The sequence below is a fragment of the Schistocerca americana genome, chromosome 1 (genome assembly GCF_021461395.2).
Source record: "Schistocerca americana isolate TAMUIC-IGC-003095 chromosome 1, iqSchAmer2.1, whole genome shotgun sequence".
Classification (NCBI taxonomy): Eukaryota; Metazoa; Arthropoda; class Insecta; order Orthoptera; family Acrididae; genus Schistocerca; species Schistocerca americana.
This window is the reverse complement of record NC_060119.1, coordinates 950,927,546-950,999,634: the sequence shown is the minus strand read 5'-3', so window position 1 is coordinate 950,999,634 and position 72,089 is coordinate 950,927,546.

The window sequence follows — 72,089 nt, the reverse complement described above, 5'->3', positions numbered from 1 at the left end:
AATCCGAATAAGAATAAATAATTTCTAATAAAATAAACATTGGCAGTATTTTTTAAACCCGTTCTGAGAGGATACACAGGTTACCCGCAATGTGTCAGTCATATAAGAAATATTTTTCGGTTAGACACATTGATTATAATGCAGATAACATTTTCTACCAGTTTGATGAGATACACAGACTGTTAGGATGGTATCACTGTTGTCTAAAAACATAACGAATAGGTATTTTGATAAGAAGTTTTTCAGGATTTATTGTGAAGTAATGAAGTTGTGTTTACTGAAGTGAAATCTTTACTATTGTAGCTATGAGGTGTTCTTTATGTCGAAATAAGTGGTCGAAAACAGAGCAGAGAACTTATTTGAAGCGTGTATTGAGACGAAGATAGATAATATGATTAGTGTTGTAAGAGAACAATGAGATTTATGTTGGTTAAGTATACAAGATCTTAGTGATGACTTTTTTACTTTTCAGCTTTATTCATTGTGTCATCGTACAGGGTAAGATTCTTTTGTATATATATATATTTCTACTAACTTGTGAGACATTGCACACTAACTTTCTTCTATTAGATATGATGTAACGTAATAACATGTATTGCTCTAGCTTAAGGGAATCTCAGGTTGAATTTGCTCTCTTACACTTATTTTACTTATTGAATTTCTTTATAATGAATAATCTCTGCATAATACACTCCTGGAAATGGAAAAAAGAACACATTGACACCGGTGTGTCAGACCCACCATACTTGCTCCGGACACTGCGAGAGGGCTGTACAAGCAATGATCACACGCACGGCACAGCGGACACACCAGGAACCGCGATGTTGGCCGTCGAATGGCGCTAGCTGCGCAGCATTTGTGCACCGCCGCCGTCAGTGTCAGCCAGTTTGCCGTGGCATACGGAGCTCCATCGCAGTCTTTAACACTGGTAGCATGCCGCGACAGCGTGGACGTGAACCGTATGTGCAGTTGACGGACTTTGAGCGAGGGCGTATAGTGGGCATGCGGGAGGCCGGGGGGACGTACCGCCGAATTGCTCAACACGCGGGGCGTGAGGTCTCCACAGTACATCGATGTTGTCGCCAGTGGTCGGCGGAAGGTGCACGTGCCCGTCGACCTGGGACCGGACCGCAGCGACGCACGGATGCACGCCAAGACCGTAGGATCCTACGCAGTGCCGTAGGGGACCGCACCGCCACTTCCCAGCAAATTAGGGACACTGTTGCTCCTGGGGTATCGGCGAGGGCCATTCGCAACCGTCTCCATGAAGCTGGGCTACGGTCCCGCACACCGTTGGGCCGTCTTCCGCTCACGCCCCAACATCGTGCAGCCCGCCTCCAGTGGTGTTGCGACAGGCGTGAATGGAGGGACGAATGGAGACGTGTCGTCTTCAGCGATGAGAGTCGCTTCTGCCTTGGTGCCAATGATGGTCGTATGCGTGTTTGGCGCCGTGCAGGTGAGCGCCACAATCAGGACTGCATACGACCGAGGCACACAGGGCCAACACCCGGCATCATGGTGTGGGGAGCGATCTCCTACACTGGCCGTACACCACTGGTGATCGTCGAGGGGACACTGAATAGTGCACGGTACATCCAAACCGTCATCGAACCCATCGTTCTACCATTCCTAGACCGGCAAGGGAACTTGCTGTTCCAACAGGACAGTGCACGTCCGCATGTATCCCGTGCCACCCAACGTGCTCTAGAAGGTGTAAGTCAACTACCCTGGCCAGCAAGATCTCCGGATCTGTCCCCCATTGAGCATGTTTGGGACTGGATGAAGCGTCGTCTCACGCGGTCTGCACGTCCAGCACGAACGCTGGTCCAACTGAGGCGCCAGGTGGAAATGGCATGGCAAGCCGTTCTACAGGACTACATCCAGCATCTCTACGATCGTCTCCATGGGAGAATAGCAGCCTGCATTGCTGCGAAAGGTGGATATACACTGTACTAGTGCCGACATTGTGCATGCTCTGTTGCCTGTGTCTATGTGCCTGTGGTTCTGTCAGTGTGATTATGTGATGTATCTGACCCCAGGAATGTGTCAATGAAGTTTCCCCTTCCTGGGACAATGAATTCACGGTGTTCTTATTTCAATTTCCAGGAGTGTATGTTACTATAGGAAGCAGCGCCATTAACATAATAATTGTGTTAAGTGTAGTACTGTAGTGAACTTTCATAAGCCATGAAAGATGTGTAAGAAGTCACGAAAGATGCGTAAGGTGGAATCAAAGAGAAAAAGGTAAGGAAAGAACTTGTACAACATACAGCAGCAAAGAAATGGTTACAAAGATTAATTTCAGATGGGATATAGCTATGTAGGCCTAATGTCAGAAATGGTTAGATAGGGGAATGACGACAAATGTTTAAATAAGAAATTGAGCTAAAGAATGTGAACTTACAGGAATGTGTAAAATGTAAGTCAGAAACAAGAAAACAGATAATGTAAACAGTTGTACTGTTCGGAATTTTGTTGAAATTATGGATAAAATAATTAAGAGGTTCACAATTAAAGGATGAAACATAGCTGCAAAGAATGCCAATTACTGACCCTGTTAGGTATAATAATAGACTGAATCATAACAGAAGGTTGTATACATGGAAGAATCCTGGAGATACTAAAAGGTATCAGACAGATTATATAATGGTAAGACAGAGTTTAAGGAACCAGGTTTTAAATTGTAGAACATTTCTAGGGGCAGATGTGGATTCTGACCACAATCTATTGGTTATGAACTGTAGATTAAAACTGAAGAAATTGCAAAAAGGTGGGAATTTAAGGAGATGTGACCCGGATAAACTGACTAAACCAGAGGTTGAACAGAGTTTCAGGGAGAGGATAAAAGAACAATTGACAGGAATGGGGGAAAGAAATACAGTAGAAGACGAATGGGTAGCTCTGAGAGATGAAGTAGTGAAGGCAGCAGAGGATCAAGTAGGTAAAAAGACGAGGGCTAGTTGAAATCCTTGGGTAACAGAAGAAATATCGAATTTAATTGATGAAAGGGGAAAATATAAAAATGCAGTAAATGAAGCAGGCCAAAAGGAATACAAACGTCTCAAAAATGAGATCGACAGGAAGTGCAAAATGGCTAAGCAGGAATGGCTACAGGACAAATGTAAGGATGTGGAGGCTTATCTCACTAGGGGTAAGATATATACTGCCTACAGGAAAATTAAAGAGACCTATGGAGAAAAGAGAGCCACTTGCGTGAATATCAAGAACTCAGGTGGAAACCCAGTTCTAAGCAAAGAGGGGAAAGCAGAAAGGTGGAAGGAGTACATAGAGGGTCTATACAAGGGCGATGTGGACAATATTATGGAAATGGAAGAAGATGTAGATGAAGATGAAATGTGAGATACGATAGTGCGTGAAGAGTTTGACAGAGCACTGAAAGACCCGAGTCGAAACAAGGCAGTGGGAGTAGATAACATTCCATTAGAACTACTGAAGGCCTTGGGAGAGCCAGTCCTGACAAAACTCTTCCATTTGGTTGGCTCTGAGCACTATGGGACTCAACTGCAGAGGTCATTAGTCCCCTTCTTCCATCTGGTGAGCAAGATCTACGAGACAGGCGAAATACCCTCAGACTTCAAGAAGAACATAATAATTCCAATCCCAAAGAAAGCAGGTGTTGACAGATGTTACAATTAGCGAACCATCAGTTTAATAAGTCACAGCTGCAAAATACTAACACGAATTATTGGCAGACGAATGGAAAAACTGATAGAAGCCAACCTCGGGGAAGATCAGTTTGGATTCTGTAGAAATGTTGGAACACGTGAGGCAATACTGACCTTAAGACTTGTCTTAGAAGAAAGATTAAGGAAAGGCAAACCTACGTTTCTAGCATTTGTAGATTTAGAGAAAGCTTTTGACAACGTTGACTGGAATACTCTCTTTCAAATTCTAAAGGTGTCAGGGGTAAAATACAGGGAGCGAAAGACTATTTACAATTTGTACAGAAAGCAGATGGCAGTTATAAGAGTCGAAGGGCATGAAAGGGAAGCTGTGGTTGGGAAGGGATTGAGACAGGGTTGTAGCCTCTCCCCGATGTTATTCAATCTGTATATTGGGCAAGCAGTAAAGAAAACAAAAGAAAAATTTGGAATAGGTATTAAAGTCCAGGGAGAACAATCAAAAACTTTGATGTTCGCCGATGGCGTTGTCATTCTGTCAGAGACAGCAAAGACTTGGAAGAACAGTTGAATGGAATGGACAGTGTCTTGAAAGGAGGATATAAGGTGAACATCAACAAAAGCAAAACAAGGATAATGGAATGTAGTCGAATTAAGTTGGGTGATGCTGAGGGAATTAGATTAGGAAATGAGACACTGAAAGTAGTAGAGGAGTTTTGCCATTTGGGGAGCAAAATAACTGATGATGATCGAAGTAGAGAGGATATAACATGTAGACTGGTAATGGCAAGGAAAGCGTTTTTGAAGAAGAGAAATTTGTTAACATCGAGTATAGATTTAAGTGTCAGGAAGTCGTTTCTGAAAGCATTTGTATGGAGTGTAGCCATGTATGGAAGTGAGACATGGACAATAAATAGTTCGGACAAGAAGAGAATGAAGCTCTCGAAATGCGGTGCTACAGAAGAATGTTGAAGATTAGGTGGGTAGATCACGTAACTAATGAGGAGGTATTCAATAGGATTGGGGAGAAGAGGAGTTTGTGGCACAACTGGACTAGAAGAGGGGATCGGCTGGTAGGACATGTACTGAGGCATCAAGGGATCACAAATTTAGCATTGGAGGACAGCGTGAAGGGTAAAAATCGTAGAGGGAGACCAAGAGCTAAATACACTAAGCAGATTCAGAAGGATGTAGGTTGCAGTAGGTACTGGGAGATGAAGGAGCTTGCACAGGATAGATTAGCATGGAGAGCTGCATCAAACCAGTCTCAGGACTGTAATACCACAACAACAAGAACAATAGACTGACGTTTGATTGACTGACTTTGAGGTGAGCCTTGGTTACTCCCTCATTCATGTTTTTTCCCAATTATATTTTTGTTCTCGTTATTTGTGTGTGTGACCACTATCCTCATGTCTTTATTTCTTGTGTGTGACCACTACTCTTATGGGTCTTTTCCTATCTGACTCTATACTTTTGTACTTCACTCATGTTCACACGAACATATTTACTTGAATAGGTGTAAAATTTTCTGTGGGTTATTTGTACACATAACGACTGTTTCTTATCGTGCCTCTTACTGTACACTGTTTCACATGCTTTACATTTCTGAAGTTCTTGCAATCCATAGAAATGTGTTGTCATCATTACACCACACGTTCACTCCATGTTCAACTATTCCACATATTCAACTCCTGTCTTAATATAGGTAACAGTATATCTTATTTGTAACAAAATGTAACTTATTGGCCATTCTCCACAAATGATTAAGACTTAATATGGCAGAAGAAATATTTCTACTGATCATGTATGGAAATATTTTCTGATAAATGTTGGCGTACTTCACTTGAGCAAATAGTATCTGAATTTCATAATGAACTCTTCGACTCTACAAGATGGCTTCGAAGTGATTAATATATCCACAGTCTGCTTCCAGCAGGTACTCTTACATTTTACTGTTCGTGAATGTGTGACCCTGTCAGCTGAGGAATACGCTTGTAAGGTGGCTATAAATTCGCACCTTACAAGCACTCATCTGCATACTTTGCCATGATTTCCAACCGGATTTAGGTATCGTTTGCTAGGTTGTAAGTCATATATATGAATATTTAAAGAAGACTAACATTGCCACATACACCTTGCAAATAACTGTTAATGCTTATTGCATATAAGGTGACAGAGTATCTTTGTTATTGTAGTGGCACCACTTTTTAGGATAGGGAATGTTTGTTTTACAGGTTGCAGCCAGGTGTGGCCCAGATTGCAGTGAGTTACGCATACCAACAGTTGCGAAGTAGAATAGAGGCCACAGGGCCATCAAATTGCTGAAAGAGTATACTTAGCGTTTCTGCATGTCGCAAATCACAGGCAGAAGGGGCTCACTGGCCAACTTAGCGTGTTATGAGTATGTGATGTGAAGCAGCATGTATGGCAAAACAGAGATGCACTGCCGCGTATAAACAGGTGCAGCTTTCTAACGAGATTCATTCATGTGTGGCAGCTCTCCTGTATGGCTAGGCGTGTCACACCACCAGCTACACACAGCAGCAGATGGGGTGCCAGTATTCCAATTCACAGTGGGTCTCTGGTTCGACCATCTGAGGCTGACCTGGGGTCCGTAGCCAGCCAACGGCGGGCCACTCCTTGGCTCGCTAATGCAGGTAGGCGTCCTGGCTTCCAACACATGCTGGAGGCATCCTGAGACGAGGGGTGCAGATTCGGACACTGGATCGCAGGCGATCGTTTTCGCCACTATCTCAGCCACGCGGGCGAGAAGCACACAGCTGGCCCCTGTGGCACACTCTGAGAAGTGCTGAGTCGACAGGAACACAGACAGCTGAGTCAACTGCTCGCACCCTGATAATGCCACTACTCTGCTGGTGTACAAGGCCGACACACAGTGCGTGGACGGGTCACTGAGGAAGCCATTACACGCCAAGCCATTTTGCAGACTGCAAAGTGGTGTCCTCAGCATTGTGGGACCTGGTGACACAGACTGAGGGGAGCGTAGCAGTGTAGTTGGAAACAATAAATCACTTGGAAAGCTTGTAATGGTCTTAATGTGGTGTCTTCTACCTCTTCCATCTATATTTATTCATCCTGATACATTTGGTGGCAGAAGATGATGCCACTACATTTTTTATCAGAATAGTAGCCGTCATCTGTACAGTATGATGTTTGAGCCCACCAGCTGCATTACATTCACAGGATGTGGTGAGTTTGACCAGTTTTCTTCTTTTTTTTTAAGTGTTGGACGTTTTCTTACTATCATATATGTGTTGTGAGTATGTTTCATGGCAGGCCATTTTAAATGTTTTGCGTAGGCATATTATTATTTTTTTGTTAGAATCGGTGTTAGTGTATTTGGGGCAGTAATGTTTATTATTTTTTTGGTTGCGTTTAATCACTTTTGTATTGGTTTGAGTATGATGTTACCAAGTATGATGATATTGAGGTGTATGGAGTCGGGTTATTCTTGTACCAAAATGTTTTGTTTTAGGACTAACTAGGAACGAAATCAACACAATGGCACAGTCAGGGACGTGAGGTGTGTCAGAACCAGAAACAGTATGGATTTTGTTGGAGAAAGTAGCACAATTGACAGCAGAAAATATGCAGTTGAGAAATGAATTAACATCTAGAAGTGAGTGGGAAACCGCATCTGATCAGTCGTTGTTTCCTAGGGTGCAGGAGATGGAGCCAGCTGCCGCGAGTTTGATTATTTCATTTCCTGGCAAGGCACCTGAGGATGAGTGTTCGTGTCTGAAGGACTTGGAGACTTCAGCGGTGATGAATGGTTTGTCTGATGAGCAGTTGTTACATATAGCCAAGACTAGATTAATGGATGAAGCAAAAACATATGTAAGATGTTCTGAGGCCTTAAGGAAGGCAGGACAGTTCTAGCACTTAAAGGACATGTTTTTACAAAGGTACAAAAAACAGAATAACGCTCGGTACCTTACAGAGAGGTTAAGTACAATGTCAAAGAGACAGAGGGAGACGATGGAGAAATTTGCAGACAGGATAAGGGAAATTAATGAGTATTGTTAGGAGTTGGGTCAGAGCGACGAAGCGAAGCGTTCTGTTGCAGGAGGCCGAGCAAAGGGCAGTGGATGTATTTTTGAGAGGGTTACCAGTGCATATGTCACGGAAAGTGCGTGGAGGGACTACAAAAGATTTGTATGCGGCCATTCAGCTGGCAATTGTGTGTGAGGAAATAGATGTGGCAGCAGGGGTAAGCGAGAGGCAAACAGTGTTTACAGGGGGTGTGAAATGTCTTAAATGTGGTTGTACGGGACATGTGCTGAGGCAATGTACCCAGTCACCGAGGAATAAAGGAAGGGGTGGAATTAGGCAGCGAGGATGATGGAGAAATGCAGATAGGAGAGGTGGGCCAGCGTTAGACGGCAGAGGGGGCCCAAGACCCACCTAAGGGAGCTTCCATTTAATTTCAGTGCTACGAATACGTATGCAGAGGTGGAATTGTCAGTGGTTGAATCCATAGGAAGTAAAATGTTTAAGATTTTGTTGGACACAGCGGTGCAAGTGTCAGTGGCTACTAGAAATACATTGGGACGAAGGAAGCTAGATCCACCACGTTGTAGGTTGCGTGGAGTGGAGGATAAGGAGGTCATGCCTTTGGGGTCGGTGACAGCTGACTTTCGAATATTGAAAGTCCGATTTAATGCATGCATGGAGGTAGTATCATGGGTAACCGAGGGCTACGACATGATCCTAGGAGTACATTTCTTGCATCAACATCATGCCAAAATTTACCTTTGCCAACGAACTGCGGAACGTGTGGAAATGTTATTTCAGCTAGGGGAATCTGTTGTCAATGCAGAGTTGTCGCAAGGAGCTTTCAACTTAATGAACAAACCAACTGAACCGCTTACATTAGCATTAAGGCTTAATTCACATGAGTGTGTGTTTAGTGGCACCGGGAGGTCGCTTTGCATAAGTGTGGGGTCCAATCTACCTGTGGGTACAGTATGTGTTATTGAACCATTGGAAGATTATGAATTTTTGGGGGCATTGGATTGTTTTGTGAAACGTAGTGTACAGGAGGGGAACGACAGGCGAGTAGTTCCCGTGAACATGGATAATTTTAGCGCTCTAGAAACGAATTTGAAGAAAGGAGTCTTAGTAGTATATTTGGATGTGGCAGATGACGAAGACTGGTGTTCGAGTGGTAGGCGAAGCGTGAACTGTGCGGCTGGTCCTGGCGGAGGTTTGAGTCCTCCCTCGGGCATTGGTGTGTGTGTGTTTGTCCTCAGGATAGTTTAGGTTAAGTAGTGTGTAAGCTTAGGGACATGACCTTAGCAGTTAAGTCCCATAAGATTTCACACACGTTTGATCATTTTCGTAGGCAAAGCGATCAACAACCAACAACCAAGCTAATTGCAGGAGATAAGGTTCCACAAACAATGAGATGCGTGAAAAATTGCACATAACGTTCAAATTTATTCCTTCTGAACTATAATTCTATTCGCAGTAAATTTCAGAGACAGTATCCACATATGCAGGTAAGTTCAAGTAAAAAATTATATCACGGTACCACATAAATTTCAGGAGATATGTGGTCAAACTCTGAGGTATTTGAAAAATTGCCGCATCATGTATGACGATTAAATTTCTTACTTCTTTGCTACTATCAATATTCGAAACATATTTCGCAGACTGTATTCACTTATGCCACTGAATTTACGTGCAAAAATATATCGATTTACGACCCTTAGTTCAAGAGACATGACGTCGAAAGCACTGAGATAGGTGAAAAAAATACCGTATCGGGTATGTCGTCTTAATATATTTATTATTCACTACTAAGACACTCCTACTAATGTGTCATGGAAATCGCTGAGACCCGGCTGCCGCTTGTGACAGCTTTCATCTGCGAAGTGCAAGCGGGTTAGGTCAGGGCTTCACAACATATGTGCTTGCGGAGCAAGCTGTGAGCAGCAAGGCGCGAGCATGGAGAGGCGGGAGCACGCTACCCCCACTACCGGACCAGAGCGGAGAGTGGGGAGAGTCACGTGGGGCACACAACAGCTGCCGCCAGTCAATGTAATTCCGCGGCCACCTGCAGGGTTATCACTCACGAATTATTACTGCGACAAATGAAACAAATAAAGGAGAATGTACACGTGCCACATAATTTTATTAGCTTAGTGTATGCCTCTACATTCGTATTAATTTTTGATCTGTTACACAATAAGAGGTGTCACTGAAGTGTGGGATTCTCGGTTATCTTCTAGTTTTTGCCCTTTACACTTGCGTCTATGTTTGAAGTAATTGTTCTTGTGCATTGTAGGCGCAGCTTGCAGTTTAAATTTCGATCAAACAAGCCGTTTCTCAGGCGCGTCTTGTTACATTTAGATGCTGAGAAGAGTTGTTCACAAACATACGTGGAACCGAACATTGATATTATTGTAGCCGCCAGTTTGTGCAAAAGAGGAAATCTATCCTGAGGGAAGTGTCTGCAGAATTCCAAATTGTTTTTCTTGTTCTGAAATTCGTCTCTGTATACTCTGTCACACTGCAGGTCAATAATTTCTAGTTGCTGCTCAGGACGAATCTCTTCAATATTCGCTGAATTTGGAGAGTAGAAAAGATCAAAATCACTGTCTAGCGCTGTCAGATCTTGAAAGAGTTGATCAAATTATTCCTTAAGGGCAACTAAACTATGTGAATAACGTTCACAGTCTTTGTGAACATCTTGCACGAATCATAATTTAGGAAAATGAGCTAGATTTCCTGTTTCCAGCTGACTCACCCAAAGTGTAAATTTCATTTTGAAGGCTCGTATTCGATCTATGTAATGAGTAATTAGCAGATGTTTACCTTGTAGTGAAATGTTCAAAGCATTCTGATGGCTAGTTAAATATGCTAAGAACGAGAGATCACATTTCCATGAAGGCTTTTTCAATTCAGGAACACACATGTTATTTATTTCCAAGAACATATTTATCTAATCTAATAGGCAAAAAAATCGATTTAATAATTCGCCACGACTAAGCCAGCGGACTTCGCTGTAATAAGGCAGACTACCATGCTGGCTTCCTACATCCTCAAGAAAGCTTTTAAATTGCCTGTGTTGTAGCCCATGCTTCCTTATATAATTGGTTGTACGATCAACAACACTCATCACATCTTTTAGAGTGATACTCTTTGCACATAAGTAATCCTGGTGGATCACACAGTGAACGCCCCTTATTTCATCCAGCATGGTCAGTTTTTGCATTTTCTCCTTCAACAGCGCAACTAAACCTGATTTTTTCCCTGTCATAGCTGGTGCATCGTCTGTAGGCACTGAAACTAAGGAATTCCACGACAATCCTATATTTCCAACACTTTCTTCAACACTACTTAAAATATCACCTCTGTTTGTAGTGTTCTTCATGGCTACTACATCGAGGAGCTCCTCCCTCACCTGAAGATCTCTATTAACACCTGTAATAAATATGGCAAGCTACGCTGTTCCAGTGATATCAACAAATTTGTCCAGAGCTAGACAATACGCCATAAAATCTTTACAGATATTTGCAAGCTGGCTCTGGACGTCGTCTGCCATGTCCTGTATGCGACGCATAGTGATCATGTTAGATAATGGCACAGTCCGAAACTGTTCAACTTGAGATGGACACATATATTCCGCTGCAACTACCAAACATTCTTTTATTAAATCGCCATCAGTGAAGGGGCGCAAGGATTTTGCTAAAAGCAAAGCAATTTTGTAACTCACTCTGAGAGCTGCCTCAGTTGATTTTTCCTTCGTCGTCCAGATCTTCTTCTGATTGCCTCCTTTAAAGTTTAATAACTTCCTGTGCACAATCTGGTCCATCACATTTTCCACTTCCGTAGTCTTTCGCGTGGTACAACATATAATGTCGCTGCAAATTAAATTTCCTAAAATAATTCAGCGTTTTGTGACATACTAAACAATTTGCAACACCATATTTTTCTGTAAATAGATACAATTTCTCCCAATGGGGGTTGAGCTGCGAAAGCATGGTTGGGGTTACACAACGGTGACTTGACGTGATTCTTAACCATCGAAGTGACTGTTAGAGCTGATCGTTGTACTTTAAACGTTACACAGTCGGCGCGAATTCAATGGGCACGCTGCTGCCCTATTCAAATGTGCGCCCGCATTTCCCCTCCCTCCCCTCCCACCACTCCCTCCGTACTCCACGATCTTGCAGGTGCTCGCGAGTACGTGCCTGAGCAGACGCGAGTACTTGCGCTCGAAACCGGCCAGTTGTTAAGCCCTGGCTTAGGTGAAAACAACACCCGTCACCACTCCTATGAAGAGGCATTTCCACAGAGATTTTTACAAGTTCGCATTGTAGACAGGTTAAACAGCTATACTCATACATTTGTATATTGTGCATATTTCTTTATCCAACTGTTTCGGAATTTCAAAGGTGTTTTGACGAATACATGGAAATGAAATATTTTCGATATTACACTGCAAAGGTTCATCTTCTCTTTCCATTTCAAATATTGCAGAAAATTGGCAAAATAAATGTCTGGGAAGTGCCAGGCTTGTAAGCTAGTATAAAAATAAAGAAGAGAATAACTGATGTTACTCCACTTTTACGTGACTACTTTTCTTTTCCTGTGAAATAACATATTTATGGTCTGAAAAGGAAGTTTTTCGAGGATGCAAAGAAATATGACGCTGTCGATAAGAGCAGGACTGCCGCTTCGGGCAGTAGTTAATGTTACGGAAAAGGAGCTGCTATGAGCGAGGAAATGGCACTAGAACCCTTCAGAATTGGGTCAGTTCAGACATGAAACTTAAGAGGAAGAAAAACAGGTATGTCTTACCCAAATAAACATTGATAATGGTCATACATGAGGAACCCGCAACGTGGACACCACCAGATGAACGTACATAACAGAAATACTTGTAACGGGACATCATTGTCTACCTCTACTATCCCTCAACAGTACTCATTGATACCAGCATTACTTTTCGAATTTTGGGCAGGTCAGTATTATCTCAGCACTTATCTGAAAACACTCATATAATTTTATACTCATTATGTTATATTTTAAGCTAAAATGTATAAAAAGGGATTACTTTCTAAAATATTTTAATTTCGATGTTATAATCGACAAGTGCTAGTTCTGAATGTACAGCTAAAATTATTTTTTAAAGAAAAGTTTGAAATTACGAATTATTAGCACACTTAAAATTTCTATTAATAATTATGCAATCCTGTACTGTTCACAATGTTTATTTCTGGACTCGTTATGAAATAATAGTCGAAATTACGAATGTGAGGAAATCTTGTAGGAATTCATTTGTTAAGAAAAATTGTAAACCCTTTGGAGTATTGTTATTTCCCCTGAGCATGAGATTCGTAAGCTTGCCTCTGATGTGATCGGACGTATTTTTGTATAATAGGTGCGAAGAATGTAATTTCTTCTTAGTTAGAATGAAAAATGAAAGTACTGTGAGGTAAAAAATAAGTAAAAAATATTCTGCAACAATCTTCTAATTTATTTACTTCAAACCAACCTTGAATACCTGATGTTACATTTTCAGCTTCAAGAAGCAGACATCTAAACAAGAAGAACTAGAGCCATCTCAAACATGAGAAACTAAGTAAACTTGAATGTTTATTGTAATCTTCGCTGCTCTCAAATCTTCATAATAGACTTTGCTTATTAATTATTTGGACTGGGCATTTTTTAATGTTGACAAAATATGTAGGAAGGAAGGAGGAGGGAGATTACAAGCAGCAAAATTTATAAGCGTTGTCATTTCGTTTAATTGTCATTGATAACTGGCAACAGTAAAATTGTACACTTTAGAAGTTAACGTATTATTTTCTATGGTATAAACAAATTCATTCCTGCTTTATTGAGACATAAAGGCTATAAATTAGCCTTATTTCAGACAATGTTGTAATTAAATTTTTGTGAAGACATTACGTACTCTGGTGTATAATATTTAAGACGAAGGTAACTTTCGCATGATGTGTCACTCCCAAGTACAATACCTCAATGAAACAAGGACCCTATACATAAACAAATAGTTCAGTGTAGTGTAGTACAGTACAGTACAGTACAGTACATCTACATCTACATCTATATCCATACTCCGCAAGGCACCTGACGGTGTGTGGCTGAGGGCACCTCTATCGGTACTCCCTTCTATTCCAGTCTCGTATTGTTCGTGGAAAGAAAGATTGTCGGTATGCCTCTGTGTGGGCTCTAATCTCTCTGATTTTAATCTCATAGTCTCTTCGCGAAATATACGTACGAGGGAGCAATATACTGCTTGACTCCTCGGTGAAGGTATATTCTCAAAACTTCAACAAAAACCAGTACATAACAGAACTGCAAGGAGTACGCAATGAGACGAAGAGAAGTGACTGTTTTATTGAAGGACAACTATTGGATTGAAAGCACTGCGATTTAGGATGGTCCCCTGTACACTGAAAACGGCTGGACATGATTGTTAACACCTTGTGTGATCATCACGGACGGGAATGTATCCCCCGCGACGTGTCCCGTACAGGCCACCAAGTTGGTAATGAGTTCTTGTGGTGGGGGGCGGGGGTCCCGTTTCTCGATAATTGCTGGATGGTCTTTGGTGGATGTAGAAGTGCTGCAATAAATCTTCACAACGCATCGCACACATGCTCGATCGGATTTAAGTCGTGAGAAAGAGACAGACCAGTCCATTCGCCGAATATCCTCTCGTTCCAAGTGTTCTCCAAGGCGCCGTATGATGTGGTCACGTATTGTCTCCCATAAAATTGAAATCAGAGCCTAACACCCTCGAGAAGATGTACATGGGGAAGAAGTACAGTGCCTCAATGATGCTGACCGGTGAGCGCAACGTTTTGAAGGATTTGGAAGTCAACACGCCCACGACACATTATGCCTCCCAATGAAACACTTGCACTACCAAAAATGGTTATTTTCGGCAGTGCTGGAAGCACCGTCATGTGGCGAGAGGTGAGAATACGTAATCGACTAACAAACATTTTCGAACATATATGGTCCAAGATTCATCGAGACATCTTACTTGGCGGTGACACATCACTCTAAATTTTACCTTCGTTTTTCACACCATTGTATATTAGCTACTATATGACTGAAAACTTGTAAATAGTGGCAAATGAAATATGTTCACTATAGCCATTGTGGATGATGTATTGAAACTTGGATTTATGTTGGATATTTACGTAGGTATAATGTGCAACTATTCGCTTTTTTGTATTGTAGACGATTTACAGCATAGTTAACTAGTTTTGATGCATCTGCAGGTTTATGAGTGGACGTAAGTATTACAGGCAAATTATCTGAACCTCATGCAGCAAGATGTAATGGCATGGTGTTGGTAGAAATATTGGACAATCATTTAATGAAATTTTTGCGAAACGAAGAGATGGTTTTCTTATTAGAATACTTACACTGTACTGCGTCGTTGTATCCATGACAAACTCACTTGAAATTTGGGTGATTTCCACTTCCAGCATCCTAACGTCAGCTTCACATGATCTATTATCTGATCCTCTAATGTCTCCGTCTGTTGACGAGCATGTAGTGTATGAGGACTCTATAATGGTGCAATAAATCGTATGAACATACAAAAAAAGCTAGTGGGTACCTATTGTGTTTATTCTATTTCACTTCTCAGTCTGTAGCCTGATTTGAGGCAGTTCCTTACACCACTCTATCTTGTGCGTCTTCTTCTCTGAATAAGTACTGCAATCTACGTCCATTTGAACGTATTTACTATATTCATCTCATTATCTCCCTCTACAACTTTTAGCCCCCACATTTCCTTACATTACTATATTCGTGATTCTCTGGAGCCTCTGAGTGTGTTCCGTCAAGCAAATTTTAGCCAGGTTCTGCGACTAAGTTTTTTTCGCCTCATTTCTCTCATACTATAGAAGTTGGGTCGACAGCGGCGGCCTAGCACTGGATACGGCCCCGCTACACAGCGGTAGTGGCGGTATAGCTATGGCATGAACTCCAAAGCTGCTTTAGTAAGATTCAGTAGAATTAGTACTGAAGACTAACACGTAGGAGGCGCAGTGCGTCGCCCTGCTGTGTCAGTCGTGACCTACTCAGCTGGCCTGGGGTTTAAATGTAGCTGTTCGCTGCTGACTTGGGGGAAGGCACTTCGTTTCTGTGTCACCCTGGAGATACCTTTAACTGGGGCGGTGGCCACAGCTCATCTGCTGTCACGTGGAAGTGTGATAAACTGCAGAAGCTTTCTGATGTCCCAGGCTCTTAACAGGTGGAAGTCTGATGACATGGAAACATCTGCTTCTAAAAAAATGGGTGTGAAATCTTATGGGACTTAACCGCTAAGGTTATCAGTCCTTAAGTTTACACACTACTTGACCTAAATTATCCTAAGGACGAACACACACACCCATGCACGAGGGAGGACTCGAACCTCCGCCGGGACCAGCCGCACAGTCCATGACTGCAACGCCCTAGGCCGCTCGGCTAATCCCGCGCGGTCATCTGCTTCTGCTGACTTTCTGAATTGGCAGGCCTTTCGAGTGGTGACATCCAATGCTTGGGTTCCCAGCGCTCTGTCTATGGTTGTGTCTATGGCTCCTGTATTCTTCTAGTCTGTACAGCTTATCATCCACGTGTCACTTCCACACAAGTCGGCGCTACAGAAAAATACCTTGAGAAATTACTTAAGTTTATATTCGATATTAACAAATTGCCAGTCAGCATTTATACCCTGTCTACTAATGGATTCCTCAGTCATGTTACTGCCAAAGTAGTGAATCTCGTCTGCTGTTTTAGCGTCTCATTTCGTGTCCATATTCCCTCAGCAACACTCGATTTAGTTCGTCAGCGTTCCAGTGCCCTTGTTTTGATTATTTTATGTTTATCTCTTACGCTTAAGACGCCGTTCATTCTGTTCAGCTGTCTGTGATAGAACTAAAACGTCATCAGCAAACCTCAAAGTTCTTATTTCTTTTCTATGAACTTCAATTCCTTCTCCTAATTTTTTGTTGTTGCCTTTATTGCTTGGTCAGAGTCAGACTGAATAACGTCAGATATTGGCTAAAACTATGTCTCACTCATCTCCCAACATAGCTTTCCTTACATGTCCTTCAATTCTACAGCTGCAGACTCGTTTCTGCGTACGTTATAAATAACTCTTAGCTACTTGTACTTGCTAATTTCAAAGTTATCTATCCCTTCTGTGTTATTATCCTACGTCCTCGAAAGCTTAAAGTGTGATACTAATACTGGATCCTCTATCTTTTCTAAATCGACTGGTGTTCCTTCCTATATTACATCACACAGTTCTTCCCTCTCATGGGGGCCATCAGTCTACTCTTTCCAAGTATCCGCTCTCTCCTATGCATTTAACAGTGGAATTCCCGTCGCACTTCTTTGGGTATTAATTCTTCTTGACTAATCTCTTAAACTTCAACCTACTGTCCATTACTACCACATTGTATTCTGAGTCTATATCTGCTCCTGGGTACACATTAGAGCCCACTATTAGATTTTGGAATCTCTGTCTGAGCAAGATGTCATCTAACAAATTTTCCCGTATCACCCAGCCTTTTCCATGTATACCTCCTCCGCTTTTGATTCTTAAACAGAGTATTTGGTATTAATAACTGAAGTTTATTACAGAACTCAATTAGTCTTCCTCCTCTCTCATTCCATCTCCCAAGCCCATATTCTCATGCAACTTTTTCTTCAGTTCCTTTCCCTGCAAGTGCATTCCAGTCCCCGTAACCATTCGATTTTCATCTCCCTTTACATACTGTATTACCTTTTCTACATCTCCGTGTACTATCTACGTCTCTTCATCTTCAGCTTGCGACGTGGTATGTATACGTGAACTATTGCTGTCGACGCTGGCTTGCCGTCGATTCTGGTAAGAGCAACCCTATTACTGAACTTTTCACAGTAACACACTATCTGCCCTACCTTCCTATTCATAGCGAATCCTTCATCCGGTATACCATTCTCTGCTCCTGTCGATATTATCCTATACTCAGCTGACCATAAATCCTTGTCTTCTTAACATTTCACTTCACTGACCCTTACTATATCTAGATTCAATGTTTGCATTTCCCTTTTCAGGTTTCCTAGCTGCCCTACCACGTTCAAGCTCCTGACATTTCACGCCTCGACTCATAGAACGTTATCCTTTCATCTTTTTCTCAAGGTCACCTCCCTTTTTGCAGTCCCCTCACGGAGATCCGAATGGGGGATTATTCCTGAATCTTTTGCCAATGGAGACATCATCATGATACCTTTTCAACCACAGGTCATCTACCATGTGGATATATGTTACGTGTCCTTAATGCAGTGTTTCCCTTGTGCCTCTGCAACCTCACGTCGTGATCATTGCTGATTCTTCCGCCCTTAGGGGCAGTTTCCCACTCCAAGGACAACGGTGTATCCCAGGACAGGAGGGTGTCCTGACACTTGTCCGCTCCTCCTCCCACTTTGACAATACTGTTATCAGAATGAGGATGACTTCTGATGCCGGAAGTGTTTCGCCACCATACAGACTCCACTGCCATGGCCAGTTGTGCTAGGTTTCTGAGCTGAGGATCCGTGGCGGGAACGGCCAGACCGATGTGGTCCTACATATTTTCGATTGGGTGCATATTCGGGAAGTATGGTGCCTAGCGGAGAACGATAATTTCATCTCAGTGCTCTTCGAGCTAGATACGTACGCTGCGAGCTGTGTGACGTGTTGCAGTGTCCTAATGGCAGATGTCACCATGCCGAGGAGAACCAAACTGAATAGGTCCCCATGGATAGATGCATACTTTCGTAGATCCATCGTGCGTTCCATAATTACGAGATCACTAATGAAATATCACGAAAATATTCCCCAAACCATAAAGCTCCCTTCTACAGACGCTTCACGCATTATGCACCAATGACCATCTGTCTGACAGAGCTTAAAATGTGATTCATCTGAAGAAGCTATTTGTCCCCACTTAGTGAAGACGTCCATTTGTGGTGCTGGTGTACAAATTTCGGCCTTCGTCGACAGTGAACAATAGTCAGCATGAGATGTATCAGGAACTGCTGCAGTGATCAATACTCAACAGCGTTCGCTGAACACTTCGAACATAATCTAGGGTCACGTTAATGTGACTGGACTGCCTGTCCTTAAGCATTCTAGTCTCATCTAATGTCTTCACATGTCCATATTATCTTTGCACAATACTCTCTGCAAGAGGCCCCCAATTTCTCATCTTTTCCATTGTGTTACCCTTAAACCAAATTTCACTTGCGCACACCTAGGGTCCCTTTCACACATTTTTCTGCAGAACCCGTTTTGACAATGTCATTTTCAGAATGAGGGTGACTTCTGATGCTGTATTTATCTGGCTTCATAGATACTTCTTCATAGCGGTTGTACTTACCATACTACTCAGTGTATCGTTGAGGTACGCAAGCCTCCCCACGTGGCCCAGATTCGTGTGGTTCATGGACAGGGGAAAGGGGGAGGGTTTGTAAATTATAAGCACATAAGTCGTCAGTAATATTTACGAGCACTCGGTGCTACTCCAAAAGGAAAATTTGTGTTTAGTTTGGGAATATGGCAGTTTGAACTCCATATCGCGAGAGGAAGTGCCTTGTATTGACCAAAACAAATCAGTCAAACACAAGTCAACATTGCAAACACGAGTCAACATTGCAAGATGGAATTACACGAGGGCTGCCCAGAACGCAATGCACCGTATTTTGATTCTCAGCTGAAAACAACGCTACGCATGAGAAACGTTACGTATGTATTACCTGAAGTCTCCTGAGTGGTCGCGCCAAGTTTCCGTCACTTCCAACAGACAGCGTAGCTGCAGGACTGTTTCAAAATGTCGTCTGTACGTGATGTACACTCTTTGACATAAAACTCGACCGGCGGCCGGCCGCTTCAGAGGCTAAGTCCGCGCCGATCGCGACATGGGACAAGAAAACTGGCCAACTCGCTAATTCTCTAAGTCCGGTTATCTGCACAATCTGGCAACACTACAGACTGCGGCACTTCCTGGAGGAAAACTTGTCCAATGATAGAGACACATTAGGCTGATTACGCCTGTGGTCTAGCGGTAGCGTGCGTTGTTTCTGTTCGTAATGTCAGTGGAACGAAAACAGCTGACATTTAAAAAATTTTATAGTCTCTTCTGTCTGAATGCTGAAGAATTGAATGTAATGGTAGCGCAGATTCAATCTATTTCGCTTTCTGACTCACCGATATCAAAATTTTATCCAGTAACGATTTTGCGGCAGATTTCCTGCAGACTGTCCTCCTCTGGACGACGTATGCGGCAAAGCTCCAGGATCCATTTGCGGGCTACCGGCAGAGGCCGTGGGAACAGCAGCGGCGCTGCACTCCCCCGTTCTTTATCGAAAGCGCCTGCTCCCGCTCATCGCTTTTGATGATTTAAAACGCTTTATTATTAAATGTTGCTCCACAGAAAATTTCTACGATTTCCATTCACGCTCAAAAGCAACGGAGACAGACGCCCTGATTAGTAGGCGGGTATTATATTACATTGATCGGCAATAGCTGAGTATGGCCCGAAATTAATTTTATAGACTGGGACGAAATTAAACCACCTCGCTACATTCGATGAATTTATAAATGCTTCATACCTCGTTTCTTTTCCTTTCAAACTCAATTATTTGTGCAACTTTTGGTCAATGCTCGGATGTTTTCGTCAAGCCAGGGTGAGCGTCTGTGGTGTAAAGTGTATTACAGTTCTTGCTTCATTCCTTATGGTAACTCTATGCGATAAACTGTGAGAATATCTTGCAATGCATGCTCTGTAGCAGTGCAGGAACACTGCACATTTGGAGTTCCATGTATGGGTTCATGAAGTGTGTAATGTTGATCGGAAGTGATAGTTATGGTCATGAGATTTAGACCAGAAAAATTTGTCTTTTGGAGGTTTCAGAGAACGAAAAGGAATTGCTAACGCCGGTGTTAGAAAACGTCTACAGTTAAATGCTATTGCAAAAATTTAGAAGAGGGGAACTATATTAATCAACATGTGCACTTCATAAACAACCTTCTGACATGTTAGACCTGTATGACGAACAAAACTCAAATTTATATCGTTGACAGTCGCTTTGAATCTTTTCAGGATCTATTTTAACAGTGAAGCACCTTGGCATTTGCAAAGCAGACATCCATGATATTAACTTAATTTACTAAGTCGAATCGGACGAAGATTGATGTTAAAAGGCATTCTTCGGATTTCGTATAAAGAATTTTTACTAGCCGTTTGCAACTCCATTAATTAAAATGGAAAATAAAAGGTTGTAGTCAGCGGCTTCCACCGAGATTGGAACTGCTATGTCATACAGTACGACCACCGCAACGCACAAGGGAACCTATTTTTTTTTAATTTTGCTTTTCTCCTTTTACTTTTTTTGACGATTACCCCTTTTTTTCTCTCTTATTTTAAAGCCCCTTAGGAAAATGGCTATAAAAATAGAAACAAAGTGCCACCGCCACTTTTCATCCAATAACAAAAAAAAAAAAATCTTGTCCACTTCAGGCGTTGGCTCCTGACTAAACCTAGCCCAGGGGATGTATGGGAATTCAAGGTTAGGGCTATTATTACAAACAAAACAAAATCTTCCTTTTTCTGAATTTTATTTTTATTTTGATTTTTGTTTTGTTAATTTTTGTTGTGTAATTGATCAGACGCCTTCTGCGCCCCGCTGGAAATATGTTGAGTCACATCTTCTCGAAATTGGTGTGTTCTGTTCAGTAGTTCAGAAATGTACATTGGTTCAATCTGGGAACCTTATTCACTCTTGGCTTAACGAATTCCAATTGCGAGGCGGGTCGTGGAAAGCACTCCCAAGGAAGTTCGAGAAACATTGTCTGTATTTTGGGTGGCGAACAACAACATGACGGTCGTTGAGGTATGTCCAAAAATCGAGTACAGAGTCTACAGTTTGTCCAACTAGGTAGTGAATGGCATGTACGCGAATCCAATTCACAGCATTGGTCTTTGTCCGAGGAAAATAGTCACGTCCCGGAACTAATTATCAAAGGGGAGTATTCCGATTCAGAATGTCCCGCGTTAGAAAAGCCACAATATGACGAATAACCTCTGAGCTAACGACACACTGGCGACCACAGACGGACTATAGTCACTGCGATGTTGCCTGAGACTCAAAACGCAACCTTGAAACACACAAACAGGTGTTACTTATGTGAAGAACGCCGTTCTTGGAGTCCAGAAATTAATTATACTTTCTAAGTGTCTCATCTTGCAGTGGATTCAATTGTACGAGACTTCGATGTGGAAAACGAATGTCAAGGGAATTTAGCGAGGTAACGCCGGCCTACACTCGGAAGTAAATGCACTATCAGAGTGTTGACAAATACTTGCTACGACGCTGCCATTTCTCGGTTCTCTTGCGAGGCAGCTCTTCAGCGAAATGCTTGCTGTGATTTTCCGATACGGTCCTTCAGAGTGGAGACGCGCGCGCACGTTTGGTTTTTATGCGGCGTTCTCCCCTGATGGCTTCTGACGTCGCCTTGTGGGCTATGTCTACATTTGAGACATTCAATTATCATTAATCCAGAATGATACAAGTTTCAGCTTCCGGCGTGGAAGAAGGCTGTTGACGCCGACATTATATCATTTCAACGTAGGGAATGCAAAACGGGTCATTCAATGTTTCTCATTCAACATAAAGCATGTGAGATAATTATCCGTAACGTTCATAATCATCTAAAAGTAAAAACGAAGTAAAAATACATCTGAAGCTTATTCGAATTGAATATAATGTAAGATACCAAACGCTTTGCACCTCGATGTCGAATTTGTCCACGCGCAATCTTTTGCAGCATACAAAAAGAATGTCATGATTACCACGAGAATGAAGAAATATGTTGGTACGAATGGAAGCAAGGAGAGACCCAGTCAACAAATATTCGAGTCCTCATGGCATTCATTTCATTTGAGACGTAAGAAGAGTTAAAGCGGGATATTACTTTCGTTAACACGAAAGATATGCCGCACATATTGATAATGAGGAAGTCTGCGTCTTCATACGTTTCCTCCTTGAAATCTGTATGCTCTCTTATATACTAAGTAGCCTGATCATTGTTTCAGTAATGTTACCCTCTTGTTTGACCCCGTAACGATGAACAGATTCCAAATGCATGTCTCTGCATGAAAGTAGCTGTTCGAACTCTTCCTGGGTTGCTTTTTGTGTTTTATTGCTTGGAATTCCTGAAGCAGACCACTGTGCCTTCTCCCCTTGTGGGTTAGGTCTCAAAACTAAACCGCTTTTTATCCAACGGCATAATTTATTCAGACAGCATCAGCACAAGACTGTCAAACAAAGCCTTCCATTTACAGTTGCAACACTCTAACCAGCACTGACCGAAGTGTAATCCACGGTCATGGTCCGAAAGTAGCAGCTGTCTGTTACTGTGGGAAAGTCCGTACCACACTTTCGATTGCGCAGCACCATTCTATCTGGTAACACTGTGTAGTTGCAGAGTTGTGCCAGCATGTCTGTCCTCACTCTGTCAACTTTATGTATCTCACTTCTCCTGTAGCGGTGATCACAAGGAACAGAAGTAAATGAGTGTATTCTGCATGACGTAACATTCAGTATTCCCTTCTTTCATAGCCACTCTTCATGTGCATCGATACCAAATAGGAATGTGAAAACTCTTGCGAGTGAGAGAATGACAATAACAATCGTAACAAGAACAATCAAATAATGAATAATGTTTATTCCAACGCAGAGCGAGAATGGCTTTAAATATAAAAATCTATATCTATATCCATATCTATTGATTTTTGAGTTGGCACGATGCAAATATATTCTTAGCATTTAGTTACTGAATTTAGTTCTGGATGTTTGCAGAGAAATGGAAAGGTCGGTACTTCTCGCTAGTGTAATATAATGTGAACCAGCAACTACCCTTTCCTTAGAACACGACTCAAGCAGGTCCCCAAGTAGGTACAAAGGCACTGCTGCATTCTTTCCCCTGACATTGCTCTGATGACGGTTAATGCAGATAGTTCCGATTATGAAATACAAAACGTATTGCAGGTTAGTTCCTAGGATAGTAACATTAAATATGCGTTGTAGACGGCACATGAACGTGACGACTATCCATATTACTCAACAATATAAAAAGACAATATTATGGGAATTTAGCAGGATTACTCAACATGAATTCTGAAATTGGTTGACTGACCGCACAGGTGCTAAACGTCGTCAAGAGTATACGATGTCCTAATCGCATTAGGAATGTGAAGTTCGTCTTCGACAGCTCGCATCTTTCACATTGCTATCTCCACCCTACTCCAGACAGCCCTCGGTGGAGTTGCACAAGTTGCCGATGCAATGTAAGGCCTTCAAACCGACAACAGACCACATATTGAAAAATACAAGTGAGTTCTCTTGCAGCGTAAGCTTATTGTAACTAATTTATAAATTATTAGACAGGAACATCGTCCTATTAAAAAAAAAGCTCTCCAGCAGGTCCTCTAATCGCTCCTTGGTACAGTCGTTTGACTATTGAAAATGGTTCCAACAAGTCACCACTAGAAAACACTGCTCTGAACCGCAATAACTCAAGATGTAAAGTAATACCACGATACTACAAATATCAGGAAACACCTTATCACAGATAACACTGTCCTTAAGGCTTGTAAGCTCACATTTATTACAATAAATGACATACCTGAAATGTTACCACTCTCATTAAAACGTCAGATTGGTAATGCACGTAGTAAGTTGGTCGTATTCATGATTTCCTCTTCAAAGTAACGTACCGTACTTATTATTTAACACAAAATGTCATTAAAACTTTAAGTTATTCACGAGCAGCTAGTTGAGAATGTGTAGGAAATTCAAATGACACGACGTACCGTCTTGTTCCGCATATGGATTCAAACCCAGCTCATGCAGACTAAGCAAAGATTTCGTTACTGACGGAAACTAACAGTCATTCCTGATTAAACATACAGAGAGTGATATACCTCGATTTTAGACAGCATCAGTTACCAAATATCAACTTTAAATTGCATAACGCAAACACGTTTAACAGACACGAATTCCTACCCATCATCTATTGTCCCTGTTAACGAACTACGAGAGATGTTAAATATTGCTTCTTCACAAGTAGCTTACTTGAAATGCCGTGAGGTAAAGGTTTGTGTTGGACACGGTTCGAACCCAGAACCAAATCCGATTGCTATCGAAGCACAGTCAAATATGACATATCGGATTTTCGCGGCAGTAGCCAGATGTTTTAACTGAAATGACGAGACGAAACATTAATTTTTTCCTTCCCAGGACTCCAACCCGGCATCTATCGCTGTTGTATTCTAGAGAAAACGATCGTTAAATATGGGTTTGTTGCGCCAGCAGTGATATGTGAGCATGTTTGAACTAGAAATAATATGACGAAGAGCTCAGCGCTCACTGGGAATAAAGCCCCACACATATCGTTGTTGACTACACACAAAGAGACGTCAGCTACCGAATTTTTCTCCACCAGCTGCTCAGAATAACATCTTGAACTTACAGTCATCTCGCAAACAGTTCTGTGTCTCACTGGGAGTTAAAAACTTCAGATATCGTTAGTGTTGACAACGAATGAAAATACATTAAAAATCAAAATTCTTATCCACCAGCAGATAGGTGTTCTCATGCTAGAGCTTGATAATACATAATTAAGTCTTTAGTGCCGGGCCAGGATTCGATCCCATTCACGCGTAATATGTGGAGATGTTGAGGAATCTGCAGTTTTGAACAAACAAGAAATTGTAGCCGAGCTGTATTGTGACGAAGGGATCAAATTCCGCGTTAAGGGCGGTCTGAGTTGCATTCCCAGTTCAGAACCAATCTTATCGACATACAGAAGCTCAGAGAAAAGATGGAATAAGTGTCCTGTGACCATACATAGCGTTTGTTTCGTCACTTGAAATAAATAACTAGTATTAGAAAGGTTACTGGTGATAGAGTTTCTACATGTCGCCACTCCAGACTTTATTGTGGTTCAACCTACCGTCTACCTGGTAGAGAAGGAAATCATCTTTAATGTGAATTTTCAGACCACACTGCCATTACATCTTCTTCACTTGGAGTAGCAAGGAGAGAATGGACTCTGTCTCTCCCTATCTAAAATCATTGACAGAAGTGGGAATCCAACCCAGACCATAGGTATAACAACCTACCATCCGTCCAACAGACCACGAAATCCTCTTCTCTCATTTTTCTATCGTAACGCCGTTGCGCCACACTCGATGAGAATTCTGACATACAGAAAAAAAGAAAAGCTGTAACTGTTTGTCTCTCAGAAGTCAAGACCTGGCCATATACATAATCTCACAGTGCTGTGGAATCAAAAAGTTCTGGAGGAATAGTTGTCGAGCTCTGGAGCTGTTGTAGCTACGCGTCAGCTAGTAGCGTAGATAAGATGTCGCGAGTTCGAATACATTCAGTGCTACATTTTTTAAAACGCAATTCTGCTGTCTGCTGAAGTTGTCAATCTAATGGAACTTTGAACATACTTCCCTTCACTTCTCAACCCAAAGTAGTCGCATGTGGAAAAAGGGCTAACTACTGTGACATTTTGTTCTGTTCAGGTTTAATAGACAGCAGGCAGCAGATGCATCTCGAAGATGTGTAGGGAGAGCGCATCATGCCATAGTATGTCAGAAATGTGTTTTCTACACTAGCTGTCGTGTGGTAGTGAGATTTTATTCTTCTTAAAACTTTGTTTGACAGCTTTAACTCAGAACAAGTTTTCTACATGCATGTAATCAATAAACTGCACGTGCATTGTCATACTGTCATAGATAACATCAGAGAATTCGCATATATCGTTGATGATTAATTTCTCTCTCATGTTTAATATTGTTTCAACAACACTAAAGGAAACCTTACGAAAACTGTGCACTGTTTTATAAGAAATGAAATAAAACTAACCACGATAACCTTACGACGAAAGTATGTTTTAATAATACCGAGTATCTGTACACAAATGTGCCTCTACCGACACGAATTAGTAAAATACTACTCACTTAGATTTTGATTGGGTCTGTGTTTCATTGGTATGCTGTGTCATACCCAAGTGGTATGCAAATGTGGCATTTCATAAATATAGTTACGCATTCCTAGAAACCCAAAATTGGCTTGTCAGCGGCGGAAAGAGGCGTTGCCTGTTGTGCTGCATTGTAAGTTTTTCAACATTGCACTATGAGCCGAAAGTATTTTCTTGCGATTTCCTTATTGATGTTTGATCCGACTCCTTGTAGCTCTTTCACAGAAGGGATAAAAACGTTGCAGTCAGTGAGACTGGAACTGCAAACCATAACAGACGCATTTCCGCAGGTCAGCACGTTACCACAGAGCTCGCGCAAAGGTATGGGTCTGAGCTTCCTCTTACGACGGCAATAGTGCCTAGAAAACTCGTAAACCGCTATTTAAAGGTCGAGATTAGTTGCGATTTCCACCTGCATCGACTTTCCTGTGCTGAAAACCGTAAATTTACAATCTTTTGTTACCCTTCAAGCGATAATAACTCAGATTATTCAATGGAAATGACAGGTAAAATCAAGTGAACTTTGAGGCTTAATTCCGTACACACCAGGAAGTAACTCGTCGATCACAGAGTTGCCAAACATACGTTGCCTTGTCGCCAAATCTCAGTTATAGTACCAGCAGGTAGAAGACGAACTGATGTGATCCTACAGCGGGCTGGGAAGTGACCATAGCTGGTGTCTCCAAGTCGCGGCTGCTACGGCCTGGAATACGTAATGCGTCTGACTCGCTAACTGTAACTAGGTTTAGGGACTGGAGCGTAGTTACCAATAATACTCAGAACTGACTGCAAACTAAGCATCATAAATCAGTAACCCTCACTGTTGTTTTTATATTTCTTTAGTAAGTGTACTCAAAACTAAGAAACTCATACACAGGCGTTTTCGTGCCTCGCCGAAAGTCGAGCACAACAAACAAATAAAAAAAAAAGGATGTTTATGTGTGTGTGTGTGTGTGTGTGTGTGTGTGTGTGTGTGTGTGTGAGAGAGAGAGAGAGAGAAAGAGAGAGAGAAAGAGAGAGAGAGATAAAAAAGAATGAGAGTGTAAAGAAATTGTATCATGGTATTTAAAGAAATCTTTCATTGTAATGACACGTTCCACATCATTACGAAATGTCGCATTCATGATCTATGGAACAAGAAGTAATCTAATGTAATGTAATCTAATCTAATCACATCATATTAATGACCAGCCGTAAAGAGTCATGAATTACCGAAATTTTTGCCAATACCAGTAACCAAATCTAAACTTGAAAATATAGGACGACAAGTTTTGTAATAAACCGTAACTCCTATCTAGACCGTTTCGTCCCTGTTATGTAATCATGAAAGATGTCTGATATACCTTCATTCTGAAGTATCAAAGTGTGCATGCATTTAGAGATGAAGTGCATGATGTGAAGTTCTGTGACGGAGATACAAACCCAACACGTAATCGGATTGATAACTAAGAAAAATCAAATGTTTTCTTACGAGTCGCTAGGTGTCGGAATCTAAAATAAGGATACAAACTTTTGTGTCTAAGAGACAATCGAACTGCACACCTACCGTGCATCCACGAATGTAGCTTAAGTATCAGTTTCTTACTCACGAACAGTAAGATGTGTGCGTGGTTGACCAGAAATAACGACACCTGTTGCGATTGTTGGCAACACACGAACAGACATAAAAAATGCGCGTTAATGTTCACTAGCAGGTTGGTGTGCACTTGATAGAGCTGGAAATGAAATTATTAATATTTTTGTACTGGATCAGGATTCGGACCCACATATTTACCTTTGGAGGAGACCTAGAGAAGACTGCAGTCTTGGGAAAAGGAACGAAATGATTAAACTGTACTGTTCCGAGAGATTCAGATCTTCGAAAGAGGAGATACGAATCCGAATCACAGTCCAGCACCAAATTTTTCAACGTCTCTAGTTCAATCAAGTACAAGTAAACTAAGAGCCCTGTCCCTTTTAATGGCTATCGGTTCATCAAATAAAATAAAATTTGCTAATGTAAGTAAGCTTACTGGCGACTGTATTTCTGTTTACAATGACTTCCGCTATGTCATTTCCCAACGTAAACGGGCTCTGCCCAGTTGGTAATGAAGGAACGTGATGCTTAATGCTGATTCTGGATTATAACGTCTTTCTCTTGAGGTTACCAGAGGTAAAATAAATCTGTTTGTGCCTCTTAGAAGAAAATACCTGAACCCACGCATTGCACCTGTGATAGTTCGTTCCACCAGACCACTGTGGCCACATTTCCCAGCCCCTGGAGTGTGCTGTAACGGATGATGTGCTTAGCTTACAAAATTAATCACGGTGGAAAAAATGCGAGTCTATTTAATGGTTAAGTAGAAGCAAGCTTCTGACGCAGAGATTATGCTATTCTCATGTCAGCAGGATGTAAAGACTCTTCTAGACATCATAGGCTGGATGTGAAGCCATTTTGATTTTTCACAAATTCAGCAAATTTCTTAGTTCGAGAAAATTCACTGTGAAGTGTGAAGTTGCCGGATAATTCGATTGTTTAGTTTTTATTGCCGTTTCAAATATACCGGTTATTTTTGAAACACCCTGTACTTTCGTCGTAAGGTTATCGTGGTTAGTTTTATTTCATTCCTTATAAAACAGTGCACAAATTTTTCGTAAGGTTTCATTTAGTGTTGTTAAAACAATAGTAAACATGAGAGAGAAATTAATCATCAACGATATATGCGAATTCTCTGATGTTATCTATGACAGTATGACAATGCACGTGCAGTTTATTGATTACATGCATGTAGAAAACTTGTTCTGAGTTAAAGCTGTCAAACAAAGTTTGAGGAAGAATAAAATCTCACTACCACACGACAGCTAATGTAGAAAATACTTTTCTGACATATTATGGCATGATGCGCTCTTCCTACACATCTTCGAGATGCATCTGCTGCCTGCTGTCTATTAACCTGAACAGAACAAAATGTCACAGTAGTTAGCCCTTTTTCCACATGCGACTACTTTGGGTTGAGAAGTGAAGGGAAGTATGTTCAAAGTTCCATTAGATTGACAACTTCAGCAGACAGCAGAATTGCGTTTTAAAAAATGTAGCACTGAATGTATTCAAACTCGCGACATCTTATCTACGCAACTAGCTCCAGAGCTCGACAACTATTCCTCCAGAACTTTTTGATTCCACAGCACTGTGAGATTATGCATATGGCCAGGTCTTGACTTCTGAGAGACAAACAGTTACAGCTTTTATTTTTTTTTTTTTTTTTTTTTTTACTGAACGACGTTTTCTACGAACAGATAGCGCAATAGAATAGCTCAAGTGGAAAGGAACACTTCCTATTTAATCTTCTGCATCCTACACTGTTGGCATTTTTGTGTAGGTGGCAGTTACATGATTTTTACTTCGGTGATTACAAAATATAGAGTGGAATGTATGCACTGGGTAGCCGAGGCAGATAGTTCATGGTGATTCGGTCAATCAAGTAAATGAATTTACTGAACATGGTGCGCCGGCCGAAGTGGCCGTGCGGTTAAAGGGGCTGCAGTCTGGAACCGCAAGACCGCTACGGTCGCAGGTTCGAATTCTGCCTCGGGCATGGATGTTTGTGATGTCCTTAGGTTAGTTAGGTTTAACTAGACCTAAGTTCTAGGGGACTAATGACCTCAGCAGTTGAGTCCCATAGTGCTCAGAGGAATTTGAACCATTTGAACTGAACATGGTGCAAATTACTACAGGACGTGTGTCAGAATTCTCATCGAGTGTGGCGCAACGGCGTTACGATAGAAAAATGAGAGAAGAGGATTTCGTGGTCTGTTGGACGGATGGTAGGTTGTTATACCTATGGTCTGGGTTGAATTCCCACTTCTGTCAATGATTTTAGATAGGGAGAGACAGAGTCCATTCTCTCCTTGCTACTCCAAGTGAAGAAGATGTAATGGCAGTGTGGTCTGAAAATTCACATTAAAGATGATTTTCCTTCTCTACCAGGTAGACGGTAGGTTGAACCACAATAAAGTCTGGAGTGGCGACATGTAGAAACTCTATCACCAGTAACCTTTCTTATACTAGTTATTTATTTCAAGTGGCGAAACAAACGCTATGTATGGTCACAGGACACTTATTCCATCCTTTATCTGAGCTTCTGTATGTCGATAAGATTGGTTCTGAACTGGGAATGCAACTCAGACCGCCCTTAACGCGGAATTTGATCCCTTCGTCACAATACAGCTCGGCTACAATTTCTTGTTTGTTCAAAACTGCAGATTCCTCAACATCTCCACATATTACGCGTGAATGGGATCGAATCCTGGCCCGGCACTAAAGACTTAATTATGTATTATCAAGCTCTAGCATGAGAACACCTATCTGCTGGTGGATAAGAATTTTGATTTTTAATGTATTTTCATTCGTTGTCAACACTAACGATATCTGAAGTTTTTAACTCCCAGTGAGACACAGAACTATTTGCGAGATGACTGTAAGTTCAAGATGTTATTCTGAGCAGCTGGTGGAGAAAGGTTCGGTAGCTGCCGTCTCTTTGTGTGTATTCAACAACGATATATGTGAGGCTTTATTCCCAGTGAGCGCTGAACTCTTCGTCATATAATTTCTAGTTCAAACATGCTCACATATCACTGCTGGCGCAACAAACCCATATTTAACGATCGTTTTCTCTAGAATATAACAGCGATAGGTGCCGGGTAGGAGTCCTGGGAAGGAAAAAATTAATGTTTCGTCTCGTCATATCAGTTAAAACATCTAGCTACTGCCGCGAAAATCCGATATGTCATATTTGACTGTGCTTCGATAGCAATCGGATTAGGTTCTGGGTTCGAATCCGTGTCCAACACAAACCTTTACCTCACGGCATTTCAAGTAAGTTACTTGTGAAGAAGCAATATTTAACATCTCTCGTAGGTCGTTAACAAGGACAATAATTGATGGGTAGGAATTCGCGTCTGTTAAACATGTTTGCGTTATGCAATTTAAAGTTGATATTTGGTAACTGATGCTGTCTAAAATCGAGGTATATCACTCTCTGTATGTTTAATCAGGAATGACTGTTAGTTTCCGTCAGTAACGAAATCTTTGCTTAGTCTGCATGAGCTGGGTTTGAATCCATATGCGGAACAAGACGGTACGTCGTGTCATTTGAATTTCATACACATTCTCAACTAGCTGCTCGTGAATAACTTAAAGTTTTAATGACATTTTGTGTTAAATAATAAGTACGGTACGTTACTTTGAAGAAGAAATCATGAATACGACCAACTTACTACGTGCATTACCAATCTGACGTAATAATGAGAGTGGTAACATTTCAGGTATGTCATTTATTGTAATAAATGTGAGCTTACAAGCCTTAAGGACAGTGTTATCTGTGATAAGGTGTTTCCTGATATTTGTAGTATCGTGGTATTACTTTACATCTTGAGTTATTGCGGTACAGAGTAGTGTTTTCTAGTGGTGACTAGTTGGAACCATTTTCAATAGTAAAATGACTGTACAAAGGAGCGATTAGAGGACCTGCTGGAAAGCTTTTTTTGAATAGGACAATGTTCCTGTCCAATAATTTATAGATTAGTTACAATAAGCTTACGCTGCAAGAGAACTCGCTTGTATTTTTCAATATGTGGTCTGTTGTCGGTTTGAAGGCCTTACATTGCATCGTCAACTTAGTGCAACTCCACCGAGGGCTGTCTGGAGTAGGGTGGAGATAGCAATGTGAAAGTTGCGAGCTGTCGAAGACGATCTTCATATTCCTAATGCGATTAGGACACCGTATACTCCTGACGACGTTTAGCACCTGTGCGGTCAGTCAATTAATTTCAGAAATCATGTTGAGTAATCCTGCTAATTTCCCATAATATTGTCTTTTTATATTGTTGAGTAATATGGATAGTCGTCACGTTCATGTGCCGTCTACAACGCATATTTAATGTTACTATCCTAGGAATTACCCTGCAATACGTTTTGTATTTCATAATCGGAACTATCTGCATTAACCGTCATCAGAGCAATGTCAGGGAAAAGAATGCAGCAGTGCCTTTGTACCTACTTGGGGACCTGCTTGAGTCGTGTTCTAAGGAAAGGGTAGTTGTTGGATCACATGATATTACACTAGCGAGAAGTACCGACTTTTCCTTTTCTCTGCAAACATCCAGAACTAAATTCAGTAACTAAATGCTAAGAATATATTTGCATCGTGCCAACTCGAAAATCAATAGATATGGATATAGATATAGATTTTTATATTTAAAGCCATTCTCGCTCTGCGTTGGAATAAACATTATTCATTATTTGATTGTTCTTGTTACGATTGTTATTGTCATTCTCTCACTCGCAAGAGTTTTCACTTTCCTATTTGGTATCGATGAACATGAAGAGTGGCTATGAGAGAAGGGAATACTGAATGTTACGTCATGCAGAATACACTCATTTACTTCTGTTCCTTGTGATCACCGCTACAGGAGAAGTGAGATACATAAAGTTGACAGTGTGAGGACAGACATGCTGGCACAACTCTGCAACTACACAGTGTTACCAGATAAAATGGTGCTTCGGAATCGAAAGTGTAGTACGGACTTTCCCACAGTAGCAGACAGCTGCTAAATTCGGACCATGACCGTGGATTACACTTCGGTCAGTGCTGGTTAGAGTGTTGCAACTGTAAATGGAAGGCTTTGTTTGACAGTCTTGTGCTGATGCTGTCTGAATAAATTATGCCATTGGATAAAAAGCGGTTTAGTTTTGAGACCTAACCCACAAGGGGAGAAGGCACAGTGGTCTGCTTCAGGAATTCCAAGCAATAAAACACAAAAAGCAACCCAGGAAGGGTTCGAACAGCTACTTTCATGCAGAGACATGCATTTGGAATCTGTTCATCGTTACGGGGTCAAACAAGAGGGTAACATTACTGAAACAATGATCAGGCTACTTAGTATATAAGAGAGCATACAGATTTCACGGAGGAAACGTATGAAGACGCAGACTTCCTCGTTATCAATATGTGCGGCATATCTTTCGTGTTAACGAAAGTAATATCCCGCTTTAACTCTTCTTACGTCTCAAATGAAATGAATTCCATGAGGAATCGAATATCTGTTAACTGCGTCTCTCCTCGCTTCCATCCGTACCTACATAATTCTTCATTCTCGCGGTAATCATGACATTCTTTTTGTATGCTGCAAAAGATTGCGCGTGGACAAATTCGACATCGAGGTGCAAAGCGTTTGGTATCTTACATTATATTCAATTCGAATAAGCTTCAGATGTATTTTTACTTCATTTGTATTTTAGATGATTATGAACGTTACGGATAATTATCTCACATGCTTTATGTTGAATGAGAAACATTGAATGACCCGTTTTGCTTTCCCTACATTGAAATGATATAATGTCGGCGTCAACAGCCTTCTTCCACGCCGGAAGCTGAAACTTGTATCATTCTGGATTAATGATAATTGAATGTCTCAAATGTAGACATAGCCCACAAGGCGACGTCAGAAGCCATCAGGGGAGAACGCCGCATAGAAACCAAACGTGCGCGCGCGTCTCCACTCTGAAGGACCGTATCGGAGAATCACAGCAAGCATTTCGCTGAAGAGCTGCCTCGCAAGAAAACCGAGAAATGGCAGCGTCGTAGCAAGTATTTGTCAACACTCTGATAGTGCATTTACTTCCGGGTGTAGGCCGGCGTCACCTCGCTAAATTCACTTGACATTCGTTTTCCACATCGAAGGCTCGTACGATAGAATCCACTGTAAGATGAGACACTTAGAAAGTATAATTAATTTCTGGACTCCAAGAACGGCGTTCTTCACATAAGTAACACCTGTTTGTGTGTTTCAAGGTTGCGTTTTGAGGCTCAGGCAACATCGCAGTGACTATAGTCCGTCTGTGGTCGCCAGTGTGTCGTTAGCTCAGAGGTTATTCGTCATATTGTGGCTTTTCTAACGCGGGACATTCTGAATCGGAATACTCCCCTTTGATTATTAGTTCCGGGACGTGGCTATTTTCCTCGGACAAAGACCATGCTGTGAATTGGATTCGCGTACATGCCATTCACTACCTAGTTGGACAAACTGTAGACTCTGTACTCGATTTTTGGACGTACCTCAACGACCGTCATTATGTCGTTGTCCGCCACCCAAAATACAGACAATTTTTCTCGAACTTCCTTGGGAGTGCTTTCCACGACCCGCCTCGCAGCTGGAATGTGTTAAGCCAAGAGTGAATAAGGTTTCCAGTTTGAACCAATGAACATTTCTGAACTACTGAACGGAACACACCAATTTCGAGATGACGTGACTCAACATATTACCAGCGGTGCGCAGAAGGCGTCTGATCAATTACACAACAAAAATAAACAAAACAAAGATAAAAACAAAAATAAAATTCAGAAAAAGGAAGATTTTGTTCTCTTTGTAATGATAGCCCTAACCTTGAATTCCCATATTTCCCCTGGTATATAGGCAGCTCTTGGGGTAGGTTTAGTCAGGAGCCAACGCCTGAGGTGGACAAGATTTTTTTTTTTTGTTATTGGATGATAATTGGCGGTGGCACTTAGTTTCTATTTTTATTGCCATTTTCCTAAGGGGTTTTAAAATAAGAGAGAAAAAAAGGGGTAATCGTCAAAAAAAATTAAGAAAAAAAGCAAAATTAAAAAAGAAGTTCCCTTGTGCGTTGCGATGGTCGTACTGTATGACATAGCAGTTCCAATCTCGGTGGAAGCCGATGACTACAACCTTTTATTTTCCATTTTAATTAATGGAGTTGCAAACGGCTAGTAAACATTTTTTATACGAAATCTGAAGAAAGCCATTAAACGTCAATCTTCGTCCGATTCGACTTAGTAAATTAAGTTAATATCATGGATGTCTGCTTTTCCAAGGTGCTTCACTGTAAAATAGATCCTGAAAAGATTCAAAGCGACTGTCAACGATATAAATTTGAGTTTTGTTCGTCATATAGGTCTAACATGTCAGAAGGTTGTTTATGAAGTGCATATGTAGATTAATATAGTTCCCCTCTTCTAAATTTTTGCAATAGCATTTAACTGTAGACGTTTTCTAACACCGGCGTTAGCAATTCCTTTCCGTTCTCCGATACCTCCAAAACGACAAATTTTTCTGGTCTAAATCTGATGACCTTAACTAATACTTCCGATCAACATTAAATACTTCATGAACCCATACATGGAACTCCAAATTTGCAGTGTTCCTGCACTGCTGCAGAGCATGCATTGCAAGGTATACACAAAGTTTATCGCATGGAGTTAACATAAGGAATGAAACAAGAACTGTAATATACTACACCCCAGACGCTCACCCTGGCTTGACGAAAACATCCGAACATTGACCAAAAGTTGCACAAGTAATTGAGTTTGAAAGGAAAAGAAACGAGGTATGAAGCATTTATAAATTCATCGAATGTAGCGAGGTGGTTTAATTTCGTCCCAGTCTATAAAATTAATTTCGGGCCATACTCACGTTTTGCCGATTAATGTAATATAATACCCGCCTACTAATCAGGGCGTCTGTCTCCGTTGCTTTTGAGCGTGAATGGAAATCGTAGAAGTTTTCTGTGGAGCAACATTTAATAATAAAGCGTTTTAAATCATCAAAAGCGATGAGCGGGAGCAGGCGCTTTCGATAAAGAACGGGGGAGTGCAGCGCCGCTGCTGTCGCCACGGCCGCTGCCGGTAACCAGCAAATGGATCCCGGAGCTTTGCCGCATACGGCGTTCAGAGGAGGACAGTCTGCAGGAAATCTGCCGCAAAATCGTTACTGCATAAAATTTTGATATCGGTGTGTCAGAAGGCGAAACAGATTGAATCTGTGCTACCATTACATTCACGTCTTCAGCATTCAGACAGAAGAGACTATAAAAATATTTTATGCCAGCTGCTCTCGGTCCACTGACATTACGAACAGAAACAACGCACGCTACCGCTCGACCACAGGCGTAGTCAGACTAGTGTTTTTCTATCATGGGACAAGTTTTCCTCCAGGAAGTGCCGCAGTCTACAGTGTTGCCAGATTGCGCAGATAACCGGACTTAGAGAATTAGCGAGTTGGCCAGTTTTCTTGTCCCATGTCGCGGTCGGCGCGGACTTAGCTTCCGAAGCGGCCGGCCGCCGGTCGAGTTTTATGTCAAAGAGGCTACGTTAAAGAAACGTGCCGTCATTGAATTTCTCACCGCAGAGAAATAAACTGTAGGGAATATTCATAAATGCTTGTGCAAAGTCTATGGCGCATCTGCTGTCGAAAGAGGTACAGTTATTGGCTGGGCACGGAGGGTGAGGTGATCTGAAAGCGGTTCGGCGGAGCTCCACGATTTGCAGCGGCCGGGGAGACCATCCTAGACCGTCACACTGACATGTTGCAGCGAGATGATGATGTCATTCACGAGGACAGACGCATTTCGACTCGGCAGTTGGCGCTGCATTTGTCATCCACGAAGGAAGTGTGGATCCAACTTTCGGCACTCTTGGACATTCAAAAGTGTGGTCAAGATGGGACCCGCGGTGTCTAATGGTGGATCACAAATTGCACAGAAAGAGCAGTTGTCCTCATTTGTTGCAACGTTTCGAAGCTGAGCGTGATGCCTTTTTACCCTGTATTGTGACAGGTGATGAAACCTGGGTGGACCATTATGAGCCCGAAAAAAAAAAGACGGTCGATGGCATGGCACCATTCCCACTCCCCACAGAAGAAAATATTCAAAGCAACTGCTTCCGCCGGTAAGGTCATGATCACCGTGTTCTGGGACATTTGTGATCCACATTGGTATGATGCCATTAATTCAGAAGCATATGTCAACACATTAACAAAACTCAAGACGCTCTTCCGGCGACTTCGGCGCCACAGCATCTGAGGAGATGTTTTGCTCTCGGTCACACATAAGTCTGAGGACTGCTTAACACATCGCAAACAGGGCTGGACAGTATTACCCAATACACCCTACAGCCCTGACCTAAACCCATCGGACTTCCACTTATTTGGGGCATTAAAGGATGCCATTCATGCAAGATATTTTTAGGACGATGAGTAGGTGACTCACACAGTGAAACACTGGCTCCGCCACCAGGACAAGGCTTGGTAGCGACAGAGCATATACGCTCTTGTTTCGCACTGGAGGAAGGCCTTAGAACGGAATACAGGATACGTGGAAAAATAGGGTGTGTAAATAAAACACCATTCTTTCGTATGTGTACTGCTCATTAATATCAATAAAGAATTGTTGAAGAACAAAAATGCGGTGCATTACTTTCTGGCAACCCTAGTACAATTGTGTCAGAATGGCTGCAGTTCTTCACATAAAAAAAGGATTTAATAACTTTTTTCCTTGATATGGGACTGTGGTTGTAGTTTATACTTCCAAATCCGTAGAAAGTTCAAAGATATATATTGTTGTTGTTGTGGTCTTCAGTCCTGAGACTGGTTTGATGCAGCTCTTCATGCTACTCTATCTTGTGCAAGCTTCTTCGTCTCCCAGTGCCTACTGCAGCCTACATCCTTCTGAATCTGCTTAGTGTATTCATCTCTTGGTCTACGATTTTTACCCTCCACGCTGCACTACAATACTAAATTGGTGATCCCTCTATGTCTCAGAACATATCCTACCAACCGATCCCTTCTTCTAGTCAAGTTGTGCCACAGGCTCCTCTTCTCCCCAATTCTATTCAATACCTCCCCATTAGCTACGTGATCAACCCATCTAATCTTCAGCATTCTTCTGTAGCACCTTATTTCATAAGCTTCTATTCTCTTCTTGTGTAAGCTACTTATTGTCCACGTTTCACTTCCATACATGGCTACACTCCATACAAATACTTTCAGAAACGACTTCCTGACATTTATTTCTATACTCGATGTTAACAAATTTCTTTTCTTCAGAAACGCTTTCCTTGCCATAGACAGTCAACATTTTATATCCTCTCTACTTCGACCATCATCAGTTATTTTGCTCCCCAAATAGCAAAACTCCTTTACGACTTTAAGTGTCTCATTTCCTGTTCTAATTCCCTCAGCATCACCCGACGTAATTCGACTACATTCCATTATCCTCGTTTTGCTTTTGTTCATGTTCATCTTATACCCTCCTTTCAAGACACTGTCCATTCCGTTCAACTGCTCTTCCTGGTACTTTGCTGTCTCTGACAGAATTACAAAGTCATCGGCGAACCTCAAAGTTTTTATTTCTTCTCCGTGGATTTTAATACCTACTCCGAACTTTTCTTTTGTTTCGTTAATTGCTTGCTCAATATACAGATTGAATAACGTCGGGGATAGGCTACAACACTGTCTCAATCCCTTCCCAATCATTGCTTCCCTTTCATGCCCCTCCACTCCTATAACTGTCATCTGGTTTCTGTACAAATTGTAAATAGCCTTTCGCTCCCTGTATTTTACCTCTGCGACCTTCGGAATTTGAAAGAGAGTATTCCAGTCAACATTGTCAAAAGCTTACTCTAAGCTAGAAACGTAGGTCTGCCTTTCCTTAATCTTTCTTCTTATAAATGTCGTAGGGTCGGTATTGCCTCACGTGTCCCAACGTTTCCACGGAATCCAAACTGATCTTCCCGAGGTCGGCTTCTACCAGTTTTTCCATTCGTCTGTAAAGAATTCGCGTTAGTATTTTGCAGCTGTGACTTATTAAACTGATGGTTCGGTAATTTTCACATCTGTCAACACCTGCTTTCTTTGGGATTGGGATTATGATATTCATCTTGAAGTCTGCGGGTATTTCGGCTGTCTCATACATCTTGCTCACCAGGTGGTAGAGTTTTGTCAGGACTGGCTCTCCCAAGGTTGTCAGTAGTTCTAATGGAATGTTGTCTAATCCGGGGGCCTTGTTTCGACTCAGGTCTTTCAGAACTCTGTCAAACACTTCACGCTATATCATATCTCCCATTGCATCTTCATCTACATCCTCTTCCATTTCCATAATATTGTCCTCAAGCACATCGCCCTTGTCTAGGCCCCCTATATACTCCTTCCACCTTTCTGCTTTCCCTTCTTTGCTTAGAACTGCGTTTCCATCAAAGCTCTTTATATTCATGCAAGTGGTTCTCCTTTCTCCAAACGTCTCTTTAATTTTCCTGTAGGCAGTAACTATCTTACCCCTAGTGAGGTAAGACTCTACATCCTTACATTTGTCGTCTAGCCATCCCTGCTTAGCCATTTTGCACTTCCTGTCGAAATAATTTTAGAGACGTTTGTATTCCTTTTTGCCTGCTTCATTTACTGCATTATTATATTTTCCCCTTTCATCAATTAAATTCTATATTTCTTCTGTTACCCAAGGGTTTCTACTAGCCCTCGTCTTTTTACCTATTTGATCCGCTGCTGCCTTCACTATTTCATCCCTCAAAGCTACCTATTCTTCATCTACTGTATTTCTTTCCCCTATTCCTGTCAATTGTTCCCTTATGCTCCTCCTGAAACTCCGTATAATCTCTGGTTCTTTCAGTTTATCCAGGTCCCATCTCTTTAAATTCCCACCTTTTTGCAGTTTCTTCAGATATACATGACTGATCATATTGCATTATGTTTGATATGTACCTGCACGAAGTTGAAAGTCAGGTCGTAACGCTTGTATTTCCACGCTACACATAAATGTAGTGGGAGTGCGCACTCTACTACAAATCAACAAGTCATGTTCGACACTAAATGAAGAAACTTAATTCCAAGGCGGCACTGGAGAACGGATCGAATAGGCAGACCTCTGATTTTCACTTGAGATGTAATACGCAGTAAAGGTTTAGCAATAAATTCGACAGCCGACAGTACATTATACTGGGTGTAGAGCAGTTGAAAACAGTGGAAAGCTTCATTTACGTGGACTGTACAACACAGCAATAGAGGAGGAATGACAAAGAAGTAATTTAACGTACAAGGCTACTGCTTTATGAAAAGAGTGAGGAAAATGATACAGAACAAAGCAATCCCCCCAAAAATTAGCGTATTTTGCCAAATGTTATACAGAGCAATTTTATTGCACGATGCAAAAACTTGGGTTATGTAGGAAAGGGAACAAATATGGTATGAACAAGTGAAATTTGGGTCATGAGAAACAAAATTGGAAAAGATGAGAAATTATTAACCCCTTTGCAGAGAATATTGTGCAAAGAAGATGACATGAGCATGTGAAGAGAAGGGAGACTACAGTGCCTAAGGACAACCACAAGATGAAGATAGAGGGCAAGATACTAAGGAAAGACCACGAAAGGTTAGAGTAATTCAGCCCAGCGATGATACGTTATTAGAGGAGGATCTCATGCTTAGGTTTTCGAAGCATAGGGACGACCAGCTGTAGCGAAGCAGCCTACTCACGCCGTATACCCAAAATTTCACATCAGCCTTTCCATTGTGTGCCAGCCAGTCTGCTGTAACTAGCTCAGACGTCATAAATGTTGCGCAATACTTTAATAATCAAGTAAATAACCTGAAAGGTTTCTAGCATGTCAGGAGTAATACTAAATCAATATGTGTTGAATATCAGTTCAATAACTTTAACCATTTTCGAAATTTGGACGTTTTTATGTAAAAATCATTGGCGCAACAGAAAAGAGCTAGAAACTTAAAAATTTACATTTAGATTCCTTTTGCATAATAATTTAGTAGAAACAGTGTTCTGGATCTCATAAATTAAAATTTTAGTTGAAATTCATGATTTTCTGGTTTTTGCCTTAAAAATTAAGGAAGCAAGGTAGATTAAGTAGCGAATAAATAAGGCTAGGATGTTTAAATTTAAGTAGATGGGAGATCCGCTATAATCATAAAGATGTGACAAGTTTCAACTGAATAACTATAAAACTATAGCGATAGCGTATCTCCAAAGGGCAAGTTCTGAGCTCGTCTACTGTAAGTTAATTCTCTCGCCCAAAATATTCGACTTACCCACGTCAGACTTTTATTATGATTACTTACCTGTGTGCTGATTGCACATTTAAATTGAGAGCTTCATTGGCCATCAGCAAAGAAAGCAGTGATTTATTCGATAACTTGGAGTGGTGCATTACTAGCCCAGCGGCTAGTCAGGAGAGCGGATTTGATCAAGCGTTCCCTTAGCCGTCCGCACCGCGGCTTTATACATAAAATCGCTGCGCGAGAGGAAAAGGCCCCAGTTCGTTCCAGACGCTGATTAGCGCACCGCCTGTGCCGGGAGTCGCGTTTCGTTGGTATCAATGCTATAAACAGCCTCGGATGCCGTAATAAGTTACTCGGGATACGCGTAACCATGAAATCGTTTTCGAGTGAAGTGTTAATTCTGGGATGACTTTAATGATCTATCTTCAGTTTGCGTATGTCGTAATTTCACGTGCCGCCACGGGACAGACATTCTACCATTATTTACCATGGAGTTTGATGAACATTATCATCAAATTATGACGAGCATTCCCTCAAACATTTAATTTGAACAGTTATAGTTTCATCAGCGCATTAGACTCTGAACTGTTCTGGTAGTTGGATTGTGTGGATTCATTTTGGTCTGTGACTTTCAGAATATAGTGAACAATTTAGAAAGAATGGCTTTTGATTCTGAATCCCAGACAATCTCCTAATTCCTCAGAGCTATAAGCTGTAGCTATAAGTGTATTTCTCAGATGAAGTGGGTACTAGGAATTCTAATTACAAGCTTCACGTTTTGCTAATCACTTTCTGGTTGCCAATATTGTAGTTAGAGAGCCACTGTTGAGAACGGCAAACAACAGCATAAATACAAAACAATTTAATAATAACTATACCACCTGACGCCCCACATATGGTGCATTGGCCGGGAGGAGGTTGTTCTGTAACCTCTACACAGTGTGGCAGCTGTGCAGCCCCAACTGTGTGAGATCTTCTTTCCTTTTCAGGTCTCACTCATTCTTCATCTTTCCTATCCACTAAAATTTCGGCTCTTACTCTCAAATACCAACATCTTCCGGTATGACTATCAAGCCAGCATTAAGCTAATGAATTCTGTAGGGAGGAGGTTGTTCTGTAACCTCTACACAGTGTGGCAGCTGTGCAGTCCCAGCTGTGTGAGGTCTTCTTTCCTTTTCAGGTCTCACTCATTCTTCATCTTTTCTACCCACCTAAAATTTCGACCCCTTCTTTCCAACACATTAAATTTTCCGTTATGGTTATCAATCCAATAATAAACTAAGGAATTCTGTAGGGAGAAGGTTGTTCTCGAACCTCTACACAGTGTGGCAGCTGTGCAGTCCCAGCTGTGTGAGATCTTCTTTCCCTTTCAGGTCTCACTCATCCTTTATCTTTCCTATCTACCAAAGTTTCGACTCTTTCTTTGCAATACTAAAATTTTCTGTCATGACTATCAAGCGATGAGTTCTGTAACCATTCTATCCACCGATTAGTGAAAAAAAAAACCTAATGTGACAAACCGAACAGTGACATAAACAACAGAGAAGTATGACGTAATTAGGATACTAATGTATTTGAGTAACAAGTATGTATAGAATCCTGGTAATATTGTAAGTACAAAGTTGTTTTTTGGAAATGGTCCATCAACAGTAATTTAAAAAGATATATAAATTCGTGTACAAGCAGGATCTGAAGAGGCAGTGAAACCTATTGTATGCTTCAGAGCTAACTAATTAATAGTAAAAGAGATTGCTTAGTGTTATGAAAAATATGCAGATAAGTTGTAAAAATGAACTCACCTTGTGTAGCAATGAATGGCAGTGTAATAGAATTGAGTAGTGTTTGTGGGTGAGACGTGAAGGACACGTCCCTGAAGTATTTATAAGGTTGGAGCTGGCCATTATTTTGGTGTTGGGTGTGCGGTGACACACCTACAGGTGTTGAGGTTATGAGTTGGAGGCGTGAATGCCACCATAGGTACTCTTATGTTTGATGAGACAGAGCATCTCATGGCGTCCAATAGGTTTAAGGAATTTAGCATTACGCTTGTCCATAATTACTTAATGCACTTTAGTGGTAGGTCGAGAGAGACTGCCTGTGGTTTCAGCGTCCAATCGAGTGGAAATGGATTGCCACGTGAGCAAACTGATCAGCTGCAGTACACTATAGATATAAAATAAATGTGCTATCCTATGTTTTAAATGTTAATAGAGCGAGTGTTAAATAAGTTCATACACTAGTAACATAATGGCAGACGTGAAACATTATTTATAGCTCAGCATAAATACACTTCGATGAATTAAATACATAATTGCAGATGTGGAACTGACACAGCAGCAGAGGACCAACAAGTGGATTTAGTAGTCAACTAAACGTAGTGTGTTTTGAACACTCAGAACTGTACTATTAACACAAGTTACTCACATTCACAAAGAAGCAGGTAAGACAACTACTAATGAAATACACTCATACTATCTCTAAGAATAAGGTAATCGAAGATGAGTCAGCTAAGTAAATAAAATAGAAATGTATCAGGAATGTACCGAGCATTGGTTCAGTGTTCCGGCCCAGAAATGATAAATTGAAATGAAATAGGATTTATGATTGTATGCCTTGAGCATAAATTTTCTTTAGTACGTAACTAGCGGCGTTTTGAGCCATTTGTTTACCGATTTTGTGACAGTTAAGTAACCGCGAGAGTAAAATTGAAAAAGTTCTGTTAACTTCGTTCCAGTAACATATTGAAAGATAAAATGTATATATCCCCATTTCATTGTGAACCACCCTTAGATATTAAGTGAGCAGAGTCTGAGGCATTTCTGGTTGCCAATGTTGTAGTTAGAGAGCCAATGTTGAGAATGGCAAACAACAGCATAAATACAAAACATTTTAATAACAACCATACCACCCGCCACCCACACAGCGACCATGTTCTTTTAAAGTCTTCTCGTCACTAACATTAATCAGTAGAAGGAAATCACATAAAACTTCAATCTGGAGGGCCCGACAGGAACTCCTCTTCACCAGAGTGATGTATCAGTGGCTTAGCGTTTCCGGCATTTATCTCAGTACAACAATCTATTCTATTGTCTACTGAGTATGAGTGATTTTTGAAATTTATTTCGTTCGAGGTCCACTTATAATTATACAGCCACCCGTACTTTACGATTTTATATCTTTGTTGTACTCAAGATCAATATCCGATTTCAACAAGTGCTGTGACTGCTAGTAACTTGTAATGGTGATGCATTTGGCATCAGGCGTCTGGACGATATCAGCATTGTGCGACAGTTCCCATAGCGGTGGCAAACCGTGAAGAAACGCGCACAGCGGCGGGCGAGCTATTTGTGATGTGTGGCTAGTACTCATCTGGCTGTATTTCTCAAGACTTTCGCTGAGAAGAGAAGGAGGATTAAGACTGAGGACGGAATATACAAACAGCAGTTGCCAGGCAATAACTAGTGACACCTGATAATGAGAATAGTAGGAGTTTTTCATTCGATAACAGTGGCTTGGCTACTAGTCAAAGGGCTTGAGGAGGACGTAATTTCACCTCAAGTGAACTGGAAACGTTTATGACTTGGATGACCAAATCAGCTGTATGAAAGAAAACAGTGATCAGACAAGTCTAAAATACAGCAGCAGTTAAAGTAACAGACAAGAAAATTAGTCAGGACCTAGTACCCCTTAAGGAGGAATGGAAATGTCAGATTACTCACTTGGAAACTGCAGTACGTAAAAAAAAACAAGGCTTTTGATAATAACTGTAAGAGGAAGACAAATATTGTAGAGCGTCAGCGGAACTCACGGACTGTGAAGGTGGTCAAGTGATTGGGTGTCACTTGTGTCATGCTTCTGTACGCGAGGCTTCCACACTCTTAAACATTTCCGGATCCACTGTTTCCGATGTGATAGTGAAGTGTAAACGTGAAGGGACGCGTACAGCACAAAAGCGTAAAGGCTGACCTCGTTTGTTGACTAACAGAGACCGCCGACAGTTGAAGAGAGTCGTAAAGTGTTACAGGCAGACATCTATACAAACGATCACACAGGAATTCCAAACTGCATCATGATCCACAGCAAGTACTTTGACAGGAAGGCGGGAGGTGAGAAAACTTGGATTTCTTGGTCGAGCGGCTGCTCATATGCCACACATCACGCCGGTAAATGCCAAACGATGTCTTGCTTGGTGTAAGGAGCGTAAACATTGGACGATTGAACAGTGGAGAAATCCACTTCACAAAATTTGTAACGTAAACAAGTAGATGTAAGTACACACTGATTCGTGGCCTTAGATTTTAATGTCAGTCAACTGAGAAGTGTAGTAAATAATGTTTTACAGACTATCAATAAGATAATGATAAGACATACTATGTGACCAAAAGTATCCAGACACCTGGCTGAAAATTACAAGTTCGTGGCACCCTTGATCGGTAATGCTAGAATTCAATATGGTGTTGGCCCACCTTTAGCCTTGACGACCGCTTCCACCACCGTCGCAAGCATACGTTCAATCAGATGCTGGAAGGTTTCCTGGGGAATGGGAGCCCATTATTCAAGGTGTCCTGCAGTGAGGAGAGGTATTGATGTCCGTCGCTGAGGCCTGGCACGAGGTCGGCGTTCGAAAATATCCGAAAGGTGTTCTATAGGATTAATGTCAGGACTCTGTGCAGGGCAGTGCATTACAGGGATGTTATTGCCGTGTAACCACTCTGTCACAGGCCGTGCATTATGAACAGGTGCTTGATCGTGTTGAATGATGCAAAAAGGTGCTTATAACATCAATGTAACCTTGAGCTGTGATAGTGCCACACAAAACAACAAGGGATGCAAGCCCCCTCCATGAAAAACACAACCACACCATAACACGACCACCACCAAATTTTACTGTTGGCAGTACACATGCTGGCAGATGACGTTCACAGCGCATTCGCTATACACTCATCCCGCCCTTGGTTCGCCACATTGTGTACCGTGGTTCGCTACTCCACACACCGTTTTTCCACTGTTCAATCGTCCAATGTTTACGCTTCTTACCCCAAGCGAGATGTCGTTTGGCATTTACCGGTGTGATATGTGGCTTATGAGCAGCTGCTCGACCATGAAATCCAAGTTTTCTCGCCTCCTGCCTACTTGTCAAAGTACTTGCAGTTCATAATGATGCAGCTTGGAATTCCTGTGTGATTGTCTGGATATATGTCTGCCTGTAACACATTACGACTCTCTTCACCTGTCGGCGGACTCTGTTAGTCAACAAACAAGGTCAGCCTGTACGACTTTGTGTTGTACGTGGCCCTTCACGTTTCCACTTCATTATCACATCGGAAATAGTGGGTCCAGAAATGTTTAGGAGTGTGGAAGTCTCGCGTACAGAAATATGGCGCAAGTGACACCCAATCACTTGACCACCTTCTAAGTCCGTGAGTTCCGCGGAGCGCCCCATTCTGCTCTCTCACGATGTCTAACGACAACTGAAGTCACTGACATGGAGTACCTGGCAGTAGGTGGCAGCACAATGAAACCTAATATGAAAAACATGTGTTTTTTGGAGTGTCCGGATACTTTTTATAACATAGTGTACACACTATTTTACAAATTTTGAATAAGAAATGTTCATTCAGTTGAATTCGATAACGATCGACGATATAGGCCGTATCACCGAGATGTTGGTTAAGCAAAAAAAAAAAAATATTCATTAACAACGATTATTAAGATTATTCATACAGGTGGGATATTAATATGGTCATCTCATGTCGAACTGCGACTGAGTTTGAGAGCACATTCTTAGCGCAATTTTGGTCCAAAGGAAAGCATACAGTTATGAACGAATTTTGCGACGGGCAAATTTATGAGTCTAAAAACGGAAGTTTAATTTCTTATTGTATATCGTGAGTGAACAACATTTCAAACATAGAAAATTAGTTGGAGTTAGTAGTAGAGACGATATAAAATACAGACTCGCAAGAGGAAAAAAGTGTTTGAAAACACAATTTTTTTAACGTCGTTTATATACATAAGTTTCAGGAAACGTTTTTCTGAATATTGGCGTGTCGTAACGGAAGGAAATTAAACGTGGACGTTAACCAGTACAGACGAAAATAAAAATGTTAATGTGTGGCTCTACAGAAGAATATCGAAGATTAGGTGAGTAGATTAGATAACTATTTGGAGGTACTGAGAGACTTGTCATACAATTGGACAGTTTCTAGGACACATGATAATGCGTGAAAGAATTGGCAAATTGTTAATGGAAGAAAGTCTGGAATGTAACAATTTTAAAGGAAGTCCCAGACTTATTCAAGGTGAGTAGGTATAAATAAAAGTGAGTTGCAGTAGTTCTGCAGAGTTAGAAAAGGGTTCCACATGGCAGATATGTGTAGAGACCTGCCCAAGCAAGTCTTCGAAATGAAGACCGCAACAACAGTAATTGTGTTTCCATCAAATGACGTGATATTATAAGTCAATAATATTATAAGTGCAAGACTGGTGACAGGATAGAGGGGGGGGGGGGGGGGGGATGCGGGTGTCGTATAACATACTCGCACAGTGCGTCAGGACACCAGGAGTTGACATCGGACAGCCACAAGGGGCTAACATGCATTGATTGTGACCCGTCCGTAATGAAACCGCCTCGATTAACCACTCTTCACTTTGAGTGAAAAAGTAAAGTAAAATCACTTCTGTGCTGTCTGCGTTAATCAAAACGCCTACTTACTGTAAAATCAGATTATATTTTGTTTGATTAACACATGAATCTACATCTTTTAATATTTAATTTTATTATATGGACTATCTTTTATGTTGATATAAAATTGCTAACAAACCGTTAAAATTAGTTCTCTGTATCGTCTGATTGTGAAGTATGATGCAAAAACTTTAAGGTGAATTTAATCTAATGTGATGGTACTGTTGGGCATATTAACAGTATGCGTAAAACTTTTATTAAAGCCGGAAGTTCTCTTAAAACAAGTTTAAATGGCCGTGCTAGAGTGGGGTCGCGAAATTAAAGCGGACCGCGTTAATTACGGAAAATTTAATACGATTGAGGATGAATTTGAAGTCAAGTATAATTCGAACTGTTATCGTCTTGAGAGACATGGAAGAGAGTAATTTGGTGGGATTATCCTGGAGTGAGTGGTGTTGCAGACGTAATTTGGTGCGATTGTTGTAATGCAAATGGCGGAATGACACGTACTTGAAAGAGACAGTCGTTAGAAACGTACATTTGCGAACCTGAACTGTGCTGGAGGAAAAGGACTGTTGGAAGGTTTGATGGTGTCGTAATAGTATGGAAATGTGTCCGGCAGTAAACTGTGTGTTACAGAATACGCTAAATGAGAATGAGAGGTTTAATCGATTAATGATTACATAGCAGCGGGAAGTTAATATTATAAATAAACCTTAAGGGCCATTCGTGAATTTTGCAAGTTAGTATGCGATCCAAAGTAATGAGCTGTAAGTGGGCACGTACATGATTGTCATACATGCTGTGTGTCACCTTATTCCAAACTTAAAAATCCCATTCTGACAACTCCCGTGGCCACAGAAACCTTAAGGTATTTGGAAGAAGAAGCGGTACCAGTCTTACCTGATTTACTTCCAACCGTACTTTAAAAGTAATTACGTTTAATATAACAGCTGGGATTACGCCTCTGTGAACGACCGCTATCTTCATTGTTTCAGCACACGACGCTGATACTGTGCGGTATCAGACCAGTGCAGATGCAATATTTAACATATATTTTTGCACTTCCATGATTCCTCTGGATACGTTTTGTCAACAAATACCTCAGGTCAGGAAAATTGCTGGTGAATTCTGTGGATGCCTTGGCCAGATGGAGGGAATCTTTTGAAGAGTTGCTCAATGTAGGTGAAAATACGATCAGTAATGTTTCATATTTCGAGGTAGAATGGGATAGGAATGATGATGGAAATAGGATCACATTTGAGGAAATGGAGAAAATGGTCAATAGACTGCAGTGCAATAAAGCAGCTGGGGTGGATGAAATTAAGTCGGAACTCATCAAATACAGTGGAATGTCAGGTCTTAAATGGCTACTCAGGATAACTGAAATGGCCTGGGAGTCGGGAGAGGTTCCTTCAGACTGGAAAAAAGCAGTAATCACACCAATATTTAAACATGGAAACAGAAAAGATTGTAACAACTACAGAGGTAACTCTTTAATCAGCGTTGTGGGTAAAATCTTCTCAGGTATTGTTGAATGGAAAGTGCGAGTATTAGTTGACGACCATTTGGATGAAAATCAGTGTAGGTTTAGGCCTCTTAGAGGTTGTCAGGACCGGAACTTTAGCTTACGGCAAATAATGGAGAAATGTTATGAGTGGAACAGGGAATTGTATCTATGCTTTATAGATCTAGAAAAGGCATATGACCGGGTTCCTAGGAGGAAGTTATTGTCTGTTCTACGAGATAATGGAATAGGAGGCAAACTTTTGCAAGTAATTACAGGTCTTTACATGGATAGTCAGGCAGCAGTTAGAGTTGACGGTAAATTGAGTTCATGGTTCAGAGTAGTTTCAGGGGTAAGACAAGGCTGCAACCTGTCTCCACTGTTGTTCATATTATTTGTTGATCATATGTTGAAAACAATAGACTGCCTTGGTGATATTAAGATATGTGAACACAAAATAAGCAGTCTTGCATATGCGGATGACTTGGTTGTGATGGCAGATTCTATTGAATGTTTGCAAAGTAATATTTCAGAGCTAGATCAGAAATGTAAGGACTATGGTATGAAGATTAGCATCTCCAAAACGAAATTAATGTCAGTGGGAAAGATATATAAACAGATTGAGTGCCAAATAGGAGGAACAAAGTTAGATCAGGTGGACGGTTTCTAGTACTTAGGATGGCAACATGGTGAAAGAACTGGAAGCGAGGTGTAGCAAAGCTAATGCAGTGAGCGCTCAGCTACGATCTACTCTCTTCTGCAAGAAGGAAGTCAGTACCAAGACTAGGTTATCTGTGCACCGTTCAATCTTTCGACCAACTTTGTTGTATCGGAGCGAAAGCTGGGTGGATTCAGGTTACTTTATCAACAAGGTTGAGGTTACGGATATGAAAGTAGCTAGGATGATTGCAGGTACTAGTAGATGGGAACAATGGCAGGAGGGTGTCCACAATGAGGAAATCAAAGAAAAACTGGAAATGAACTCTATAGATGTAGCAGTCAGGGCGAACAGGCTTAGATGGTTGGGTCATGTTACACGCATGGGAGAAGCAAGGTTACCCAAGAGACTAATGGGTTCAGCAGTAGAGGGTAGGAGGAGTCGGGGCAGACCAAGGAGAAGGTACTTGGATTCGGTTAAGAATGATTTCGAAGTAATAGGTTTAACATCAGAGAAGGCACCAATGTTAGCACTGAATAGGGGATCGTTGAGGAATTTTATAAGGGGGCTGCGCTCCAGACTGAACGCTGAAAGGCATAATCAAATTTAAATGATGATGATGATGATGATGATGATGCCTCAGGTACTAGCACCTTTTATGAATTTTATCAGATTTTTAACCGAGAATAACATACAGTGAGCTTGTTTTTGTCCAAGAATTACGTATAGTATCCTCATTTAGGGGAAAGACTAACCTTTTGCGAGGTAGAAGATTTATTTAGTGTTGAGCTCAGCATATTAGTTTAAATGCACTCACGGTCGGTTTAAGGTCCAAGCGACACAAGACTCCGCTTGAGGCAACGAACTAGGAGAGCCGCCAAAGACGGTAGAACTGTGCCACTGTTAGCAGGAGCCGCTTGGGGCGCCAATCTGAAATGAGCGCGAGGGACGCCGAAGTGAAAGATTTGCCTATAGTTTGTATCACAGTTACTAGCTACAAGCTAAAACTGTCACGGTTGAAAGTATACGAGCGAAAATAGATTAGGGGGGGGGGGGGGGGAAGCGAGAGGACGCCAAATGATCAGTTACTTGCATGGAAAAATGTTCTCGAATCGACCTTGAATTCAGTACGTCACGCTATGCAACAGCAAAATTGTTTGAACATTTGTTGAAATTTTCGAGTGAGACATTACTCAAGTTGACTAAATTAACTGATTTATAACAGCTGCTTAATCTCTTCGGAGACCATATAACAGTTATCAATGGATGCTTTGTTGATAAACACCACGAAAGACACTGAGACCGATTCTTCAAAACACGTCACCCAACTCTTATGAATAGATAATAAAGGTGAAAAGTAAGGTGTCGGTTTGTTTCAAAGCACACTGTAACTTCCTTAACAGGATTAATGAATAATTTACTTACCTGATGATAGGACAATACATGCTGATAGAGTGTAACACGTTTTGTTGTTCTGATATACTACATCACGATTATAAATAAGTTCAAGTTCTGTTGAGTGAGTGAGAGTATGGATTAAGGAAGCGTGTATGTATCACGAACCGATTACACCTTAATGTAAATCCAGAAGAGTATCAGAAAGGAAGGATAAGCCTTCAGTTTCGATATTGTAGTGCAAAGTCGTATGAAATGTGGTTAGTGTCCGAACTCAGACGTACATTAACCCTCAAACTATTGTGTTTAATAAAATTATACAAGAGGACATCTCGTTGGAGGCATTCGCGCTATCAACAAACAGACCCATTATTTAAAAGAGATAAAGGTTTGTAAGGTTTCACTACTCTCATCTTTATGATGGATTCCTAATTTTACAATCATCACAAAAGCACACCTTCTGTCTGTATTACCGGAATGGGACTATTTTAGTTCAGGAGAAATATAGGAAGTAAGATCTCTAATTGTGTCTCTTCAGCAATTCTTTATACGGCATTAATTTTTCCATTCTTAATGTGTACACTCGGAATGTCTTACATACTATAACGTACACCTACTTGTATTACGAAGAATATTCGTAACGATTCCGACCGCCGAACGAAACCTGAAATAGGTCTGATACATTCTGCTAGTAAATCTCTTTAATGCCCCTACTGATATTCGCGTTTGTATGTTTCAGCATTCGGATCCTAATACCGCCTTATAGAAGGTTACTGCTATACAGAAAACTGTGTTTGTTTTACTTTGGAATCTCGTATTGTATGAATGAGTGACTACCTATGATATTACAGTTTCAGCTTCCTATTGCGTAGGCTACAACCTGGTTGACTATTCACCAGTGGTCCAGAGAAGTACCAGTTTGGGGTGTTTAATCTGCTTTCAGATTCGCCACTGTTGTTCAGTGTGGGATTGACATGTAATTTCTCTCGTCTCGTATGGGATGTTGCTGTTATAAATGAAAGTATCAGGAAAATTAGGCTGTGTCATGTGTGTCTCAAAATTCACCGCACGACTTCATTCATTCTTTTGATCAGAAATAAGGTGATACCAAGGGAACTATATTTATTTTAGATGGCCATGACATGAAGTTATTACAGCGCTAGTAGAGCGTTAATAACGTACAACGATTATTACATACAAAGTATCAAAAGCTAAGAAAACTCCTTCAAATAAACACAGAAAATAATAATATTAAAAATACATGGATTCATTCACAACAATAACTTACAAGATGCAGAGATGAGGGTACAGAAGAACAAGTGATAACACAATTCTCTTCAAATTCTTTGGAGAATCCACTATTCGACGGTTCTAACTGCTGTTCTCTTGTGCAGCAAGATCATCGGTAGCGCATGTATCCGCCAGGATCCTTCAAACTCACAAATGTTGATCGTCCTGTGGGTCACACCACTGGCAAGTTTCATCATCACTGTAGCGGCTCCTTTCCTACGTTTAACAACGTAGTTCTCAGTCTGGTTAACGTCTTCCATGTCACTTAGGGAAGATGTAAGCCTTTGGATGGTTCCTCTCTGACATCCCTGTGTCTCGGGCAAATACTCGTGTCAGGGTTCCAACCGGCGAGTTCCGAGAGATGAAAGGATTGCTGCAGTTTTTAGCATAAAGCTCTTTCCTTACCTGACCGTTGAGGCTCATGTCCAAACAAGAGATGTCAGGGATAAATTTCCTGATTCTTCCTCTCCACTACTGAAGCTGCTTCCCTGAGAATACCAAGTGATACCATATAGATAATTTGGTACAGCTTGCTTATTGGAGTTCGTTATAGACAGCCTGTCACAATGCATGCCATCTCGTTCAGAGCTCTATAAACCTCTTTGAAATGTACACACTTTTGCCAAAATGGTGCAGAAAATTCTTGTCCGGAGTAACATAGCGCCATGGTAGATATTCGAAGCACTTTTGGTTGAGCGTCCCAGATGGCTCCTTCCACTTTGCGGATAATCTTGCTTCGCATAGATAACTCTAGCTTTATTTCTTCACAGTGGGAGTTGAATGTAATCGAACAGTCCATCTTTATTCCAAGATATTTGGGAGTATCGCAGTGGAATGGTTATCCTCTCCAAATGATATTCAATTTCGTTTAGCGTCCCTATTTTTTGGATGAAATGCACAAACTTCTGTCTTTCCAGGATTTGGTTTCAGATGGTTACCATGATACCACTTGGCCAGGTCCTCGAGAGCTCTGTCAGCTTTATCTCCATGTGTGATACGTCTTCAATAGAACTATGCGTAACGATGCACCTTAAGCGAGGCTGTGCATTATTTGTGTTCTTACACTGTATGTGAGCAATTTAACTGACATAATGCAACGAAGGAAGCACAATACGGATCAGGATATTACTGCAGGTATAAATGTAGGAAGTGACTCCAACTTTTCCCGAGAAAGGCATTGACGAGATAGTCTGGTAAGAAATACCTAATTTTTGCAAAAAAAAAAATCTGCTTAAAATGTTTATTCTTATATGCAATGTTATAATACGAAAGGATTTTGTGAAAATCGAGAGAGAAGTGTAGAAAAAAATAATTAATTCAATGGAATATCTATAAGAGTACAGAAATTGTGACAGAAGAGTGTGTGAATCGCATTGCGGGACAATTTGGGACGCGGTTGAGAAATGTTGTGAAGGGAAGTCAGAAGTCGGGCACAAACGTAATTTTCGGTAGCAAACCCAATACAAGTTTAAAAGAAGAAACAATTGCAAAGCTGAATCATTATTACAGAAGAGCGATTGTTGAAAACTCTCCACATACTATGGCAATGAAGAATGTAGTTTATGCAGCACTGATCACTGCATGAGCTCTGACGAGAAACCACATCACATAAAGTGTCCAAAAGGCTTCTTGGTGTTTCTTTAGTCGTGCCCTTGCCAAACGAGAAGCAGCAGAATCATATAAAACTGCTATTCATACTGCTTTGGCACCATAGGTTGTTGTTAGAATGATATATGTTTATCAGAGATTGGCACCTAATACAGTTCCCATCAAATGCAAATGAGGGTATAGATTGTATAATTTGACCAAAGTGCCCAAAGGATGTATCTGTATCCAAAAGAAAAGTAGAACTAGCTGTGACAGAAGCTGTTTCACAGTTTAATCAAGGGCACTATCTGACAGATGCAACAAGAACAACAGAGATCACTCCACTGTCAGCAATAAGGACGTGAAGGAACAAAATTAGAGGCGAGAGAAGAAGAAGGAAGCAAAAGATCAGATGGTGCCTATATTTTGAACAAAGGACATGCATCCTGACTGACGGCCATACAAGCTGAGGAAGCTGAGAAGAGAGTATAAAGAACTCACACCCCAGTTGGATTTTAGAACAAGGACCGGGGAGTGATTGGGTAGCTTTGACAGCGTTTATCGCTAATTTGTGAAACTGAACATTAAAATATAGCTTTTTCAAAGTAAATAACCCCTAAATTTGATAACATTTTTAGAGAAAACTCTTACAATCTGTGATAAGAGTCTTAGTACAAACGTGGAAAAAATTAGAAAAGAAAATAGGGATCATGAATGGATTTTAAGGTCGCCGTAAAACATATCCGAAAACTTATATAAAACTGTTCTCTGTGTTATTATATGCAGTCATCAGTTTTCCAAACACATTAAAGTACATTTACTATATAAAAGATTTTCAACAAATCCAACAAAATAAAGTAGAACAATAGTTGCTCAAAATTATTGGGAAGATCGAGTTGTGACTCCGTAGCTATATTTAGCAATAGGCAGAAATTGTGTGTTGAAAACTGGAGACTACTTGATTAGTTACGGATATAGTTTCACCTTTTACCAGACCGTCCCAATAAATTACACAACTATAGAATCGAATGCAACTAATAAACTATTATGCCTAATGATACAAGCTGACTATAGTAGCTGAACGTCGAGAAACAGCTTTGAATCGTTGACCTGTATAAGCTCTATAAGTGAACAACGGCTTTAAGGTAAGAACTACTGAGATTAAAGTTGTAATGGTAGTAGCTGCGGTGGCAAAAATAATTAGACGAGGAATAAGTATAGTTTTGTAACGGTAGCAAGTAGATTTTTTGAACATTAGTATTATGTAGTAACCAGTAATTATAATTATACATTCATTTTGTCGGAATGTTCATATTATACAGCGCGTTTTTCTTTTCGACGTTATAGGCTATAGAAAAGAAAATATCAGTAATGTAATTCAAAGTGCCCAAAATGAAACTAGCATTGATTATGTATAACCTGTAAAAGTACCCTATATATTGAACAGAAGAAATAATCATCACAGACGCTACACTCGGTGTACCAATAGTGTGTTCAGTGAAATTCTGTAGTTCTCTGTCTGGGGCTATTTTATGCTTTCTCCCCGACAAGATTCTAGATTTCCGAATGGCATTCGACATGGTACTCCACTGCTGACTGTTAACGAAGGAATAAGCTCCCGGATATGTGACTCCCTCGAAGACTTCTTTCGTAATACAGCCCAGTATCTTGTCCTCGACGGCGAGTGTTCATCGGAGACAGGGGTAACATCAGGTGTGCCCCAGGAAAGAGTGATAGGACCGTTGCTATTTTTTGTGCACATGAATTATCTGGCAGACAGAGTGGGCAGTAATCTGCGGTCGCTCACTGATGATGCTGTAGTGTACAGACGATGTCGAAGATAAGTGACTGTAGGTTGATACAAGATGACCTAGACAAAATTTCTAGTTGGTGTGATGGGTAGCAGCTGGTTCTTAATGTATAAAAATGTAAGTTAATGCTAATGGGTAGGAAAAACAAAGCCACAATGTTCGAATACAGCATTACTAGTGACCTGCTTGACGCAGTCACAGCTTTTAAATATCTTGGCGTAACGCTGCGAAATAGTTTGAAATGGAACTATGTGAGGATTGTCATAAGGAGAGCGAATTGTCTACGTCGGTTTATTGGGAGAATTTTAGGAAAGTATAGTTCATTTGTAAAAGAGGCCGCATATTCTTGAGTACATATGGAATGTTTCGGACCTGCACCAGGTCGGATTGAAAGAAGACATCGACGCAATTCAGAGGCGAGATGCTAGACATGTTACCGGAGTAGCATGAAAGTGATACTGTTATGCCCCAGGAGCTCAAGTGGGATCCCTGGAGGGAAGAATACATTCATTTCAAAGAAAACTGCAGAGAACGTTTAGAGAACAGCATAAAAACCTGATAACAGAGCGATCCTACTGCCACCAACATACATTTCGCGTAGGAAACCCAAAGATAAGATACGAGAAATTAGGGCTCATACGGAGGCTTATAGATAGTCGTTTTCCCCTCTTTCTAATCTGCGAATGAAACGGGAAACGCTAGTTATGGTATAGGGTACCCTCTGCCACGCACTGCACGGTGGCTTGCGGAGTATGTATGTTGATGTAGATGAAGACGCAAGATACAGCCGTAAACAGAGACGGTGCCACACAGCAACGACAGTCTCCAGCGACCCCCAACATGGATGTGGTCAGGCGCCGTGGACACGGACAATATTATGGTTCCGCGTTAACTCACGCAAATAGTGCCCTAGGAAAAACCTATCTGCCCAAACGCGACTGTAAGCGAACACACGGCTCCATTCACAAGGGAGCATATCCATGTATAAGTAAACGATCTTGATGAAACTTGGAGGGTGCGTAGAGCAGGAAGGAAATAACGCATAACGTTTGTTTCTTGTGTGTCCCCAGTTTCACTTGTAAGGGGATAAAAGACACCGCAACAGGTAATTTTGCGTATTAGGTCGTAAGGAAATATCTTGGAAATGATGGTATGTAAAAATTTTTCTCATACAAACATTGATGTGTAATTAACGTTCATGGAAACTCTGTAATCAACATTTGTAATTACTTGCAATTTTGTAAACTATCTCACCACCATTAATTTATTTTGAAAAATGAGAACATTCGTTACAACATAAATTCAAGAAAATTTCAAGCCGCGTACACTAATTCGTAATAAAGATGGTTTCTGAAAAACCTTATTTCCAAAACAGCAGTCCCAGGGTGCTGTCGGAGTACTTTCAACATGTGGTTCTTATTGTGGTGGTCTTCATAGTGAAGACTGGTTTGATGCAACTCTTCATTCTACTTTATCCTATGTGAGCCTTTTCATCTCCGAATAACTACTGCACACTACATCTCCTTCAGAATCTGCTTACTGTATTAATCACTTGGTCCTTTCTACCATTTTTACCCCCACACTCCCATTCGATACTAAATTGGTAATTCCTTGATGTCTCAGAATGTGTCCTAGCAACCGATCCCTTCTTTGGGTCAGGTTGCGCCACAAATTTCTTGTCTCCCCACTTATATCCAGTGCCTCCTCTTTTGTTACACGATCTACCCACATAATCTTCAACAATCTTCTGTAGCACTACATCTTGAAAGCTTCGCTTCTTCTTTTGTCTTAACTGTTTATCGTCCATGTTTCCGTTCAATACATGGCTACACTACAGACAAATTCTTCTAGAAAAGACTTCCTAAGAGTTAAATATAAATTTAATTTAATTTAAATTTAAATATTAAATGTTAGCAAATTTCTCTTCTTCAGAGTTACTTTTCTTGCCAATGCCAGTCAACATTTTATACCCTCTCTTCTTTAGCCATCATCAGTTATTTTGCTTCCCAAAGAGCGAAACTCATCTGCTACTTTCAGTTTCTCGTTTGTTAATCTAAGTCCCTCAGCTACACCTGATATAAATCGACTACATTCCATTGCCCTTGTTTTGGTCTATTCTCCTTTCAAGATACTGTCCATTCTGTTGAACTGCTCTTCCAAACCCTTTTGCTCCTCTGGCAGAATTACAATGTCATCGGCACAGCTCAAAATTTTTATTTCTTCTCCCTGAACTTCTATTCTCACTCCAAATTTTTCTTTGTTTCCTTTGCTGCTTGCAGATTGAATAGTATCGAGAATAGCCTACGGTACGTTCTCACCACTGCGTCCCTTCTATACCCCTCCGGTCTTACAATTGTCGTCTGATTTCGGTAAAAGCTGTAAATACCCTTCAGCTCCCTGTATTTTACCACGTTAGCCTATCTAGTATTAGTATTGCCTGACGTGTTTCTTCATTTCTCCTGAATCGAAATTCATCTTCTCCGTAGTCGGCTTCTACCTGTTTTCCATTCTTCCGTAAAGAAATCACGTTAGTATTTTGCAACCATGAATTACGAAACGGATGATTCGATTACTTTTGCATTTGTTGGCAACTTCTTTCTTTGGAACTGAAATTATTGCACTCTTCTTAAAGTCCGAGGACATTTTGCGTGTCTCACATATCTTGCACATCAGGTGGAAGAGTTTTGTCATGGCTGGCTCTCCCAAGGCTATCAGTAGTTCTGATGAAATATCACCTTGTTTCGACTTAGGTCTCTTAGTGTTCTATCGATTTCTTCTCGTAGTATCATATCTCCCATGCCATCTTCATCTATGTCCACTTGCCCTTCTATAATATTGCCTTCAAGTTTATCTCCCCTGTATAGACGTTCCATATACTCCTTCCATGTTTCAGCTTTACCTTTTCAGCTTAGGAATGGTTTTCCATCCGAGCTCTTGACATTAAGGCAGCTGCTTCGCCATAGTGAAATACGCTTCTAAATCTTGACTACTCCTGCTCAGCAATTTTGCGCTTCCTGTCAATATCATTAGCAAAGATTAGTATTCTCTTTCGCCTGATTCATTTGCTGCATTTGTATATTTTCTCCTTTCATCACTTAAATGTAATATTTCTTGTGTTTTCGAAGAATTTCTTCTAGGTCTTGTCATTCGTGTTCTATAGTATGCCTTTCTCCAGTTCCACTCTACCGTTCATAATTCTCTCGCTGAAACTCTCGACAATCTCCAGTTCTTTAAACTTATCCAGATCTCATCTCCTTAATTCCCTACCTTTCGTAAATTCTACAGTTTTGATCTTAAGTTCATACCCAATAAATTGTAGTCAGAGTCCACATATACCCCTGCAAATGTCTTACAATTTACGATCTAATTCATAAACCTGTCTTATCATTATATAATAAATCTGAAACCTTCCAGTGCCTCTAAGTCTCCTCCACAGGTACACTTTCATTCATGATTTTTAAACCAAGTGTTAGTGATGGTTAAATTATGCTCTGTTCAAAAATCTACCAGATGGGATCCTCTTATTTCTTCCCCCGACTCCTTATTCACCTACCATTTTTCCTTCTCGTCCTTTTTCTGACATCGAATTCCAGTCCGCCATCACAATTCAACTGCTTTTGGATTCTCTTCCGGACACACTGATGTTTGCCACAAGAGTGTTTCGTGAATACGACGTTCTATTACATCTTAACCTCCAGCTTTCTTTTACATTTAGACTCACAGGGAGAGGCCTGAGACGATTTTGGGCACTGGCGATTCTCACCTCCGCTTCCGATAATCCTTGTCTCATTAAACACCTCGTGCAGTTGCATAGATTGCTTGTGTGGTGTGTTTTATTGTTTTCTATTGGTAAAAATATTAGTGATGCCACGATTTTTAAGTTTCCAACAGCTTATTTTCTCACAAAAATGTAAAAATGTATGTATGTACTGGACTGATTTCAAACGATCTTGATACACGTATCATTTGCTGTCTGAGAAGGAGCACCTCTCAAGGAGATGGCGGTGAGGGTGAAAAAGTAGCGTTACGACACGAGCGCAAAGTCCCAGACTAGTTTCATCCTGCATTTGACACTTAGAGCACTTAGTGAGTTCAACAATCTTTGCCGTTGTATAATTTCAAATCATTACGAAATTTATCACGCCAATAGCCTCTTCAAAATGATGAAAGGAATAACGTCTATCGCTAACTAAAGTTTCACTGTTCACGAAGTAAAACTGAAATATCAGACATGATGTTTTCATTTATTACTTCTTTATCGCTACCTCTATTAACAACACATTTTGTAGGCAGTATCCACCTACATAATTGAATATAAATGCAAAACAGTATCATCCTACGACACATAGTTCAGACGGTAGGACATCTTAAACACTGAGACATGCGGGAAACAAGGTTTTCTTAAAAAGGGGTGTAAATAATCCACAAAATAATCATCCAGTGTTTGGTAATGACAGCATTTATCGACTTACAACAAACTTTAAACATCAATCCAAACTTTTTCAAATTGTTTCTCTCTTACATTCCTGGCAGCAAAATCATCATTTTTAAAGTAATCATACGTTTGAGACCGTTTTGTACAGGGAAACTCCATTCTTTAAAGGATCAGGGCGTTTACTGCTTAGCTACCAGCTGGAAAGAAGCACTGACGGGTTAGAAATCATCTACATACTGTAAGAGTGAGAATTAAAAGGGGGTACATTGAATCATCACTCAGGAACACGTGGACCGATTTCAACCAACTCTGTTACGTACATGACTTGTTATATGTATAAAATTTCTGTGGGAGTAAGATTCTCTAGAGTGAGGGAGTGGGTGGGAAGGGCTGACAAAGATGTTCGAAAACGACACATTAGTATTTATTTCTTGCTTGTAATTGACTTTGAATGAAGTGCAATTTTTCTCTTACATCTCATGTTCAGCGTATCAACCAGGTCGCGAGAATGAGAACGAAACAGAGCCAGTAGTTTTGTAGACGTGTTACGGGACCTAAGATCTAATCAAACGGGTAAATACCAGATATAAATCTAACATCCTCTCTGCCGTCCAATGGTGTATAAATGTGGAGAATCGGACATAAATGTGTGCAATATATGGCACATACACATATGGTCAACATCTCCTAAGCCACAAGAGAGATTTCAAGCAAAATTTTCGTCATACCGGGTGGAAACTGTTTAAGCCCGAAAAGTCTGAAACGCTGCACGAGGCACCAGAACAGTCATTTTTCCGTAATGTCATGATTATCTGTTAGCATTATGTAACCCAATAGAGTGGGTAATCTCTCTCAGCACTCGTACAATTGGGCGTAACACGGAGACAAATCAGACGATTACTAAAGACACCATTTATGAGCAACTGTTAATCCATTTCACTTCTAGCGTATGCACATTGTGAAACTAGATAACATTCCACTCAGAGTACAGTTTTCGCAGTGGTATCAGGAACAGTTTCAATAAAATTGGACATTTCCATCGTCTGTACTCTTTATAGATGAAGCCACCTTCGTGCGTGATGGGGTACTCTACAGCCAAAATTCTAATGTTTTGAATGAGTTTAGTCCACATGCCACATTAACTTCCGCTCATCAATCGCGGCTCTACGTAAATAGGTAGACATACCTGGTTCGTACCCTGTTTAGTTGGGCCATATCACTATCCTAAACCATTGGATGATAGGCACTATTGAAGTTTCCTGGCCAGTGCTTTGCCAGAGTTGCTGGGTGACGTGCCACTCGTTACTAGTCAGCGAATGTGGTCCCAGCATGACAGGGCACCGGCACATTGCAGTCGTCCTGTGCATCGATTCTCGGATCGACAGTTACCAGAAAACTGGGTTGTCAGTGGTCGTCCTGTACCATGGCCTATTCGACCTTCTGATGTGGCACCTCTTGACCTTTTTTGTGAGTAGAGATGTCAAACCTTGTTGGAACAGGAAAATATACGGTTGCTGGGATAGTAGCAGCTGCAGTAGGCATTACAGACACCCAAAGTCTTTGACTTTGTTAGTAAGAACATCACTCACTCAGGTCAGTGGAGGCAGTTTTCAACCTCTGCTGTAATTTTACTAAGGGAGTTGTGTTCGATGTTGTTGTCTCATGGTAATAAAGGAGTAAAATATTTCTGTTTTACTTTTAGTCCACACAGGAAAACACATTAGAAAAAGTATATTCATTGTCCCATACCAGCTCCCAGAGTTTGTCAGTTCAGTTAATTTTCGTCCAGAGCAAACACCTTCTACTGGTTTAAAAAATCCTCACAGCCACACAAGAAAATATGGCATTGGAGATAAATATTTTTTTCAGTGTTTTGCGCGGCGTCCCAGCGTAAGTCGGTTAAATAATTTTCACCCTGTATACTGATTACCATCCGGAAAAAAATACTGTAGGGTAAAAACTATTAACCTCCGTTGGTGTGTGGTTGATTATGAGGTGCTGGCCAGAGAAAGCGGGTAGGAAGTGGTGGACAGAGAGAGAGGGGGATAGGGAGATGGACTGAAAGAGGGTAGGGAGGAGGAGATGGGCTGAGATAGGTTGGGTGATGGACAGATAGATGGGGCGGAAAGGAGGTGGGAGAGTGGGAGACGAAGAGGAGATAGATAGCAAGAGGGAAGCGAGGAGAAGATGGACATACGCAGCGTGATGGACCGATACAGAGGGGAGGAGAAGATGGACAATGAGAAGGGAGGAGAATATGAACACAAGCGGAAGGAGGAACGACATTGTCGGAGAAAGGGTGAATAAAAGAGAGAGGGTGCGTGAAGCGGGAAGTGCTCAAAGATGCTAAGAAAGAGGTGATGAACCAATGGATGACTGGAATAACTAGGTACCCCGGCAATGTCAGGTTTCTCAGCGAGTAAATAAAATACTTTTGAGCATATTTTATACTTCCATTAGTATAAATATCTACAGTCAACTGCCGTTCAAGGGTTAAGGATCTGGCATGCCTCTGGGAATTTGATAGAGAGAAAGTCTGTGAATTTTACATGCTGCGCAGCAATTTCTGAACCTATAGTGTCTATAGGTATGCAGGACATGGTGCAATGAGCGTTACAACCACTGAATCGTTCCCGCAACACGAACATGCCAACAGAGTGGCGGCGTTGTTACTGTAGGTGGCCCGCAAACAACGCACACCGCACGCCACTAGGCCGGCCCTAAGTTTACGCAGGGCGCTGTTTTCTCGCGACAAATATTTGTCCCGCTCGCGGCGTGTGGACATTCCAGCACCGGCAGTGTCCCCTGCGTCGCTGCCTTCCGCCCTGCGTTGTGTCACTGTCGTTCAGCCCTCTTTCTCAGAGTTTCCTCTCGAAGCATCGGAAGGTCTATAGCAAAGATTTGCTCTCGAGAATAACCCACTTTATACAGCCAATCTCGAACGGTGTTGGCGCAGCTTGGCTGACAATGTTTACTGGTAGGCAAAGTTAGTCGTCGAATCGCAAAGGATTTGACATAAACTACGTTTCAAACGATTGGTTTGTAGTATTTTACGATCATTTCACTGACATCTATAAAGTAAGAAATTTCACTAACTTGATTTGGTTATCAAATGGTTCAAATGGCTCTGAGCACTATGGGACTTAACATCTGTGGTCATCAGTCCCCTAGAACTTAGAACTACTTAAACCTAACTAACCTTAGGACATCACACACATCCAAGCCCGAGGCAGGATTCGAGCCTGCGACCGTAGCAGTCGCGCGGTTCCGGACTGAGCGCCTAGAACCGCGAGACCACCGCGGCCGGCGATTTGGTTATCGTTTCACCTTATAAATCTCTTTATTCTCCTCTTTTGACAAACAGGATCACTGTTAAATTCCACTATTCAGTCGTCCTGTTTAATGTCATACACTTCGCTAATTAACTTAGATCCTTCTTTAGGTTTCGCACATTGCGAATGTTGCCGTGCAGTAGATATTTACGGTTCACAAGGATTTCTGTTCACTAATTCAATATATTGTGATATGAAGTCCGTATGACGTATAATGTCTATAACACGTATTATAAGATTTCAGTCTGTCGTTTTTACTTCATGTCTTTCGACTCTTATTACGGCAGGCTTTCTGTACAAGCTGTAGAAAACATTTCGCCTTCTGTGGCTTATTCCAATTTTTTTTTTTTTTTTTTTTTTTTGTGGATCCGCAGCCTCCAGATGGTTAATAAACGTAAACTTGGTCCGTAATAGTCTGTAATGCGATGTTTGTTTAATCGTGCGATCAGGTAATTTCTACTACTGGTCATTGCCAAGCACATTTGTATCGTATGTAATTAAGTGTGTTTTGAAAGCGACATGAAATGCAGATGTAACATATGTGGTTGACAATGACGCTTAGTCGAAATTAGCTAATCGCACATTTAAATAAACATCGCAGTACAACTGATACGGACCATGTTTCCTTTTATTATGCAGATTTTTCCGTTGCTCAACATCTCTTGTAAGATAAGTACTAGTGTAACTCGCGTGTTCCTACATTTCTTCAGAATCCAGTCTAATCTTGTCGGAGGTCGGCTTCTGCCAGCTATTTCATTCTTCAGCTAGTAATTCGAATGAGTATTTTGTAACCATGATATCTTTATACTGACGGATCGATTATATTCAGACCCATTTTGGAGCAGAATTATTAAAGAGTTAAATTCTAATCATATTTTACAGTTCTCACTTATCTAGCACACCTGTCATAACTGCCTCTCCCAAGGATCTCAGTCAATCGGAATTCGTCTGTTGCAGGGGCGTCGTTTCTACGTAGAACTTTCAGTGCGCTGTTAAATTCTCCTCACAATTTCATGTCTTCTATCTCGGCTTCTTTCTTTCCTATAATACTCTCGTCAAGTTGTTCTCCCTTTTTGAGCCCTTTAGTATAATCCTCGCACTATTCTGCTTTCCATTCTTTGTCAAGCACAAGCATTCTCAACACAGAGAAAAATAATATGATACTTAGAATAGGTGAATGTTTCGCACTCATGGCTTGCACGGATTATTTGTTCTGAATACTCGTGTAGAATTGGAATTAGCCACTTAGTTTAGAAAAGCTCACGGTCTGGGAATGGGGCAACGCGAATTGCATGCACTGTTCGGTGTCTCACCATACCTCAAGGGTCATATGAAGCTTAGATTACGCGAAAACTGTTGCTTTACCTCAAGAAATACGGGAAGTTTGTCACCTAATTGGATTGCGCAATAGAGACATTATTTTGACATTCAACCCGTATCGTGTTGCATGAGATCGGTCGAAACACAAGGAAGATTTACTCAGTGGCATTAAACAGATGTCTATTACAAATAAAAGGACAAACCAGCAAGCCTAATAAATGTGTAAGGGAACACCAGGAAGGAACCTGGATCAGTGATTCCGTGGGCTCTTCACCGACGATGAGACTATTGTTTGAGCGAAATTTTCGCTATTGAATATACATATTTTTTTCGAAATCCTCCAATTTTTGAACACCGGTACTAACAATAAATAAATGCAGTCAGTGTCGTTCAAAGATTGAATTACGCTGTGAGTCCAACTTACATATAGTTAAGAAGTGAACGGTATTTGTAAAGTGCCTGGTGACCGTCTTAGTAGTGTGGAGATATCAACGCGCATTTCAGACCTACTGTCGAACAAATCGAATCTATACGAATGTCGGATGCCTCTCACTGCTGCCGAGTGAGCTTTGAGGGCTGTCTATTACCAGAACAGGTTCGGACGACGTATTGTTCAACCTCACAGCCAACTATTTGGCGTCGGATTAACAACCCGCTCCAGCCTTGTCAACACCTTCATCCGGGAGATGGAAGTCAGGTCCCCCGCGAAAGGCTTGCCATATCTGCTGACATGATCTTTGATGAATACGCTTAGAACCAGAGAACCATCGCGGGAATTCTGCCACATACTGAACGACCTCAGCAGGTCTGCAGCCCAAGAGCGGGATTTGCTTGATTTGCAAGGACTGGACCATCATGTGTGGAGGATGCCAAGAATGAGCAAGTCACAGTGCTCAGGGTGCAGCAAACACAATATTAAATGCAAAAACAGAATCATATTTTGACTTCAGAAACCTGAAAGATCACTTTCCAACATACTGCCTTCAATTTGATTATCTTATTCTTTCCTCTTACTAATTTTTCACTACATATGACGTCCGCTTCCAACGCATACGTCCTTCGAAGCTGTACTCATTCGCCGGCCGCTGGTGGCCGAGCGGTTCTGGCGCTACAGTCTGGAACCGCGCGTCCGCTACGGTCGCATGTTCGAATCCTGCCTCGGGCATGGATGTGTGTGTTCTCCTTAGGTTAGTTAGGTTTAAGTAGTTCTAAGTTATAGGGGACATATGACCTCAGCAGTTGAGTCCCATAGTGCTCAGAGCCATTTGTACTCATTCACAATCGCAGACAGTCAGGTGTTTCTAATTTTTGAGTAATTTTTACAGTATTACCAGCCAGACTGTTTTTATATTGAGCAACAAAGTAACTTTAGTTGCAGGGACGCCATATGCCTAACATGTAAGGAATCAAATTAAAGGGTTACATAAATTTGAAGGCGCACACTTACAAGGCGCAGTCCACGACCAGTCGATTATTGCGTGATATTTTTCAGTCTGATGCCCTTACTGAACTGAAATAGTGTGAAAGTGTCATGAGGATACTGACATTCTCAAAAAAGAGACTTTACAGAAAAAGTGTTATACATTACATGAAAGCCACAGCGGAAAACTGCTGTTATCTGAGCACACAAAAAGCGAATATGCTTTCTTTCAAAGACTCTGACTGAAAAGTATGATACCAATTGCCTCGTACTACCTTCTTCGGCACAATTAAAATTTATCCCTAAAATTTTGGCTTGCGAACGTATTAGGGAACTTTTTATTTTAATATGCTCCCTACAACTCACTTCCACAAGCTCCACTAACTGTAATTCTCCAACACGCACTAGTCCATAGCTGTAAGTCTCTCATACACATTCGCTACCAACTGTCCAATCTCATTCACTTTTTTTTTATCTAATGGAGCATTTTTACCTGATTCCCTTTTCTTCCCTGCCACAACAGGGCATCTCACTCATATGAAAACAACTTCGATAGTTAACTTATGTGAAATTTCAATAACGCAGGACTAATTTTACGACTCAGACCGGATTTTACGTGCACAAAATTTTGCATTTTCCTCTGTACTAAAACATGGGGTTCCAGAAACCTTCTGATCACAGCAGAGACATTTTACAGCATATTCATCAGTGCTACGTCACTTTATAAACTACGTTATCACCTCACTCAGGATTTTACAAGTACAGGTAGGGTAACCTTCAATCTCTGTATGTCAGAAACGGATAATGGGACGAAGAAAATTTTCAATTTTCTTCGAGATCGGTGAAGAGGGTTTTACCTGTGGGAAAGGTAACGGCCAGCACAAGGGCTGTGTTACGTAACTTAAAAAATTTTAACAGAAAAATTAATTTAAAAATTTGAAATCTTAAGGAGAATTTTTTTCCGATCTCACTTAGCTTGAACAATCTCAGATGTATTTAAAATAGTTAACTCTAAAAAATATTTTTTTTAAAAAACTCTTTCATAAATAGCCTTAACAAATGCCACGAAAATCATAATAATGCTATTTAAATAAGATTCTTGCTTTACAAAGCGCTCAAATGCCTCTGAGCATTATGGGTCTCAACTTCTGAGGTCATCAGTCCCTAGAAGTGCTTAAACCTAACTAACCTAAGGACATCACACACATCCATGCCCGAGGTAGGATTCGAACCTGCGACCGTAGCAATCGCGCGGTTCCAGACTGTAGCGCCTAATTTATCAATTATTAAGGCAATCAACATCCTGAACTACTAGCACCTCTCTGAATTCGTGTCAGAACTTAAAGCAAACAAATACTTAAATTTAGAAAGTGACTGATTAAATTTATAACATAGACAATGCTAACACCGTTAGTCACTTCATTTCGGAATCAATCATTTCTTAGTCACGCAAGTGACTGTCGAAATTCTTGGAAAGATCTTCTAGCCGAGTGAAGGCGTCCACTCGCATTGAGCGTCATGGCCGAATCGGAATTTAGGAATCTATAGTAAGAACTACTCATCTGCTGTGCATAGCCATCTTGGAATTCGCGGCTCGGTTTTCGTACAAAAAATAGTAACAAAATTCATTTTTTGGTTTTCTAATAGAACTAATACTGCCTCCGTAAGCATCCTAAGGCCTACCTGAGAACTCCGAGAACGGAAAAAACAGAAAAATGAAAAACCGATTTGTTGTTCCTTTTCCTAAACAGAAGGGCAGTGGCACTAAGAACATACTTCTGTTGGATGTACATATGGTCCCTAGCTCACGGGCTATCCAAAACACTTTATTCTACTTTTCTGTCATATGTAGAACGCGAGCAATCAGCTCCGAAAAACGATTGTTTTCATCTGCATCATTTTGGAGAAAATTACATAGCGTATGCTATCACATGTGTACCGATATCGAGAGGAAACTTTTCCACATTAATCAAAACCATCAGCTGGCACAAGACTGTTGCAGAATTGCCATGACAATAAATTTAATGAAATTTATGCCTACAAGTGATATTAGGTTCATTAAATCTCTACTAATAATATTCACAAGTTGGATTGTATGGGGATTAGAAAGGTCTGGAAAACATAAAGAGCAGAAGAAATACAGTTTGACTTGGGATCCTCTGCAAGCCACTGGAAGACGATTAGCGTATTACAAATACTGACGTAGACGTAAACACCGATTTAGCTGAGAACAATTTGGCAATCCAAATTATGACGTTGTCATTAGGGAAATATAACAATGCTGTTCAGAGCTCACTTCTATGTTGACTTCATAGCACCAAATGTCAAGAAAAATTTTGCAGTGTCCAGATGTTTTAAATTTGGTGATCTAGGGCCCACAACTAAATCATGTAGAAGGGATCTGGTCAGAGCGCATTGAAAGTTGTAGGGTGCCTAAAGAACGAAACTCCAAAGAGAAGCGAGAAACCTGTGATAATTCCACGCCCACTCAGGCGCAATCTTTGTAATGGAGTAGAAAAATACTGTGCAATGTAAACGGTTTTTACAGAACGAGAAATTCAAAGAACCGACTATGGCCATTACAAAAAAACTTATAAATATTTCGTTTGTAACACTATGAGATGTGCACTGCTCGCTTAATGATGAAAATATGTTTGCAACAAGACTGAAATCACAAATCTCCGTTAATAGTAAAATTGTATTAATATCTAATGATGAGAAAATGACTTGCCGAAAGCGTGACAGGCCAAATCTCCGACTACGAGGATTCGGGATGTGGAGAGGATTTTCTGGCAGAAAATATAAAACAAAGGTTATACTAGAGATGCAGCTTCTCAGACAGAGGAGAATTATTCACAACCGAGCCATAAAAGCGACTGGAATCCGAACATTTACCAAACCTGGCAACATGCGCTACGCGCTGAGAAATGGTACCAAAATTTAGTACAGTGAAGTGTGGAACACAATGAAGAAAGAAAGCACCTCAGAGCACATTTCAGTGCAGCCAAGTACCGGTAAGGAAAGGAACCACGAATAAAGAGAGTGGATGCACCTGACAGTCGTGACTTGGCTTAATCGGGAATTCGTAATACAACCATTGAGACATGTACACAGAGGTGCTCACCGTTAACTTAGCATAAAACGGGTATAAGCCCTCAACACAACATTCGCGGAAAGGCACACACTTTGCACGCAACACACGAAGTACTCTGGGGAAAGGGCCTCACTGTACATATCAACTAACTACGAATATAAAGATCTCCTTATATTCATCAAAGAAAAGGGGATCGAACATTATACGTACAGGACTGCTGAAGAACGGACACAGCAGTACGTGGTAAAGGGAGTGGACCCCAGTACCCCAAACACTACAGTACAAGCGGCGCTCAACTTCCTAGGATTCGACTGCAAAAGTGCTTCCAGGATGACGGCCTTCCGCTCCCACCACCGTCTACCACACTATCTGGTCGAGATGGCCGACACGGCCGCCTCCCGCAGCCTTCTGCAGATAAAAAGCCTTCTGCAGATGGACGTAAGGGTAGAGATATACGAACCGCCACAGGTCCCCCAACAATGTAACAACTGTCAGCGGTTCGGTCATTCGGCCCTCCGCTGCGGCCTGGCACCCCGTTGCCGCGGATGCGCTGGCAAACACGCATCCAACGCATGCACACTAATCCATGAAACCATAAGCCGTTGCGCCAACTGTGGCCAAGGCCATGCGGCCAACTACAGCGGCTGCGACGTGTACAAAGAGGCGCAGAGGCGCAAAAATCAAAAGTCGAAGACACCCAACGTCATAACACGTCCAAGGCCCGCACCAAACCCTGTTAGGAACGGAGTATCGTTCGCCATGGCTACACGCCCTGGAGGACCGGAGCAGGCCGCGGAACCTATGCGCCCAGCACACGCACTTAACACAACCGCTGCGACAACAGTCGTCTCAGCCAACACGAAACACTACAACCATACCGGTACCAACACTAGCCTCCATACCCAAAACAGCCCCACCCCTGAAGCCACTGCCTGGGAACCTACACACGAGACACAGGAGGACACACTTACACAAGGACCCCTAGAACAAAAACCCAGAGATGGCGTAGGCGACCACGCGGTAACAGGAGCGGGAACACACGTGCACCACAACAAAGTACCCAGCAACAACAAAACACTGACACGCAGACACACAGTCGGCAAGCCAGTGATACCAGCATACACACAACTGGACCCCTCACCACGTCTGACACACAGGCACCTCAAAACGTTCCACACAACAACAACACAAGTGCAGCCCACACATAACGCCAACACCCGCACCAGCGGCCACCAACACCACAACCGAGCCACAGGCCGACACGCACAACACCAACACAACACTTGAGGGCTTATTCCCCCATCACACGACCATCCAGATCTTTAACAAGATCGCGGTGGCCGTCACCACATTCGTCAGACGGCTCATGACTGCTCAACCAGGGCAGTACTGGGCTGCCATACAAACAGCGCCCACCACACTGTTTACACCCATACATGGATAACACGTCACACCGGGCCTCCATTGCAAACAACCAGACACTGACACAGATCCTGTTCTGGAATGCAGACGGGATCAACAACAAAAGGGCGGAATTTGCCGCGCTCATGGAGCGTAAGGGTATCCTTATCGCACTACTGAGCGAGACTAAGCTCAAATCATGCAACGAACTAAACTTCACAGGCTACTGCGTCTATCGTACCGACCGACCGGACGGCTCCGGTCATGGCGGAACAGCCATCATCATACACAAAGACATAGAACACACAAACATAGTGCTCCCTGAACTTGAAAAACTAGAGGTAACCGCCGTCGGGGTCATGTTCAACGGAGCCTACACTACACTGGTGTCAGTATACAACAGCCCTAAAAACATCATAAAACGCGACATCAGCACAATACTCAACATATCGCCGCGCGTAATCGCCGCTGGAGATCTTAACGCAAAACACCCGGACTGGAACTCACGAATACGAAACTGCAATGGCAAGAAACTATACGAACACGCACTAGGACGAAACTACATCACACTAGCGCC